The following is a 61,971-nucleotide window of genomic DNA, read 5'->3' on the forward strand; positions in this document are numbered from 1 at the left end:
CGGCCGCTGAAACAAGCAAAGCCAAGGATTCGGGGCCTTCAGCTCTGGAGATTCCAGTTATCACACAGTAGCAGCGGCAGCGAAGCGGGCATTTCAGAAGTTTTCCAGATATTCCTCCGTACTCTTATGTCCGTCTCCATCACATCAGAATTGTGCATGGTCCCCTACTTGACAGATTACAGATATCATTCACTGGCGGGGCCGCGCGTGCTGCCATCGCGTCGCCATCTTCTCCTCCTTAAGTTGCTGTTAAAGTACAGTTTTGCTGACATTAAGGATTACCTGCAGTGCTATCTATCTGGCTGAAGAGGGAGAATTCCTTCAGATGCATATTCAGCACAAGTGTGAAAATACAATGTTACATATCCCTTGAGCATGATGTAATTGTCTTGTGACAATTATGTCATTATCTTATGATGGGCATGATGTAATTGTCTCATGACCGTGGGGTGATGTGATGTCACGTGATGGCATGGTATACAAGAAAAAGCCCGCCACGGTGACTCAGTTTACATTTTTATTTTTAGTGTAATGTTGCACCAGCAGTTTCGAAAATTGCTGCCAGTCTTTGTTTGTTGCACTTTTGTTTTTCCTTTACAGTCTAGTATTGGAGAGTGAAAACCTTATCAAACTATGGGAACAAATGATCGAGTAAAGTTAATGTTGTTCAGCTTCTTGGGAATGATTGACCTTTTTAATCCTCATTCGGGAATTGTGGCATGCACGTTTGAGTAAAACCCCTGCCGGGGGGAAGGTTTGTGCAGTGATCACCCTCCAGTCAAAAGGTCAGTTCCCTTATTTCTTCATGATTCCTTTGGACAAGGCTCTTCTTGGCTGAGATCGACAGATTCGTTATTGCTTCGAAGACATCTTTGTTTCTGGGAAGTCTCTCCTTAATGACTGTATAAATCACATGGACTTTTGAATTTGCCACTTTAAGTCTGTGCTTGGATGAGAACTCATTAAGGACAGATTTTAAGTTTGACTGTTTGTTCGATATATAACTGTTAACTTCCGGTTAAGTTAGTCGTTTGTTTACTTTTCGACGTTTTGAGTAGAGGTTAATAAATATTGTTGTTTGTTTATAAAACCCGACTCAATTTCATATCCGTTGTTGCTGGACACATGACAACAACAGTAGAAACCTTACAGTTTGTTGCCAGAATTCACTTCTGTTTTGATGCTGCTTCCCAACTTTGTGCAAAACAAAACACATTGGCTGAGGATTCAAGATATGTACGTGAAAAAGAAACTTTCCTGCAAAGGATTAAGTGTATGATTCTCAATGGAGGAAATGATTGGTTCAAGATTTACCTTGTGCGAAAGTTGTTCCGTTTGAATGGAATTAATTTTGTCCTCTGTTAGGTTTACCTTCTTCCCTAGCAACCTGGTTTTCATTTATTTCACCACCCTCAGCAGTTTCTCCCTGAGGCTGGTCACTATATTGTGGGTGGCCACCATAGCGATGACGAACAAAGTAAGGTGGGTAACGCTGTCTTCTGTAAGGAGGGCAATGTTGCTGATTTTGATAATCTTGGTTTTCTCCATCGGTTGTTGTCTCTGCTCCATCTCCTTTCTCTCCACCCTCAATGTTCTGTTAGTAATTACGGGGTGGACCTCGGCGGCCAGGGTTGTAGCGACGATAACGATTTCTGTCCGCGGCACAGCAGCTTCCTTGGACTGGAACTCCTCCGGGACCAGTTACGTTTGCTGCTTCTGCACCCTTTTCACCTTCCACTACATCGAACTCCACAGTTTCACCGTATCCAACACTGCGGAGGTATTTCTGTGGATTATTCTTTTTTTATAGCAGTCTGATATACAAACACATCTTCCTTTGTACCATTCTTGTTGATGAATCCGTATCCATTTCGTATGTTGAACCACTTTACTGTTCCAAGAACCTTTGTTGCGATGACTTTCTTCTCCCTGGGGGATTTGGGTTTGTCTGGCGGCTGCTGCTGCTCCGTCTCGGCGTCGCTCATGGTGTTGACAGGCGGTATGAGGTGGTTACGGTTTAGGCCAGTCTGAGGTGGGGGCTTCTTCTCTCTAATATAATTCCTTTCCACTTTTTCTGTCTCCAGTTGCAGAAAAAGCTCTGCATTTCGTATTATTTCCTTGTATTGTTGATCTAGTTTCTTCATCCTTTTCTGATACTCCTGCAAAGTGCCTTCCTGTAACTGCTGTAGCTGTCTTTTGAGAGATGTCAATTTCTCCTGGCACATCTGCTCTTTTACTTCCAGGTAGTCTTCATCATCCTGCTTATTGGCAATATCTGTCTCCCTTGCATCCTCTGTATCTTCATCCGAGTCGCGGCTACGGATACTGCGTTCGTCCTCATTGACGACGCTGTCTAGCTCCTCCTTGTCACTGTAATATTCGACAATGAGTGACAGGAGAGCTGCGGACATCCTCCCTGCGAGCTGCCCTCCCTTGTTGACACATCTAGTGCCTTGAAGGTGTGCCAATCCAACTGGATTTTCCTGAGCCGTTCACGTCCCAGCAACAGTGGTCCTCCATTTTTCAGCATGTAGAGGTTCAGCTGCTGTGTTTTGTCTCCGTAGGTCACTATCACTTTAATTTTTCCTTCGGGACGCACTTTCTGTCCTGTGTAAGTCTTTAGCAGTAGTTTAGTTCGTTTCAGAGGTATGTGCTAAAACAGTCACTTGTAGTTGTGTACAGAGGTCACTGTTAAAGCTGAGCCTGTGTCTAACCCCATTTTCAGTCTCACGCCTGTCACTTGTGGAGTGGTACATATTACTCCTCAATCATCTGTCTCTTTCACGCTGTGAAGTTGCAGGCAAGACAATTAACTTTCGTCGGAGTCGTTTTCATTAGAACTGCCTTCTTTCCTTTTGTGCACATTGTTGTGTTTTCCCTTCTGGGGTTTCTTGTTTCTCTGTATTGTGCCCTTTTCCTGCTGTTTACCCGCTTTGCACACTCTGGCAGTGTGGCCCCGTTTGCCACAGTTTCTGCATTCTTTGTCTTTAAAGCAACAAACATCAGGGTCATGTGACCTGTTCCCATAACGGTAACATTTCTTTCCTTCATTTCTGCTCAGTGACATTTTATTCGTAGCATATTCCAGAGATTTTTGTTGTATCTCTGAAGCACCTCATGCGGCTGTTTCTAACGATATTGAGATGTTTAGCGCTTTCTCGAATGTAAGGTCTTTTTCACACAGGAGCTTCTTCTGTGTGGCTTCACAGTGCATGCCACACACTAACCTATCCCTCAATGTGTCTGATAGACGCACTCCAAATTGACAATGTTCTGATAATTTGCGCAATTCAGTACAATATTCAGAAATACTTCCATTTTTGCTCTGATTCCGATTGTAAAATTTAAATCTTACAGCAATGACCAGTGGTTTGGAGTTTAAATGCTGCTGGAGGGTGTCTACCATTTGCTTGAACGTTTTGTCAGCTGGATTTTCAGTGGTTAACAAGTTCCGTAGCAGGCTGTTTGTTTTCGCGCCCATAACACTGAGTAATATGTGGGCTTTCTTTTTATCACTAACACCGTTAGCATCGCAATATAACTCCACTCTTTCAATGTAACTTGCCCAGTCTTCAATGCCACTATCAAATGCTGTAATGGTTCCAATTAATGCCATCCTTGTGTTCATTTATCCTTGTTATGTAAATTTAGCCCCGGTTCCTTGTTAATTTAACCCCGGTCCCTTGTTTTCATTTTGACTCACGTGAACTTTTTTTTGCTAGCGTTGTGAGTGTACTCTGGCGAGATGCATGTGTTGCTCTTTTTTTTCACTTCCCTTCTGAGGCAGGCAGACCCTCAGCCCTGGGGTTCAGCGCCAGCTGTAGTCTCACCTGGACACGCCGTGGCTCCAACTGTGTCTTTCGGTCTCCCGATGTTCCCGACTCCGGCTGAACTCCCACTTCTTTTAAGACTTGCGACCTCACTCTGCCTCTTCTGAGTGTCGTTATCAATTAACACACGGTGTTCCGGTACGATGCAGGTTCATTAACCCCGTTGCCAATTTGTTGTGTATGTGGCCGTTTACACAACAATATCATTAATAAAAATGCTAGAGACTGGAGCTAAGTTAACAGGGGCTTTTTACTCACGGAACCCGAAATGTACACACGTACAGATCAATATACGCCTAATAACGCATGCTCAATACGATGTATTACTACAACATAAAGTAGTCCTATATTATACAGTGGACTATATGATACACTAATCATAGAAGAAATGTTTTCATGAATAACAGCCAAAAATTTTTTCAAAGTTATACTCAAAATTCACCCAATTCACCTACGTTGATCCCAGCACCCAAAGTCACCCAAATTCAATGAAGAATTTTTTTGGCATTAATTTTTTTGTTTTTCATGAATCAGGATTCAATATTGTTTAATATCATTTCCAAGTGTAAAGGAGAACAAAATAATTGTTGCTCCAGATCCAATGCAGCACAAAAAAACCCAATAAGATAAAGAACACAATAATAAATCAAAATACAATAAATATAAATACATAAAAGAGATTATATACATAGATTGATTGTATGTCCATAAAGTGATACTAGGCACAGGAGTGTCTATACATAAGGTGACTGACAGGAAACGATAATATTGTAAGAACTGCAATATTACTTTCAACTCTGCATGAAGAAATGCATCAGTTTTGTTGCTTTTAATTAATCTCGGTGTTTTCCACTGGGATCATTTTGTATTCTGTGAATTCAAGGGGAATGTGTTGGGTGTCCAATAAATGTCTACTTGGGAACCCACTGACACTGAATTCTGAACAAGTATACCACCCATCACTACAGTGTGTCAAATATCTATAACTTATGAAGCATCATTAATATACACACAGAGCTACTTTGTTAGGTACCTCCTTTACCAACTAAAGTAGCCACTTGGTGGCCTTCTCCTGCTGTAGGTTTGATGTGCTGACTGTGCTGACAGAGACTCTCTTCTGTGCACTGCTGCTGTAATGCGTGGTTATCCGAGTTAGTCACCTTCCTGTCAGCTTGAAACATTCTGGCCATTCTCTTCTGATCTCTCTCATTAACAAGGCATTTTTACCCATAGAACTGCTGCCCACTTAAAGCTTTTTGCTTTTTGCACTATGCTTTGTAAACTCTAAAGACTTATGTGTGTGAAAATGCTGGGAGATCAGCAGATTCTGAAATACTCAGACCACCCCATCTGTCACCAATAATCATTCCATGGTCAAAGTCACTTAAATCACGTTTCTTCCCCATACTGATGTTTGTTCTGAACAACAACTGAACCTCTTGACGATGTCTGCGTGCTTTTATGCATTGAGTTGCTGCCACATGATTGGCTGATTGGATACTTGCATTAACGAGCAGCTGTACCTAGTAAAGTGGCCACTGAGTGTAGCTGGATATAGAATGCTTGGTGTGGATGATTTTGTGCTTATCTTGGTGATTTTCTGCTTAAAATCCAGAGTCTGCAAGGATGCTGTGTATTACGCAAACCTTCAAGGTGTACAATCTAACAAACAAAAGTCAAGAGCCCATGGTGAATTGCTCTAAGTCTTTCACAAGGTAATGTCACTGTACGTAGTAGAGGTGATGGGATCTCATTATGTGTCACATGATATGAACACAGTCAATTACGTGGATAGATATCACTATTGAGTTACATTAACACTATGAATAGTGAATAGGCCACTATAAGAATCAGAATCAGAATCAGGTTTATTATCACTGACAAATGTTGTGGAATCTGTTGTTTTGCAGCAGGAGTACAGTGTAATACATAAAAAGCTTTAAGTTGCATTGAGAAATATATTTTAAAATAAATAGTGCAAAAAGAGAGCAAAGGTCAAGAGTCACAACTGTTCAGAAGCCTGCTCATAGCATCATTATAATTATCATAATATTCATAACACACCAACCAGTCCTCATTGATGCCTTAAGGTTGCTTAAGCTGGGGGTGGTGGTAGTGGGAACAAGCTCTCGCTAACTATTAAATGCTCCCAATTTGGTATGTCTCAAGTTGCCTCTGACAACTAAGTTCAGCTCCTGGCCTTCACGTGTGGCTGAGCCCCTAAGCCCGGTGGAACAGGAGAAGGGGCGAAGGCGGGTTAATGTTGCCTTAAGGCCTGTCGCTTAAGGCAGATGGGGCTCATCAGTCATGGTTGGCCACTCATCTAAGAGAATGAAAACTTTTGACCTCAACCTCCACTGCTTTGCGGCTAAACCCACTCATGCAGAGGGGGCTTCAAGTGTAAACCCCGAGGAAAAATCCAGAGCTGGAGTCCCTAAGACAGTCTTTCATTGAGTTCAATGCTGACTGGCAACTCCTGGTGCCAAACTGTATCGGTCTCTGCCGTTCCTTTGGATTCATCAGCTGTGTGGAAAGGGGGAGCTTGGGCATGGGCAACAAGTTACTCTGCATATCGTCCTGCTCCAGCTTGCGTAGCACATAGGCAGCTGGGAAAGTGCATCCATGGTCGACCCCGACCAGCGGAGGGCTTCAGATCTACATCAGGGGCTTCAGCAGCCGTAAGTATGAGCAGCTTCAAGTTCCTGGGCATCCATATCTCAAAGGATCTATCCTGGGCCCAACATTCTGATGCAATTGCAAAGAAGGCACCCTAGAGGTATACTTCATTATGAACTTGAGAAAACTTATTTTGTCAACAAGTACTCGAGCAAATTATGACAGATGTACCGTGGAGAAGATTCTAACTGTGTGCATCAGCGACGCAGTGCAGAAGAGCCTCCTGAAATGGAGGCCTCACTGCGCAGGATTGGGACAAAAAAGCTACAGAGGGTTGGAAACTCAACCAGCTCCATCATGGCCACTAGCTTTCCCACCATTGAGGACAGCATCCATCATTTAAGCCACCCGTCATCACCACCAGGACATGCCCTCTTCTCATTACTACAATCAGAGAGGAGTTACAGGAGATTGAAGACACACACTCAGTGTTTTAGTACCAGGTTCTTCCCTTCTGTCATCAAATTTCTGAACAGTTCATGAGCCCATGAACAATAGCTCACTCTTTAGAAACACAGAAACATAGAAACGTAGAAAACCTACAGCACAACACAGGCCCTTCAGCCCACAAAGCTGTGCCAAACATGTCCTTACCTTAGAGCTACCTAGATTTACCCATAGCCCTCTATTTTTCTAAGCTCCATGTATCCATCCAGGAGTCTCTTAAAATACCTTATTGCTTCCGCCTCCACCACTGTCGCCGGCAGCCCATTCCACGCACTCACCACTCTCTGCGTAAAAAACTTACCCCTGACATCTCCTCTGTACCTGCTTCCAAGCACCTTAAAACTGTGCCTTCTCGTGCTAGTCATTTCAGCCCTGGGGAAAAGCCTCTGACTACCCACACAATTTTGCATTTTACACTGTTTATTTATTTAGTTTGTATATACTTATTGTAATTAATAGTATGTTCGATATATTGCACTGTACATTGTAAAAACCTCATTCTACAATGAGCCTTGATGTGTTTTACTACACTTCACCTGATGGCTGCCCTCCACACTCTGACCCAGACTGTTTTGACTTGGGTTTGTAATTTCAACTTGTATCCCTTTTCAGCTTATAATAAGTTTTTGCAATTAGTTCTTACCGATTATATTTTGCACGGTAGTGTAGCAGATAGCACAATGCTATTTCAGCGCCAGCAACCCAGGATCAATTCCCGCCACTGTCTGTAAGGGGTTTGTACGTCCTCACTGTGACCGTGTGGGTGAGCCGGTTTTCTCCAACATTCCAAAGGCGTACAGGTTAGTAGCAGGGGTGCAGTGTTAATTTTTTAGCTGCCGGGGCTGACAAATGCTTGCCATTTCCTATGTCCTCTCTGTATATATGTCACACCCAATTTGTGTACTTGCTCATTTCATGTACTGGGCAACTTCCTTGCCCCATTCATGTAATGAGCAGGTACATGAATTGGGTATGACATATATATATATATATATATATATATATATATATATATATATACATAATAGTGCTTTTTATAATGTCAAGCACTAAAACAAGATGAAAGAAATATATGAATTCCAGAGCTCCATAGAAATAGAAATAGAAATAGTTAAGACATTAACAAGATTATAGCCTATCACTACATTTCAGTGTATAACTGGTAAAATAAAACATATAATTCTTAATTTAATAATATGACAAAGTATTGCACGGTTGCCCTCACTAATTATCATAAAATATAATTATCAAGCCAGTAAAGAAAAAGATGGCAATCATGTATTTTACCAATTTAAAAGTAATTAACCTACTTACCAAATGCCACCGATGAGAAGTTTCACAATAATTTCCACAAGGGGTCAGGCATAATATGTGTTCGGGGGTCTGAGGCAACTCTTGTCCTGGTGTCATCTGCTGATCTGTGGTACCGCAGCCATGATGTGATATACGGCTCACGATTCCACTGAACTAGAGGAGGTCTGTGTAGTTTAACAAGCATAAGTACTGATACGTGATTTATGAGAATTTTTGAGCATGTTGTTGTGACTGAATCCTGTCTCACACTCAGTGATACTAACAGGAATAACTTGTGAACAGGTCAATAATGGACGTAAATCTTGGGGGATGTGGTGTCCACGATCCTCCACATAACCTCTGAAGGCATTTATTACAGAGGAAGAAGAAAGCTTAAACCACCTGCAGAGAGAGGATATTGCAGCTTCTCCATAATTAGGAGGTATTTCAGCAGGCCAATTATCTTTATCAAGGACAAACATTTCATTTAGCAGGGATTTATACATACTTTGAGGTTCAGAAGTTTGAGAACCTTTCAAGAGTGTTGCCGTGAACATACGGTGCTGCAAATTGTTTATAAGACCAGTAAGAAACTGTAGATAATTAATGGAGACAATCTTGTTGTTGCTTGTTAAGGTAATTTCTCCAAACTTCCCCTTTTCAACTGCTTCTTGAGCTTCTAGAGCAGTGGCCCTCAACCACGGGGCCGCGGACCGGTACCGGGCCGCAAAGCATGTGCTACCGGGCCATGAGGAAACAATATGAAACGATATCAGTCAGCTGCACCTTTCCTCATGCCCTGTCACACCCACTGTTGAACTTAACGTACACGAGGTCATTACCCACACAAGGTCATCAGTCGGTCATTAACCTACAACTACTCGATGAGTGAAAAACAAACGTCGCTTGAGAGTTTCTGTAGAAGAGGTGGTAGGGGACATTAAAAGGCCTAACAATGATGATAACGCAGAGACAGCTGAGGCCGAGACTGCAAACAAAAAAAGAAAGCTTCCCTCAACAGAAAATACGACGAGTCGTACATAAAACATGGCTTTATTGCGACCGGTGACTCACACGCTCCAAGCCCCCTGTGTGTGTGATATGTGGAGACAAGCTGTCTAATGAGGCAATGAAGTCCTCAAAACTGCTTCGACACCTTGAGTTCAAGCACCCTGCACTTAAAGACAAACCCGCTGAGTTTTTTGAGTGGAAAAAATGTGAGCAAGCGGGACAGAAGCAAGTGCTGAGAGCCAGCACCTCCACAAATGCTGCTGCTCTGAGAGTGTCATACTTAATGGCTAGCCGTATTGCTAAGGCTAAGAAGCCTTTCACTGTTGGTGAAGAATCGGCTCCATAACAGGATACCTGGTACATCTGCCATGCTGATTCTCCCGTGATCTTTAAGTTCTTGAGGCTGTAGCACTTTACATAGCTAGCCAGCCATCCCTTACTAGCCTTAAATTCCTTCCTCTCACTCTCCTCAACCCCCTCACAGTAGTGCTCATAGAGGCTAAGTGCTTTATCATGCATAATTTTGCCATCAACAAGGGTATGCTTCTGTGACATGTCCTCTAGCCACACACTTAATGTGTTCTCAGTCTTTGCAAGCGCTTTATCACGAACCAGAGAGACCATTTTTGCCATTGTAGGGGTAGCAGTAACAGTTCCATGAACTTCAGCTTCTTTCTGCTTTATTGTGCGAGTGCTCGATTCGTTCTTACCGACCTTACGGCCCACTTCGGCAAGCCACATGCCGCTTTTCAAAAGATCTGAGTTTTTTATTTTCTCGGTAAACAATGCTCAAACAACTAGTGCTGGAGAGAAACTGAGGATCTGTGAAATAGCGGGAGGCTACAGCAGGGTATGCTGGGACAATGGGTCGAGCGAGGAGAAATTTCACAGAACAGTCACAGCTCCAGGATTTCACCAAAAGTGATCAAGTATCCTAATGTTATTAGTGGTACTTTCCCCACCAGCCACCGCCCCCTCTCCCCAACCCCCGCTTCTGTAAAATTCCCTCTATTGAATATGCGGCGGCTGTTAAATTCCCCACTTGTTTATTTTGACTTCTTTTTACAGAGGTGCTGGAGCAGCACTCTGGTGAAATCTGGCAGCACTGCACCCTTGATTGGTAGCTTAACTGGTCACATAGAAACATAGAAACATAGAAAATAGGTGCAGGACTAGGCCATTCGGCCCTTCGAGCCTGCACCGCCATTTATTATGATCATGGCTGATCATCCAACTCAGAACCCAGCCTTCCCTCCATACCCCCTGACCCCTCTAGCCACAAGGGCCATATCTAACTCCCTCTTAAACATAGCCAATGAACTGGCCTCAACAGTTTGCTGTGGCAGAGAATTCCACAGATTCACCACTCTCTGTGTGAAGAAGTTTTTCCTAATCTCGGTCCTAAAAGGCTTCCCCTCTATCCTCAAACTGTGACCCCTCGTTCTGGACTTCCCCAACATCGGGAACAATCTTCCCGCATCTAGCCTGTCCAATCCCTTTAGGATCTTATACGTTTCAATCAGATCCCCCCTCAATCTTCTAAATTCCAACGAGTACAAGCCCAGTTCATTCAGTCTTTCTTCATATGAAAGACCTGCCATCCCAGGAATCAATCTGGTGAACCTTCTTTGTACTCCCTCTATGGCAAAGATGTCTTTCCTCAGATTAGGGGACCAAAACTGCACACAATACTCCAGGTGTGGTCTCACCAAGGCCCTGTACAACTGCAGTAGTACCTCCCTGCTCCTGTACTCGAATCCACTCGCTATAAATGCCAGCATACCATTCGCCTTTTTCACCGCCTGCTGTACCTGCATGCCCACTTTCAATGACTGGTGTATAATGACACCCAGGTCTCGTTGCACCTCCCCTTTTCCTAATCGACCACCATTCAGATAATAATCTGTTTTCCTATTTTTGCCACCAAAGTGGATAACTTCACATTTATCCACATTAAATTGCATCTGCCATGAGTTTGCCCACACATGGGTGTAATTGGGCAGCACTGGGTCGGAATGGCCTGTTTCTGAGCTGTTTCTCACAATAAACAAATAAAAACAAAATAATAAGAAACCTGTCAAAGTCCAACCCTGCTCCCCGTCCTGAGAGGTGGAGATGGGTTAAGGCCAGCCAACAGGGCTCTGGTGAAGCTGTCTCGGCCAATCCCCTGCGCAGTGGATGCAGTGAACTAGAGAAACATTGCTGGACTCCAACCATTCCATCAAGACGGAAACAGCGGGTCATCAATGGCCTATGCTCCACGAAGGGCCCAAGAAAAAAAAGAAATAGTGCAAAGTTTAATCTGTTGACCTTTGCACCTTATATCACGTTCTGTCTCACTGAATACTTCTAACATTTGCCCCAGACGAGTTTTCAAATACTAAGTTAAGTCTCTTTTAACTGTGCAGTTATTTATAGCAATGGTTACATGTATTCTGAACGTTTGATCACTTCATCTGGCGATGTCCTGTCAGATGATTACCTGTAGCTAAAGCATGAATACTGTGCATTCCAGGATGGATGGCTTTGGGTATAGACCATAAGACCATAAGACATGGAAGCAGAAATAGGCCATTTACCCCATCTAGTCTACTCCACCATTCCATCATGGCTGATTTATTATCCCTCTCATCCTCATTCTCCTGCCTCTCCCCATAACCTTTGACGCCCTTACCAATCAATAGTCCATCAACCTCCATTTTAATTATTATCAATGATTTGGCCTCCACAGTCATGGAGGCAATGAATTCCACAGATTCACCATCCTCTGGCTAAAGAAATTCCTCCTCATCTCTTTTCTAAATGGATGTCCTTCTATTCTGAGGCTGTCCATCTGCAGACCAGCTTTTCTCAACTTTCTTGCCCTGCAGGAATATTTTTCAGGTCTCCGGGAACCCCTGCATAAAAAATATTATGTCTGAAGCTCACAGTATGTTAGTGTAGTCAGTAAGTTGTAGATATATTAATCCAAAAATAATTGGTAATGCCTTTTTAAGTGGTGAATTAATTTTAGTCAACCTCTCTTGGAAAAAAATAATTAAGCTTAGTTTAACCTTCTTGAAATTAATCTCTTTCTTTCCTTTCATAAGTTTTAAAAATTTATAAGGCAAACATAATAAACGTCTCAATTCTGGGTCAAGCTTGAGATTAGCACACACGGATTTCACCTTCAGCTGAAATGACACAATTTCTACTTTTGCTCTTGATGCTTGTTAAACAAGAAAAAGCTTGCTCACACGTGTAAGAATGTTGTGCTCCGGATCGGGGTCCCTTTAAATTTAGCTTGTTTATGTTACGATCCGGACCGTTGATTCCCTGTTTTCCCGTGTCCCAAGACTTTTGTGATTAAAGGCAATTAACACTCGGCTGAACCGGTAGTTTATAGTCTCCGGCTTTCAGCCGTTCGGTGCAGGAGCGTCTGCAAAGTCACGATGTGCCAATGTCATCTGCCGGAACAAGCCTTGTCTCCACCCGAAGCGAGTGCCGGTAATTCGCCTTTCCTCACCGGAACAACCCCGTCCAGTTACCTCACCAAAGCGAGCCTGCAAAGTTTCCTCATCAAGGTGGGTCCGTCAGTTAACCCGCTGGAGAGAATCAAGAGCCGCTGTCTACTGTTCCCAGGCCGAGTCGAGAGCTCGGCACTACCCGGAGGTTCCAAGCACCACGTCCTGGCTCTGGCAGCGTCCAAGTACCATGTCCATGTCCTGGCTCCGGCAGCGTCCAAGTACCACGTCCACGTCCTGGCTCCAGCAGCATCCAAGTACCACGTCCACGTCCTGGCTCTGGCAGCATTGAAGTACCACGTCCATGTCCTGGCTCTGGCAGCGTTGAAGTACCACGTCCATGTCCTGGCTCCGACGGCATCCAAGTACCACATCCACGGTCTGGCTCCGGCGACGTCCAAGTGCCACAGTCAAGTCCTGACTCCGGCGGCGTTCAAGTACCACAATCAAGTCCTGGTCCTGGCGGCTTCCCAGTTCTGAGTCTAGTCCTGGCCCTGGCGGTCTGTGATTCCTGTCCTACCCCCTTGTCTGAATCCCTTCTCTGCCCCTCTCGCCTCTAGCCCTCGTCTGCAGCCCCCGCCTGCACTTCAGTCTAGTTCCATCACCAGAGCTAAATAGGTACTGTGTGGTGTTCATTCGTGTTGGTCTTGTCTTGTCCTGTCCTCGCCTCCGTGGGGTAAGTCAGGCCGTCTTGCCGTTGCCCCGCGAGCAGTCATGTCTTGTCTTGTCTTGTCCCCGCCTCCGTGGGGTAGGTCAGGCCGTCTTGCCGTTGCCCTGCGGAGGGTCATGAGTCCCGGCCCTATGTCCTGTACCCAAGGAGGAGTCCCGGCTCTGTGTTCTGTGTATGTGTCCATGGTTCTATGTACCTGCCCTCCATGTTTTCCATGTTCCTCCTCTCCCTAGCCCATGTCATGTCCATGCCTGGTTTTGGGGTCCGAGCCTGAGGCAAGACCCAGGTACTGGGTCCTTGCCCAGTCTCGGGCTCGGAGTCCATACCCTAGCCTCTTCATGTCTCCTCTAGTTCTGGGAGCCGATTCCGAGTCCAAGCCCAGACCCCTAGTCCCAGCCTAGTCATAGTCCTGAGTCCTTATCCTGTTCGCTATTCCTGCTTCTGTCTTGCTCTCCTGGTATTGTACAATAAACTAAACCTAAGTAACCTCACAAGACGTGTCTTGCATTTGGGTCCACCCTTGCTCCCAATGCCCTGCCATTGTGACAAAGAAGTTGAAAACTGCACCAAAGTGTTCATTGTTTTCCTGTGACTGGCAGGATACTCTTCTTTCACAGAAATCCAGAGCTTGTCCAGGGGCAGGTCAGTAAATCTCATCTTCATTTCATGATCAGAGTGCAGCTCACAAAGTGCTTTCACTTCTCTCAAAGTCAAGTTCTCAGGCTCAGCAGAAGATTCAGACAAATGGTCCCTCACCCCATCATACACTTGGGTTGAAAGGGGGGGAAAATGCTGTTCATTTTTTTTTCTGCAGTTCTTCCAAGTGGTTTTCAATAAGACTCGAGACTTTCTGATCCTTCCTCACTCACAAGTCCAAACAGCAGTAGAAGCATTTCGAGATTTCCTTTTACAACATGATTTTTCCAAAGATTCGATTTCCTTTTAAATCCAAGAATCTTGTCACTTGAAGACAAAATATTTTCTCCAGGGCCTTGCAAAGACTCGTTCAACTGTTTCATATGATGAAAAATGTTGGCTAAATAGGCCAGTTTCTGCAGCCATTCTTCATCTTCAAAGCACTTGCCAAAATCTAGCCTACTATTTTCTTGAAAGTACTCTACTCCTGCAATTCACCTTTCAGCACAACCACCCCATTGAAATCTCTTCCTCTGCTAAGCCACTGGATTTTTGTATGTAGCAGGAAATTGGTGTGTTCTTTGTCCAGGTTTTCACACCGTTTTTTAAACATTTACAAGTGAACTGGTCTTAAAGCCACTAAATAGCTTGCTTCCTCGGTCTTTTTACTGATTATGACTTTTTTTTTCAAAAGCGTATTTTTTTTGTTTTGAGATTCCAATAGTCGTTTAAAATAATCAGCACTTTTATGTGTCATATACCTGTTATTTGTCAACTGTATTTTTAATTTTGCTGAAGCCATTGCTACATTTGTAAATTGTTTCCCACAAACTAGGCACAATGGAATAGGCCAACTTGGATCACCAGTCCATGTAAAACCCATTGATAAGTAGCTTTCATTGTAAAAGACATTTTTATTTGTCTGGTGTTGCACTAGTGCAGTGAAATGACTCAGAAGATTGTAATTCTTCATCATTAACCTTGTCAGAATGGTCCATAGGCCTAGGCCAAGAATTCTCTTCCATCTCACACCTCCTCTTCAAAAATCACCACACTGGACTGTCTTTAGAATGAAAATCTCCATCCAATTTTCTACTACTCCGGCAGTTTTTTCAATCCACAAGTTAGTCGGCAGCGCATAAGGGGAAGTTGGGGGAGGTAGTTCACTAATTATCAACAGCCTTCCCTATCGTGCATCAAAAACTGAGAATGGACTCAACCAAATAAACATGGTCCAAATGCGCACTGCCATACTGGGCTGAAGTTACTGACTGCCAGTGTAAGCGCTAGCACTGTGCATTGCGCAAGGTTCAAAAAATTATGTGTTTCTTTTTAATCACGATCTCTGGCGGAACCCCATTTGAGAAACTCCGATCTGGGCCTTTCAATATTCAATAGGATTCAATGAGATCCCTCCTCATTCTTCTAAACTCCAGTGTGTACAGGTCCAGAGCCATCAAATACTCCTCATACATTGACCCTGGAATAATTCTCGTGAACTTCCTCTGGATCCTTTCCAATGTTTACTTAGATAAGGGGCCTAAAACTGATCATAGTTCTCCAAGTGTGGGCTGACCAGTTCCTTATAAAGCCTCAGCATTACATGATACTTGAAGCTATGGTGACAAGGGATACTTGTTCTTCATGTCTTTGAATCAGAAGTTCAGGTATCTGGATCTGTATCACTGTCACTGCCTTAACTTGTATTCTAGTTCTACAATCAGCAAATGGCTACCAGGTTGACTGAACTTCTCTGAATGAGCAACACACACACACACACACACATACACACAGTGCTGGTGGAGCACAGCAAATTAGGCAGCATTTGTGGAAAGAAATAACAGTCACCATTTCACGCTGAGATCTTCATCAGGACTCACTTCACTGGGGATGAAGTCATGTGGCAGTAGATGTCACCAACGACCTATGTACCCTCTAAGCTGCGTGCGTGTGCACGCGCACCCGTTTTTCAACCAGCGCACAAAGGAAATTAATGTGCGCACAAAAGGTTCGTTAGCTAAAATAATGTAGTAATCAATAATTATACTTATCGAAAATAATCTTTTAGCTAAACGTTTCTGTTAACTAAGTAGTCGGTTTTTCAAATACCACAATGCACATCACTAATGTACATCGCCTCACCTTTCCTGTTCCGGTTTGTACAGCTGCATCACGGTGGCAGCCATCTTTGGCGGACAGTGTTCATATTGTAAAGTTTACAAAGACCTGTTTCAAATCCTGTAGATAGCTTACTAAGTTTTCATTAAAAAAGATCAGTCAAATGAACCTGTGGCTAAATACCGTCACAAGAAATTGATAAACATCACATACAAAGTAGCTTTACAGGTTTTAAGTGATGTCTTTGATGAACTGGCTGCACTGTGCAAGATTCTGCAAAAGAGTGTCCTGACACTGATTGATTCACTTCATTTTCCGTTAGGCAAAATTAACAAAAATTAACAAGGTAAGAAAGCAGTATCTGGGAGACAATGTTTCGTGGAGTGACAATGTTAAAGTTTTGTTAAGCCAACAACGTGAAGAAAGCGTCACAGTAGATACAAGTTTGCTCTTGACTTTTATAACTAGTCTTTGTGTTCATTTAGAAGAAAGGTTTCCTGAAGGTGAGGTACAAGAATGGTCAGCTTTTGATTTCTCTGCAATTGCAGATAGTGACTTCACATTTGGTGATGAACAAGTTAATACCTTATGTCTAAAATATCATGATTTTCTAGCTGAAAATACTGTAAGAGTTAGACAGTTTAATGATTTCAAATTTTCCGTGCAAGAAAAAATTAAATCCAAACTGATTTCAAACTTCGCTCAAATGGTGGCATTTGTACTTTAAAATGAACAGTTTTGTGACCTTGCACAGTTGATGGACATTGGGGAAACCTTTCTTGCATCTAGTGCGGACTGTGAGCGAGGTTTTAATTTAATGAATCAACTCAAAAACAAGCCGAGAAACCATTTAGGTGAATGTCATTTGGATATGTTAATGAGAATCAAAAGCTATCAATTGGATGGAAGTTCTATTAGTCTAAACAGAGTTTAAAAAGAATGGGTAAATGCCAAAGATAGGAGAGAGAAAAAATAACTGAGTGACTTAAATATGTATGTTATTTTGTTGTTATTCTGTGCAGTTTTATGTCAAATATTTTGTAAACCTACATAAACTGTGCCATGTGTGCATTCAGTGCGTCCATACTTTTGTCACAGGAACAAATTTGCACAACATAAGATTTTTGCACACACTGACTATTAATAATTAGAGGGAACATTGCCAACGACATGTGGGAACCAATTTATGTTCAGAAAATGGATTCACCTGCAGACTCAGTTTCAAGAACTCAATAATCTCATGTTCTCAGTTATGTCCCACATTAAGAACGCCACCTCTGCTACCCTGGACTAGCACCAGTAGATCAGCTGGGGAGCCAGTCCATCGGTTTCCACATCATACCGGAACTCCTGGCGTATAAGCACACCTACGCCAGAATGCTTTTTATTGACTACTGGTCTGCCTTCAACAGCATACTCTCAAACAATTTAATCGTTGACCTCCACAATCTACAGCCCAATACATCAATTTGCAACTGATTCTGGACTTTCTTGCCAGTCGATCCCAGACAGTCAGTCTAAGCAGTACACACCAACCTCCCTGACCCTGAACACCACAGGGCTGTGTACTGAGCACACCCCTTTACATTGATTTCAACCGTGACTGTGCCACCAGCTCCATCATCAGATTGTAGATGACACCACAGTGATTGGATTAATTACAAACAGCATACAGAGGGGAGGTGCAGAAACTGTCTGAATGGTGCAAAAACCAGAACCTGTCAGCCAACATAAAAAAACACAAAGAAATTATTATTGATTTCAAGAAATCAAGAAGGTACGACCAAGCCCCACTACTCATAAATGGTGAAGCAGTGGAAAGGGTCTCTGGTTTTAAGTTCTTGGGAGTAAACATCTCTTGGACCACCAACCCCTCCTTGATAGTAGGGAAGACTCAACGGTGCCCATACTGTCTCAGGAGTTAAAGAGAGCAAAACTGCCCCAAAAGCTGCTGGTAAACCTTTATTGATGAGTAATTGAGAGCATAGTGACCTACTGAATGAAAGTAGGGTACAGTAGCTGCAACAAGATTAACCAGAAAACACTTCTGTGAGTGACCAGAACTGCCCAGAACATCACTGGGATACAACTATTAGATACAGAAATCAACTACAACTCAAGAATATCTAGAGCAGGCTCGCAAAGTCGTGATGGACTCATCCCACCTGAGTAATCACCTGTTCAATCTCCTACCATCTGGCAGGAGATACAGAAACACCTTTGCACGGACTTCCATACTGAAAAACAACATTTCCCCCCTGGCCCCACCCTCCCAAAGTCGATAGGCACCATGGACAATCTCTAAATGCAACGAATGGACATGTGCAGTACTTGAAATGTTGAAATGGGGCAGCTTCCTTCCTTTGATTTCAGAGCTCTTTGTTTCTTTAACATAAATTTCAGCTTTAATTATTGATGCCATTTTATATTTAGTCGTATGTTATTTACTTAATGGGATACAATGTGGATACAGCCACTGTTTTGTTTAATTTTAGAGTGACTTGTTTTTAATTCAGTTATAACTTAGATGTCACTCTAAGTAACTTGGACATCATTTTAAATTTAGTCATAATGTTTTCAGTAATTGATTGGCCACTCTGCTGTTTTGCACTGAATAGAGTGGCACTGCAATCTCGTCATCCTCAGCAATGACAATAAAGCTCTGTAGAATATAATTTATTATTATTATGTTGTTTTCTGTTTCTTTTTCGTACCTGCACAGCTTGCTGTCTTTTGCCCACTGGTGGTTGTTTGACCAACTTTGCTGTCTGTGTTTTTTTTGTTGATTCTAAGCTACTTCTTTGTATTTACTGTGAATGCCTGCAAGAAAATGAGTCTCAGGGTATTAAGTGGTGATATATATTTACTTCAAGAATAAATTTACTTTGAACTTTGGAACGATGCTGCTGAGGGACAGTGTGCAGACAGGAAATAAGAGGGAGCTGGAAATAGATCTCTGAGGACACCGGAGTGAGTGCTTGGGTGACAGAGGAGGTATTGGTTGAACACGTAGCACAGGAAGACCTACTGTCCAACCAGATGCAGAGTGGAGTGTAAAGGAGGCCAAAATAAAGCAGTGAGTGGGTCAAGTATCATGATAGAAGACACATACCCACCGTTTCAGGAACTGCTTCTTCCCCACCGTCATCAAATTTCAACTGCTTCTTCCCCACCATCATCAAATTTCTGAATGGACAAGGAGCCCATGCTTTTTCTTCTTTTCCTCTCTCTTTGCACTGTATCAGTGGATATCAGGTCACTATATATGTGTGTGTGTGTGTGTGTGTGTGTGTGTGTGTGTGTGTGTGTATGCATGTGTGTATATATATATATATAAATATTATATACAGTACTGTACAAAAGTCTTAGGCACCCTGGTTAGATATATGTGTGTCTCAGACTTATTCATAGTACTGTGTATGTGTGTGTGTATATATATATATATATATATATATAAATATATAAACCGCTGCCACAAAACAATAAATTTCATGACATATGCCAGTTATATTAATCTTCATTCTGATTTTGATTCTGATCAGAGAAATATCCTTCCAGACAAAGTTATGCTTCCCGGACCGCACAGTAGGATAGCAGTCAGCGCAATCCCTTTACAGCAGCAGCGATCACCGAACGGGGTTCAGTTCCCACTGCTGTCTGTAAGGAGTTTGCACGTTCTCCGCTTGACTGCTTGGGTTTCCTCCGGGTGCTACCGTTTCCCCCCACATCCCAAAGACTTTCAGTTTGGGTTAGTAAGTGGTGGGCGTGCTACGTTGGCACAGGAAGCATGTTGGCGCTTGCGGACTGTCCCCAGCACGTCCTCAAACTGTATTGGCTGTTGACACAAAACAACGCATTTCATTGCGTTTTTGATGTGCATGTGACAAGTAACACTCTTTTGTTTTTCTTCCTCAGAAGTAACGTCTCCAGATCTTTCAAACAGACTATAGCTCCCTCATGTGGCAGCACCGGGACTTTCATTGTTGCTTTGATTCAGCTTCGGTTTAATTATTGTCATCCCCTCATGCAAATGTGAGTCAGTATATATCAGAATTAGGCTTAATATAATTCGTTGTTTTGCAGCAGCAGTACAGTGCAATACATAGTAACAAAAAATTATAATTTACATTAAGAAATATGTATAAAGATTAAATTAAGTAAGTAGTGCATAATAAAGGAGAAACAATATTCTGGGGTAGTGTTCACGGGTTTATTGTCAATTGAGAAATCTGATGGTGGAGGGGAAGAAGCTGTTCCTTAATCATCTAGTGTGTGCCTTCAGGCTCCTATTCCTCCTCCCTGCTGTAGCAATGAGAAGAGGATACGTCCTAGTTGATGGGGGTCCTTAATGATGGACGCCGACTCTTTGAGGCATTGCCATTTGAAGACGCCCTCGATGCTGGGGCGGTTAGTGTCCATGATGGTGCAGGCCAAGTTTGCAACGCTCTGCAGCTTTTTCTGATCCTGTGCAGTGGCCCCTCCGTACCAGACGGTGATGCAACCAGTTAGAATGCTCTCCACGGTACATCAGTAGAGGTTTGAGAGAGTCTTTGGCAACATAGCAAGTTTCCTCAACCTCCTAATAAAATACAGCCGCTGCTGTGTTTTCTTTGTAATTGCATCAATATGTTGGGCCCAGGATAGATCCTCAGAGATGTTGACGCCTAGGAACTTGAAACTGATGATCCTTCGATGAGGCCTGGTGTGTGTTCCCTGTTCTTTCACACAAATTTGTGTAAGTATATAAAGGGCAGCTTCCCTTGAATCAGAATCAGGTTTATTAACACCAGTATGTTACGTGAAATGTGTTAACTTAGCAGCAGCAGTTCAATGCAATACATAATCTAGCAGAGAGAGAAAAAATAATAATAAATAAAATAAAACATAATAATAGATAAACAAGTAAATCAATTACGTATATTGAATAGATGATTGAAAATGTGCAAAAACAGAAATACTGTATATTAAAAAAAGTGAGGTAGTGTCCAAAGCTTCAATGTCCATATAGGAATCGGATGGCAGAAGGGAAGAAGATATTCCTGAATCGCTGAGTGTGGGCCTTCAGGCTGCTGTACCTCCTACCTGATGGTAACAGTGTGGGTACTTTGCAGGCTAGTGCCCAGGATGGAGCTGACTAGATTTACAACCTTCTGCAGCTTCTTTCGGTCGTGTGTAGTAGACCCTCCATATCAGACAGTGATGCAGCCTGTCAGAATACTCTCCACTGTACAACTATAGAAGTTTTTGAGTCTATTTGTTCAGACAGATCAGGTTTGATCAGACAGTCGGGCTATAACTCACATGTCAATATTTCTACAACAGATTAAAACACATTTGTCGTTCTATCTTTGTCATCAATATCAGACCCTATTTGAATATCAGCCTTTATTTTTTAGTGAGTCTTCATCCTGGTAACGTGCACATGCCCTTCAACATTTAAAAAATTATTTTGTTTAAAGATCCAGCACGGTAAAAGGCCCTTCAGCCCAATTGCACCCACATGATCAATTAGCCTCCTAACCCATACGTCTATGGAATGTGGGAGGAGACCGTGCATCCCTTTAGGACAGGGGTTCCCAACCTTTCCCATGCCATGGACCAATACCATTAAACAAGGGGTCTGTGGACCCCAGGTTTTAGATCATAGATGAGGAGGAATTTCTTTAGCCGGGGGTGGTCAATCTGTGTAATTCATTGCCACAGACAGCTGTTGGAGGCCAAGCCATTGGGTATGCTTGAAGCGGAGGATGATAGGTTCTTAATTAGTCGGGGTGTCAAAAGCTACAGGGAGAAGGCAGGAGAATGGGGTTGAGGGGGATAATAAATCAGCCATGATGGAATGATGGAGCAGATACATTGGGCTGAATGGCCTAATTCTGCTCCTATGTTTTCTGATCTTACTGTTGAAACCAGAGTAGCTGAGGAAAGCAGGGCGAACGTACAAACTCCTTTCAGACAGCGGCGGGAAGTGAACCCAGGTTGCTGATGCTGTAAGTAGCGCTATGCTAGTTGCTACCCTACTGTGCCACCACAAACGTACGAAAAGTGGGCATGGGACGGTGCCCCCTTTGTACTAGCGATACAGCGCAATAACAGGCCCTTGCAGTGCAATGAACCCGCACCTCCCAATTAACTCACTAACCTGTATGTCCTTGAGGTGTGGGAGGAAAGCAGAGCACCCGGAGGGAACCGAGAGAATGTAAAAACTCATTACTGTCAGCAGCAGGAATCAAACCTCAGGCCGTTGGCACTGTAAGGGTGCTATGCTAACCACTAGGCAACTGTGCTGCCTCATCTTTGATCTTCAATCTTTAGATTTTGTTCAGAATGCACGTTCTTCATTGATGTCAGCCCTCCACTTCTATCTGCTCCAGACCTCGTCAAGATAGAAGCATGGATCAACAATATTGACAATTTCATTAGTTTAAAATGATCAAATGTCACAGCAGATAGACAAGTTAGGAGTTACGTGGCAAACATGCAATCTGTACTTGTATCTGAGAATCATTTAACTCTGCATAGACATGAGCGGTTGTGGAGTTCTGACAGCCACGCTGATAGGATATTAAAGATAGGGTCAAAAAAAAATCTAAGGGTATGTTACTTCAGTTCACACATCTCTCGGTGTAAAAACACACTCTTTGAAATTGTTGAAGAGGTGTTGTCATAAAATGAGACATAGTGAAGTTTTTGGTCTCCTTGGATTTGACAGCTTTGTGTTGGATACTGCTCAAATCAGTTTCAGTTAGTGACAAGTACGTTTTATTCGCAGGACAAGGAAAAAGGGGATGCTCTGGAAAATAGATTCCAGACTTATAGGAGATAATGTGTCAAGGTAATGCTTATTTACATTCCAAAGACTATTGCATCCCATGCTCTATTGTCAGCATTTTCAGACCCCTTTTCTAAGAAAGGACGTGCTGGCAATGGAGAGTCCGGAGGAAGTTCATGAGAATGATCCCAGGAATGAAAGTGTTAAAGTATGAGGAGCGTTTGATGGCTCTGGGCCTCTACTCACTGGATTCTAGAAGAATGACAGAGTCGAATCTCAATGAAACCTACTGAATATTGAAAGGCCTTGAAAGAGGCTGTTCCCAATAGTGGGTGAGTCTCGGACCAGAGAGCACATCCTGAAAATAGAATGACGCTCCTTTAGAACAGAGATGAGGAGGAATTGCTTTATCTAGGGATAGTGATTCTGTGGACTTCATTGCCACCAATGGCTGTGCAGGCCAAGTCATTGGGTATATTTAAAGCAGGGGTTGATAGGTTCTTGGTTAATAAAGGCATCAAAGTTTACGGGGAGAAGGCAAGAGAATGGGTTCAGAGGAATAATAAATCAGCTATGACCAATTGATGGAGCGGACCTGATAAGGCGAACAACCTAATTCTGCTCCTGTGTCTTATGTTCAGATGTACCTCCAGCAACATGAAACGGTCAAAGAGGAAAATAGGTCTCAGGACAATGATACCATGTCCTGAGACCAGAGGGCGATGCTGAAACATTGTCTTCCCCTGAGACATTCAACCATTCGGGGAACCAGAGTCATTACATCTCCAACTTCAAAACAGCCTCTGCCTCACAAGAAACCGAGTTAATGTCTTAAGTTAAAGATCTCTATGGGTATAGATAGCTGTGGTCCAGGTGCGGGTCAATGAAACTAGGCAGAATAACAGATTGGCGCAGGTCAGATAGGCTGAAGGGCCTGTTTCTGCGCTGTAGCTGTCCATGACTCCATAAGCAAAGGCATGAAGTTCATTCCACATTCTCAACCCACACAAAATACAAATTGTATTGGTATATGCAATAGATGCTACCTAACCTCTTGAGTTCCTCCAGAGTTTTATGTGTTTTACTCTGGATTTCCAGCATCTGCAGAAATTCTTGTGCTTACAACTTGTACGTTCTTCTTGTGCACTCATGTTCATAAAGTAAGAAGGTCCTTTCTTTGAATTGAGGTGTTGACAATGTTTTGGATCTGTCCATGAAAATGTGCAACTCAGCTAATGGCATAATCACATTGAAACCCCAACCTTGTAATATCATCGAAATTGGCCAATAGATAAGCTGGAATCGAATCTGTTGTGTCCGTACAACTACATATCAAATAAATAAAGGCACACACTTGGAATAGTTAACTGGTATATTCACTTTGCAGAGAGAGCCACAGGTCAATGTGTATGCATAAGTTATCAGTCAATAATTAGTGCTAAGGGGAGTCATTGCGCTAAAAGAAATAGTTCCATACTTTACACTTCCTCCCCCTTTAGATTATTGTCACATAAAACTGTATATGTAACAGAACATTCAATTTCTCTTTAACAAACCATATTCAAATAAACACCCTTCACAATAACAGTCCATAACAAACTTCACTCTACTAAATAGTCAGTCTTTTGGGGGGGTGATCTGTTTCTTTCAGGATAGTGCCATTGGACCTGTGGAGAGGCATCAGGCTTGGCAGATGTCTTGTCAAAGATAAATTTTTCTGTTTCAGGTGTAATGTTGCTGTCAGTGACATTATCATCACTCGAGGTAAGTCCGTTTGCTGTAATGTGTCTGTCTTGTTGGATACAATGGACTCAGGTGTGTTCTTCGGCTCAGCAACCAGTATCTCGTCCACCTGATGTCTCCATGTCAAATCTCCAACATCTACTGTGTACATCAGTAGTCCAGTTCTTGTAGCTATCCTGCTGCATGTCCACTTGTCTTCTTGGTAATCACGCACTAGGACTTCCTGTCCAACCTTGAAGTTTCTTGCTAATTTACTTGGCAACTAGCTGAACTGTTTATTCTGCACTTCCCTCCATAGATCTGGTCTCAGGAGGTCTATGTAAGATCTCAGATTCCTGTTCATTAACAGCATTGCAGGAGTTTGATTTGTCATCGTATGAACAGAGTTCCGATACACAAAAAGGAAGTTGTCGACCTTGTGCTGTAGAGAAATGTCCTCCTTGTCCAGCACTTTAATGGACTGCTTGAAGGTTTGGACAAAGCTTTCCATTATTGGAAGGTGAGGAGCTGACTTGAAATGTTTGATGCCGTTTTTCTTCATGAATAGTCTGAATTCTCCTGATGTGTATTGTGGCCCGTTGTGACTCACAGTTTGTTCTGGTAAGCCATTTCTGGAGAAGATAGTACCCAGAGTGGAAACAGTTTTCTCTAATGCAGTTGACTTCATTAGTATGACTTCAGGCCACTTCAAATGAGCATCCACAGCAATCAGAAATATGGAGTCCACGAATGGCCGAGCAAAGTCCATAGTCATTCTTTGCCAAGGTAAAGACAGCCACTCCCACAAGTGTAACGGTGCTTGTTGGGATGCATTTTGAACTTTTTGGCATCCAGAGTGGCTCTTGGCTATGTCTTCAATCTGTTTATCTATTCCCGGCCACAACACATTGCTCTGGGTAAGACTCTTCATCTTGACTGTACCAGGTGTCCTTCATGCAGATTCTCTAACACTCTGGTGCACAGCTTAGAGGGGACCACAACACGAGATCCACACATCAGCATTTTTTGACATACAGACAGTTGGTCTCATCTCACTGAGAACTCCAGAAACACAGGATTACCAAAAGCTGGCCATCCTTGCATAACGATTTCATAGATTTTTGACAATGTCGAGTCATTCCTTGTCTCTCTTTGTATCTTGGAATTTGTTACCGGCAACTGTCCACCAATGCAAAGTGGAACATCTCTGTGTGCCACAAAATGGAGACTTTACTTCTTCAGTTACCAACAGTGGAAGATGTGACAAGCTGTCAGCATTGCTGTGTTGTTTGGTACCTTTGAACTATATGTCCTAAGAGTGGGCTCCTTGGAAAAGTGCCCAACTTTGCAACCAGGTATTCCCTGGAATTCCTTTTCTGGGAATAAAATGGATACAGGGGCTGGTGGTCTGCCACCAGAGTAAACTTTTGTCCATCGAGGTAGTGGTGGAACTTCTTTATTCCCCATACTAGACTAAGGGCCTCTCAGTCGATCTGTGTGTGGTTGTGTTCTGTGCTCGTCAGTGATCTTGAAGCAAGTGCAATCAAACATTCAGATCCATTGTTCATAGAGTGTGACAAAACGGCACCAATGCCATAAGCTGATGCATTGCACGTCAGTCTGATGGGCAGGGATGGGTCATAATGGGTGAGCAGTTCACCTGATGTTACTAATCTCTTTGTTTCCTTGAATGCTCTTTCACATCTTTCTGACCACTCCTATTTTGCTCCTGTCTGCAAGAGTGCGTTCAATGGGTGCAGCCCTGTAGCAATGTTTGGGAGAAACCAGTGGTAGTAGTTTACAGGACCAAAGTATGACCTGAGTTGTGACACAATTTTTAGTTTAGGTGCCTGCAGCACTGCTTCAATCTTCTCATGTGACTTATGTAAGACACGCTTGTCAATGACGTGTCTACAATATGAGATTTTGTTTTTGAAAACCTCACGTTTCTCTCTGTTTGCATGCAGACCACACTCACTCAGCTTGGTAAGCACTTTACCAAGGTTCTGGAGGTGCTCTTCATCATTCTTGCCAGTTACAATCACGTCATCAAGGTAACATTGTGTTCCTGGGATATCTTGGAGCACTTGGTCCATTGTTCCTTGCCAAATTGCTGGACCTGTTGCAATGCCAAAGACGAGATGAATATACTGGAACAGTCCCTTGTGAGTGTTGATTGTGAGAAACCTCCTGCTTGACTCCTCTGTCTCCATTTGCAGAGAGGCTTGTGACAAGTCAATCTTTGAAAGCCTCTCCCCACCTGCCAAAGATGCAAGAATGTCTTCTATTCATGGCAGGGGATACTGCACAGTGCACAGCATTGGGTTGATGCTCACTTTGAATTCCACAAGGCCTTAAGGCTCTGGAGCAGAATTAGGCCATTCAGCCCATCGAGTCTGCTGTACCATTCCATTATGGCTGATCCTGGATCCCACTCAACCCCATACACCTGCCTTCTCACCATATCCTTTGATGCCCTGATCAATCAGGAAATTATCATCTTCTGCTTTGAACATACCCGCAGACTTGGCCTCTACAGCAGTCTGTGGCAAAGCATTCCACAGATTCACTTACCTCTGGCTGAAAAAATGTTTCCTTACCTCTGAAAGGTTGCCCTCAATTTTGAGGCTGTGCCCTCTGGTTTTGGATACCCCCACAACAGAAAACATCCTCTCCACATCCACCTTATCTAGTCCTTTCAACATTTGGTGGGTTTCAATGAGATCCCCATGCATTCTTCTAGATTCCAATGAGTACAGACCCAAAGCTGCCAAACTTTTCTCATACATTAACCTCTTCGTTCCCGGAATCATCCTCGTTAACTTCCTCTGGACTCTCTCCAATGACAACACATCCTTTCTGAGATATGGGCTCAGAACTGTTGAGAATACTCCACATGTGGCCTGACAAGTGCCTTTTAAAGCCTCAGCATTATCTCCTTGCTTTTAAACTCTATTCCCTTTGAAATAAGTGACAACATTGCATTTGTCTTCTTTACCACAGATTCAACATGTAAATTAACCTTCTGGGAGTCTTGAATGAGGACTCCTAAGTTCCTCTGCACCTCTGATGCCTGAATGTTTCCCCATTTAGATAATAGTCCCCACTATTGTACTTTTAACCAAAATGCATTACCATACATTCCCCAACACTGTATTCCATCTGCCACTTCTTTGCTCATTCTTCCAATCTGTATAAGTCTTGCTGCAATCACATTGCTTCCTCAGCACCACCTACCCCTCCACCTATGTTTGTATCATCTGCAAACTTTGCCACAAAGCCATCAATTCCATTATCTAAATCATTGACAAACAATGTGAAAAGAAGCGGTCCCAATACTGACCCCTGACGAACACCACTAGTCACTGACAGCCAATCAGAAAATGTTCCCTTTATTCACACTCGCTGTCTCCTGCCTGTCAGCCATTCCTCTATCCATGCCAGGATCTTTCCTAGGATTTTATCTTATTAATCTGTCTCATGTGTGGCACCTTATCAAATGCCTTCTGAAAATCCAAGTAAATTACATTCACTGCTGCTCCTTTCAACACCCTGCTTTTTACTTCCTCAAAGAACTTCAACAGATTTGTTAAGCCAGATTTCACTTTACTAAAACCAGGCTGACTTTGACTTATTTTATCATTAGTCTCCAAGTACCCCGAAACTTCATCTTTAATAATAGACACCAACACTTTCCCAACCACTAAGGTTAGGCTAACTGGCCTATAGTTTCCTTTCTTTTGCCTTCTTCCCTTCCTAAAGAGTGGAGTACCTGCATATGCGAACAGCTCTGGCCTTCCATTTCTCTATCACCGGGACAATGGACATGGCCCAATCACTCCACTCAAATTTGGAGAGAATACCAGGCACTGCAAAACTCTGAAGTTCAGCATCCAATTTAGGACATAGTACATCAGACATTGGACACACTTTATGGAATCTTGGTGTTGCTGCGTCACCCAGTTCAATTCTGGACTTCGTGCCTTTGAGTTTACCAATACCCTTGTCAAGCACCTTCTCATTAGCATTAAGCAGCTGTGACAGCCTCTGGTTGGTGCTACCATTAAGGCTGCAGTTGCCTGTTGATGACACACTAAAAGCTTTGATTGAGTGCTAGTTCAGTTGGATTTTTCTCAACCATTCACATCTGAAAAGTGCTGGCCCTCCACTTTTCAATACTTAAAGCTCTAACTGCCATGTTTGGCCTCCAGACATCACATTCACTTTCAGTTTGCCTTTGGGAGACACTTTTTTTTACCTGTGTAGGTCTTTAGTGTCACCAAGGTCGTCTCTAATAGTTGCTTAGAAACCAGTCTGTTGTAGGCAGCCTCTGAAATTTTAGACAAAACTGACCCTGTATCCAGCTCCATTTTCGGGTTTACAGCAGACACAACTAATGTGATGCATATGATTTTGTGATCCGATTTAGAAATACTATGCAGTTCTAAACATGACAGCTCACCTTTGTCAGACTCTGTGTTATCTGATTCAGTTTCACATTCAGTCACTTTATGCATTTCTTTGGTGTTGTGATGGAAACTTTTCACTTTGTTTGGATTTTCTCTTTGGTTGTGTTTTTTGCCTGACTTGCTCACTCTCTCTATGTGACCTTATCTGTGACACTTTCTGTAAGCTTTTTCTTTGAACCAACAGTCATTTGCATCATGGGAGGATTTGCCATATTGATAAAGTTTTTGGCTTTTAGCCCCACTCAGGAACATTTTGTGCATTTCTCACTCTAAACTATTTTTCTGTAATTCTGTTATATCCTTTGCCGCAGTCTCTAATGATATTGCAATGGTCAATGCCCGTTCTAAGGTTAGGTCTCTTTCTGCCAGTGTTCTCTTTTGAGTGCTTAACACAACATCGCTGATTCAACCACTCGACCAAGGTGTGATCCACATTCAAGGTGTGCGTATTTTTTTTACAGCAAACTATCTCTCAGATGTTGCAAGCAACAGATGATTTTGAAAATCCCAGGAGTTTACCAACGGTGACGGAATGGTGGAAGTTGGAACACTTGGCACAAATGGCGATGAACATGGACCCACGTATAGAACGGAGTCAGCATTTCAGTTGTTCCCTGCCGTCAACCCTTCTTCCCTACAAGCAAATTTATGCTAAAAAACAAAATGCTGCCAAGCAAACAACCCTCACCACTTCATTCAAATCGGTAACACCTTCTGCTGCCGGCAGTTCTAAGAGTTCTGTGAGTCTTCCTTCACCCCTTGCTGTGCTTGATATGATCCTGACGACCACAACCATCCACCTTATCTATGTAAAGCTGCCCGACACCACAACAACCACTTATCTCCCGGAGCGAACACACCTGCCACTGTTGGTAACACCCTCAAATGTTAACTTTCTATGATTTATTACATTGAATATTACCTTAAATTGATGAAATATAATACAAATGTTGGCTTGTGGTACTGTTTTTGTGTCATATTGGTATAAAAATGTGAATAAATTACAGATAAAACATACTTAGGAAGCCCTCTGGAACGCATTGCTATTTTCTCAATTTAAATAATTATTCATATTATCCAATTTCACATTATGTGTCGACTACGTGGAACGTATCCCCCGCATATGATGAGGATATTTTGTAGATGGGTTATAGACAATAGACAATAAACAATAGGTGCAGGAGTAGGCCATTCAGCCCTTCGAGCCAGCACCGTCATTCACTGTGATCATGGCTAATTATCCACAATCAGTATCCAGTTCCTGCCTTATTCCCATAACCTTTGATTCCGCTATCTTTAAGAGCTTTATCCATCTCTTTCTTGAAAGCATCCAGAGACTTGGCCTCCACAGCCTTCTGGGGCAGAGCATTCCATACATCCACGACTCTCTGGGTGAAAAAGATTTTTCTCAACTCCATTCTAAATGGCCCACCCCTTATTCTTAAACTGTGGCCTCTGGTTCTGGACTCACCCATCAGCGGGAACATGCTTCCTGCCTTCAGCGTGTCCAATCCCTTAATAATCTTATATGTTTCAATAAGATCCCCTCTCAGCCTTCTAAATTCCAGAGCATACAAGCCCAGTCGTTCCAATCTTTCAACATATGACAGTCCCGCCATCCCGGAAATTAACCTTGTAAGCCTACATTGCACTCTCTCAATAGCAAGAATGTCCTTCCTCAAATTTGGAGACCAAAACTGCACACCATACTCCAGGCTTTGTGTCATCGGCAAATTTGCTAATGTTACTTTTAATTCCCTCATCTAAATCATTAATATATATTGTAAACAGCTGCGGTCCCAGCACTGAACCCTGCGGTACCCCACTGGTCACCGCCTGCCATTCCGAAAGGGACCCCGTTAATCGCTACTCTTTGTTTTCTGTCAGCCAGCCAATTTTCAATCCATGTCAGTACTCTGCGCCCAATACCATGTGCCCTAATTTTGCCCATTATTCTCCTATGTGGGACTTCATCAAAGGCTTTCTGAAAGTCCAGGTACACTACATCCACTGGCTCTCCCTTGTCCATTTTCTTAGTTACATCCTCAAAAAATTCCAGAAGATTAGTCAAGCACTATTTCCCCTTCGTAAATCCATGCTGACTCGGACCGATCCTGTTACTGCTATCCAGACGTGTCATAATTTCATCTTTTATGATTAACTCCAGCATCTTTCCCACCACCAACGTCAGGCTAACCAGTCTATAATTCCCTGTTTTCTCTCTTCCTCCCTTCTTGAAGAGAAGGACAACATTAGCCACCCTCCAATCCACAGGAACTGATCCTGAATCTATAGAACATTGGAAAATGATTACCAATGCGTCCACGATTTCTAAAGCAACCTCCTTAAGTACCCTGGGGTGCAGACCATCAGGTCCTGGGGACTTATCAGCCTTCAGACCTAACAGTCTATCCAACACCATTTCCTGCCTAATATAAATTTCCTTCAGTTCATCCATCACCCGAAGTCCTTTGGCCACTATTATATCTGGGAGATTGTTTGTGTCTTCCCTAGTGAAGACAGATCCAAAGTATCTGTTCAACTCGTCTGCCATTTCCTTGTTCTCCATAATAAATTCACCCGTTTCTGTCTTCAAGGGCCCAGTTTTGGTCTTAACTATTTTTTTCCTTTTCACATACCTAAAGAAGCTTTTACAATTCTCCTTTATATTCTTGGCTAGTTTACCTTCGTACCTCATTTTTTTCTCCATGTATTGCCTTTTTAGTTACCTTCTGTTGCTCTTTAAAAGTTTCCCAAGTTGTTGGACATGTGTGGCTCATTGGGTCGGAAAGGCCTGTTCTGCACTGTACCTCTAAATAAATATAAATAATTAAACGTTTGATAATACACAGAAGAGCTTCAGGAAGCAGGGATGTGAGAGGGAAATTAATAGTCAGGTGTTTGTGGACTGGTGTTGTTGGCAGTGGGGAGCTGGAGCATGGCTATCAGAAAACAGGTATCGGGACTTGTGACGGAAGCACTAAGATATCGATAGACCCGAGGAAATCTGCAGATGCTGGAATTTCAAGCAACGCGCATAAAAGTTGCTGGTGAACACAGCAGGCCAGGCAGCGTCTCTAGGAAAAGGTACAGTCAACTTTTCGGGCCGAGACCCTTCGTCAGGACTAACTGAAGGAAGAGCTAGTAAGAGATTTGAAAATGGGAGGGGGAGGGGGAGATCCGAAATGATAGGAGAAGACAGGAGGGGGAGGGATGGAGCCAAGAGCTGGACAGTTGATTGGCAAAAGGGATATGAGAGGATCATGGGGCAGGAGGCCTAGGGAGAAAGAAAAAGGGGAGGGGGGAAAAAAGCCCAGAGGATGGGCAAGGGGTATAGTGAGAGGGACAGAGGGAGAAAAAGGAGAGAGAGAAAAATAATGTGTGTATATAAATAAATAAATAACGGATGGGGTAGGAGGGGGAGGTGGGGCATTAGTGGAATTTTGAGAAGTCAATGTTCATGCCATCAGGTTGGAGTCTATCCAAACGGAATATAAGGTGGAAAATAAGGTGACGGAATATAAGGAATATAACATTGTATCATTTTTTAATGCATGCATTTCTAAATGACAATAAAAGCGGACTGAGTGTCCTCATAATCTAATCTAATCTAATCTAATATATCGATTACAATATATTGGAATCACAAATATAGTTTCATTACCGCATATCTGTATACATTAAATTTAAACATAATATTGAAAAGATATACTTTGTTATACAAAAAAAAATCTAAATCCACTACCAGAAAAAAAAGCTGTTTGGTTAAAAAAAAGAAAAGGAAAAAATTCTTATCATATAATAAAACATATTGTTAGCCAACATCTGTGCTTAATAGCAAATCAAAGATTTTGAAAATAATTCAAAAAAGGTCCCCACAATGTTAAAAAATCTTTTCTAGGTTCAGAAATTGAACAGCGAATCTTCTCTAAATTTAAGCAAGACATAACATCATGTAACCAGTGAGTATGAGTAGGCAGAGGGGCATCCTTCCACTTCAGCAACAATGCCCTCCTGGTGAAAAGAGAAATAAAGGCCAAAATGTGTAAATCATGCGTCTCCAAAATAATATCATTTCCTCCAACAATACCAAATAAGGCAGTCAAAGGACTAGTTTTAAAACTTACTTTAAAAAGCACCGAAATAGTTTGGAACACTTCCTTCCAAAATTTTTAAGGCTCAGACAAGTCCAAAACATATGAATTAGTGAAACTTCTCCATTGTTACAACTATCACAATAGGGAGATACATTCGAATAAAAACGAGACAGCTTATCTTTAGTCATGTGGGCCCTATGAACCACTTAAAATTGTAGAAAGGAGTGACGGGTATATAGCAATGAGGTATTAACCAATTTAAAAATTTCATTCCAAGTATCCTCAGAAACTGGAATCTGTAAATCTTGTTCTCAGAGATTTTCTATTTTGTCTAAAGGAATATTTCTCATTCCCAACAACATACCATAAATATTAGATATAGATCCATTATGGAAGGGTTTCAAATTAAAAATTGTATCAAGTAAATTATCATCTGTACTTTTAGGAAATGTATGTACTTGAGAACACAAAAAGTTTCTAATTTGTAAATATCAAAAGAAGTGGATTTTGGGTAGGCTATACTTAGCTGACAATTGTTCAAATGAAGAAAGACTATCTCCACAAACAAATTCTGAAAACATTTAATACCCAGTCTATTCCACTCTTTAAAAACTACATCAGTCATAGAAGGTTTAAAAAAATGGTTGGAAAAGAATGGGATTTGAAAGTGAAAAACTCAATAAACCAAAATATTTTCTAAATTGTACCCAAATCCCCAAGGTGTGTTTAACTACAAAATTATCAGTTACATTACTTAAAGATAAAAGAATTGAGGATCTGAGAAGAGAAATGATAGAAATTTTTTTAACAGAATTAGCTTCTAAAGAAACCCAAACTGGACAGTCCTCTCGATTAACATAATATAACCAAAACATAAGATTCCGTATATTGACTGCCCAGTAATAAAACCTAAAACTGGGTAAAACTAAACCTCCATTCTTTTCAGCTTTTTGAAGATGAACTTTATTTAACCGAGAAATTTTATTTTTCCATATATACGAAGATATAATAGAATCCAAAGAATCAAAAAAGGATTTAGGAATAAAAACAGGTATGGCCTGAAATAAATATATAAATTTAGGCAAAATATTCATTTTAATGGAATTAATTCGGCCAATCAACGATAAAGAGAGAGGTGACATATTTGATAGTGTATTCTTAACATAATTCAGAAGTGTAAAAAAATTTTCCTTAAAAAGGAATTTCTACTTCCGAGTAATTGTTACGTCCAAATAAGCAAATTGATTTCTTACAATTTTAAGAGGAAAGTTAGTGTCAACTAATACCAAATTATTCAAAGGAAAAAGTTCACTCTTATGAAAGTTAACTTTATATCCTGAAAACTGACTAAAGCAGGGAAGTAAAGGAAGTACGGAAGGTAAAGAAGACTCCACATTAGAAATGTAGAGTAAAAGGTCATCAGCATAAAGTGACATTTTATGAGTAATAACCCTCCTTAAAATACCAGTGGTATCATTAGATTCCTGGAAAGCAATAGCTGCAGGTTGTAAGACCAAATCAAAAAGCAAAGGGCTCAAAGGGCAACCTTGTCTGGTTCCACATTGAAGTTTAAATGGTTTAGAATTCTGAGAGTTAGTAAGAACCTGAGCAGAGGGAGACAAATAAAGTAACTTAGTCCCTTGAATAAAATCGGGCCCAAAGTTAAATTTTTCTAAAGTTTTAAATAAATAATTCCATTCAACCTGATCAAAGGCTTTCTCAGCATCTAAGGATATCATACATTCTGATATCTCTTTAGAAGGAGAATAAATAACATTCAATAAATGACAAATATTAAAGTGGAAGTATTGATTTTTGATAAATCCGTCTGATTATCAGAAATAATAGATGACAAAATATTTTCAATCCTACGAGCCAAAAGTTTAGATAAAATTTTAGTATCAATATTAAGTAAGAAAATTGGTCTATAAGAAGAACATTCAGTTGGATCCTTATTCTTTTTAAGAATAAGCGAAATAGAGGCTTCATAAAAAGATTGTGGCAACCTACCTAATTTAAAAGAGTCCGAAGGACTGAGTATAAGAGAAATATAAGCTAAGAGGAAAAGCCTTATAAAATTCTCCAGAAAATCCATCAGGACCCGGAGCCTTCCCCGAGTGCAAAGAGTGAACAACCTCGGCAATTTCCTCATAAGAAGTGGGTTGGTCCAGCAATTTTCAATTATCATCAGAAAGTGTAGGAATGTTTAATCGATCTAAGAGATTATTCGTTGCAGTATTATCTTTAGGAGGATTAGAACTATAAAGTTTAGAATAGAACTCTCTAAAAGTATCATTTATTTCTAGATGATCAGATGTTTTATCACCATTAGCTTTACAAATTTCTTTAATTTGGTGTTTAACTATAAAGGTCTTTAATTGGTTAGCCAATACTTTACCCATCTCCATGAACATAAAACTGACTTCTATCTTTAAAAAGTTGAGTTTCAATTGGATAAGTTAAAAGCAGATCGTATTTAGTTTTAATTTCATCACATTTTTTATATAAAGCAGGATCTGGAGCCAAAGCATATTTTTGTTCTAATTGTTTCAACTGATTGGTTAATTCAATTCTCTCCTTATTAGCTTTACTCTTAACTTGCGGTAAAAGAAATAATTTGTCCTCTAATATAAGCCTTAAAAGCATCTCATAAAATGAGACTAGAAGTCTCTTCTAGCATATTCTCTTCAAAAAAAGAGTAATTTGTCTCTCCAAAAATGTTAAAAAATCCTTATCAGATAACAGAGTTGGATTAAAATGCCAGAATCTGTTTATTCGGGAGACACCTGGAAGATTTAAAGATAGAAACGCAGGTGCATGATCTGAAACAGCAATTTCTTTATATTCACAGGATCAAACTAATGGAATCAATTGGCTATCAACAAAAAAGATCAATCCTGGAATACGTATGATGAACATGAGAAAAAAATGAGTACTCTCTATCTGTTGGATGCAAAAAGCGCCAAACATCAACAATATCACATTTCATTAGAAAAGATTGGAAAAAGGAGGCGGATCTACTACATGTCAATCATTTACAAGAAGAAGGATCTAAAACAGGATCTAAACAACAGTTGAAGTCTCCTCCTAAAACTAAAGTGTATAAACTGAAATCTGGTAAAAAAAATCTATATTCGGGGCATACAAATTAGCAAAAACCATTAATTTATTATCTAATTTCCCTGAGACTATAACAAAATGCCCAATGGTATCAGACACTACATTATGTTGAACGGAAGAAACTGAATTTTCTAAAAGAATGGAAACTCCTCCTGCCTTAGCCTGAAAGGCGGAATGGAAAGATAAACCCTTCCAATGGCTGAAAAGATGTAAATGATCACATTTACAAACAGGTGTTTCTTGTAAAAAAATAATTGAAGCATTCAATTTCTTAATATAATTAAATATCGTATTATGTTTCACAGGATGGCTTAATCCTTTCACATTCAAACTAAGTAAATTAAAATATGGTCCATTTTAAATATTGCTTAAAGGAGATGTTTGAATAAAAATCGCTGGAGTATATATTAAATCCGAACAATGAGCTTTAAGAAAAAGTAACCAAGCAACAAATGAGGCTAAGAGAACCAATCAGCTGATAGAAAAAAAGAAAACCACTCCCACCCCCCGCCCGAAGAGAGAAAATTGACCAAAGGGAAATCAACAGCTAAACCTACCATCCCTCCCAAAACAATCGACTGGCTAAGCTCCAAAAAAAAAAAATTTAAGGCAAAACTGCATTCCAACAAGACGCAACAGAAAAACAGAGCAAAATTAAACATATTTTTAAAAACATTAAAATTATAGTATAAAAATATTAGAAAGAAATATGAATGTTCAAAATATATTAACTTAGAAAGTTTTAACTCAAAGAAAACTTACTAATATTAAATCCTTAATTTTCTAAACAAGGAAATAAAAGTACAAAAAAAAATAGATAAGAAGATATGCCAAAAGTAAAAATAAACAATTGTTCATAAAAGAAAGTAATGAACAGTTAGACTGCTGATTCTAAAAAAAGGATCTATCAGGCAAACGCAACTTAAATCTGTGTAAAGAGTTATTGAGCAGTTAAACTTCTGAAATTGATTCAGCACTCAAGAAATCCTGCACCTCTTCGGTCGAGCGAAACCATCTCTGAGAACCATTTTTTAAAATGATTCTAAGATGAGTGGGGTAATGAAGAGAGGGTTTAAAACCTTTATTATACAGCTCAGACATAACTTTTTTAAACTTGAAGCGTTCATTCAACACCTCGGGTGAAAAATCTTCCACAATTCTGAACTTCTGGTCTTCATAATCAATCATACCTTTCCGATGAGATTTATGAATTAAACGTTCCTTTGTTTGAAAGTCGTGAAGACAAATTATCACTGAGTGGGTTCGTCCTCCCGGAGGATGTCTTGGTACAGGCGATCTGTGAGCTCGATCTATTTTAGGTGGAGATTTTAAAATATTCGGAAATAAATTAGCCAAAAGATTTGCAAAAAAATCCGAAGGCTGATTGCCTTCCAATGACTCCATAGCAAAGAAGGCCCAGCAGCGTCTCTACTTTCTGCAAAGGCTGAGAAAAGTCCATCTCCCACCCCCATCCTCACCACATTCTACAGAGGTTGTATTGAGAGCATCCTGAGCAGCTGCATCACTGCCTGGTTTGGGAATTGCACCATCTCGGATCGCAAGACCCTACAGCAGATAGTAAGGTCAGATGAGAAGATCAACAGGGTCTCTCTTCCCGCCATTAGGGACATTTACACCACACGCTGCATCCGTAAAGTAAACAGCATGATGAAGGACCACATGCACCCCTCATACGAACTCTTCTCCCTCCTGCCATCTGGCAAAAGGCACCGAAGTATTCGGGCTCTCACGACCAGACTATGTCACAGTTTCTTCCCCCAAGCCATCAGACTCCTCAATACCCAGAGCCTGGACCAACACCAACCTACTTGCCTCTACTGTGCATATTGTCTTGTTTATTATTTATTGAAATGCCTGCATTGTTTTGTGCACTTTATGCAGTCCTGGGTAGGTTAGTAGTCTAGTATAGTTTTGTTTTTTTTTACGTAGTTCAGTATAGTTTTTGTATTGTTCATGTAGCACCATGGTCCCGAAAAACATTGTCTCGTTTTTACTGTGTACTGTACCGGCGGTTATGGTTGAAATGACAATAAAAGTGACTTGACTTGACTTGACTTGACTAAAACCCAGAATACGCAGATTATTTCTTCTGTTTCTATTTTCTAAGTCAATAATCTTCTGTCTCAATGTTTCATTAACCTTTAACTGTTTACCACAGATTTGTTCCAGGTCGTCAATCTTCCTGTCGAACGTCGTCAAAATATCTTCATTCTCTTTTATCCATTTATCTTGTTCACTTAAAGTTTTTTGAATGGAATCCAATTTTCCATCCATCCGTTTAAATTCAGTGCTGAGTTGCTGTAACTCCTCTGAAAGTTCATTTCTATGTTGTCGAAGTGTCAGCATAATAGATTTCAAAGTTACCAGATGGTCCTCTTCTTTTTTAGTAGCTTTAGCACGACTCATCATAAAGCAATATTGCGTTGAAAGTAAGTTTTCAAAACGAGTTGGAAGCAGTAAATTAAAAAGAGTAGGAGCACCTATAAAAGCACTGCTACTCCATCAACAGCCAGTACAATCTTCAAAATATTGAAAAAGAAAAGAGTCTGCTCTTGAAGTCCCATCCCTGGTCACTATGTCTGGGGCCTTGGCCAAATGATCACAGCTTCTATCTTAGCTGGGTTTGTAGCTACTCCATTTCATGAGATTATATGCCCGACATAGCTAACAGACGTTTTGCAGAACTGGCACTTGTCCAGGGAAAGTTTTAACCCTTCAGCTTTCAGGCGGCCGAGCACCTTCAGTAGCCTCACTTCGTGTTCTTCCAAGGTGGATCCAAATACTGTAAGGTCATCCAAATACACCAACACGTCAGGCAAGTTCATACCCCCACCATCTTCTCCATGACCCGCTGGAAGGTTGCAGGGGCTCCCGATTTGCCCTGTGGCATCATTTCGAACTGGAAGAATCCCAGGGGACATATAAATGTCGTCTTCTCTTTTTCGACCTCACTCCTCAGGATCGGGTAATATCCACTTCTCAAATCCAGCACACTGAACCACTTTGCACCACTCAGACAAGCCAGCGCGTCTTCGACCCTCGGGACTGTATACTGGTCAGGGATGGTGTGCCCGTTCAGAGTCCTATAGTCCACACACATGCGTACCTTCCTGTTCTTCTTCCAGGCCACCACTATTGGGGATGCATAGGGGCTTTGGGACTCAGTGATGATCCCAACTTCCTTCAACTTACATAACTGCTGCCACACATCTTCCACGTCAGCAGGGGCCAGTCGCCGCGACCTCTCTCTAAACGGGGTGTCCTCGGTCACTCAGATAGTGTGACGAGTGCTCTTGGAACAACCGGCATCAAACTCGCCAATGGAAAAGACAACTTCCAATTTCAACATCTTCTCTACCAACCTCCTTTTCCAATCTGGAGGCAGTGGGAAGTCCCTGAAGTTTAATGACTCAACGGTCAACTTTCCCCTCTTTTCCAATAGTTTCTCCCCAGCGTGCCTCATGAGGGCACTAGACATTACCATCTCTGGGAACAAATGCGCCAGGGGCATCCCCTGTTTAAAAGTGACCTCACTCTTCGTAGTGTTCCTGACGATCACTGCCATCCTGTTTGCCTGTACAACCGAGGGCTTCTGACGAGTACCCCAACCAGAAATCCCGAGTGCCCCTCATGGTCTTTCTGAGTGTCCACTGAGAGGGCTTCGCCCTCAGGCACTCCAGGAAATTTGGGAGTCTCCATCGCTCTCGCTACCTCCCTGGGCTGTACCACCATTGGCTTCGACTGGGTGAACCACACAGTCCCTCGTTTAAATTCAGTATCCAGCCCAATGCTGCCACGCACTTCCTCAAAAGCAGCTCGAAACACTGGGTGCATGGACAATGTCCCCAAAAAACTCTCACCCGCCTTCTCCTTGCAGGCCCCCAAATGCGGGCAACTCAGCTTGTGACCCAGCCTGCAGGACTCCCTTCTCCTCCTCCCTGACAGTATTGGCAAGCCATGGCCCCGCCTCACCTGGGGCACCAATAGATGCTGGCAGTCCCACCGCCGTTACGTCAGCGCTAGTCTGAGCTGAAACAAGGTCTGAGCCCGCCATTTTATCAAACTTTCGTGCTATGATTTCAACTTTGTCAACAGCTTTAACCATACTCAAAAATCGAGTTAAGAATTCGTCCGGGGTACAAATAGCCACCCCACTCAACATGCACGCTTTAATTATCAGCAATACCACAGAGGCACACCACTGCTGTACCCCAGCAACATCTATACCAGCACAGATTTAAACAGGGCAATCACATAGCATCCAACAGAATCAATCCAGGACATAGCCCCCACAATTGTAACCCTCAGGCTCGCCCAGCTCATGTTCGTCTCGGGGAAACAGCCTTCGGCCCTGCCAGACTTGGTAATCACATCTGTGTGGATGCTGTGTAATGTACCCCCAGTTACAAACCCACAACGCAAAATATCAGACAGTACACCATATGCAATTAAATGATTGAACTTTATGAATCTTAATCTGAATATGGGGTTAGTAATGAAAATAAACAAAAAAAAGGGCCCAAGTCAAGTCAAAGTCACGTTGGAGCTCACTCAATAGTCATTCTTCCACCATTGGTCTCCTCCGAATATTGCTGAACTTTGGACCCTCAGATTCCAGTCCACTCCATCCGGTGGTCTACCAGCTCTCTCCAAACGCGTCTTCCCTCTTCATCTCTCCTCGACAAAAGACCGCGAAAACAACATCCTTTTTGATACACAAGACAAAACAACAATCTCTGATTGGCTAACATGCATACTACAGTCCTGTTATCTCCAGCCATAACCCAAACATTGCTGCTACAAAGAAACCATTACCTCAGCAGTGAACATTACAGAGGAGCCATTACATTAGCCTTAGCAGTGAAACATTACAAAGAAGCCATTGCTCAAAGGATGGTGAATCTGTGGAATTCATTGTCATAGATGGCTGTGGAAGCCAAGTCATTGAGTACATTTAAAGCAGAGTTTATAGCTTCTTGGTTGTTCAGGGTGTCAAAGGTTATGGGGAAAAGGCAGGAGAATGGGATTGATAGGGCTAATAAATCAGCCTTGATGGAATCACGGATCAGATTCAATAGACCGAGAGGCCTAATTCTGCTCCTATGTCTTATGGTCTTATGGAAATTAAAAATAGGTATACAGATCCTTCAGGGCATGAGAGACAAGGCCAGTCCAAGCCAGGAAGAACTCTTAGAAGATTTGTTGGGTCTTTAGTGATGTTCAGGGTGCAACGAATCTCTAAAGCGAAGCACTTCCCAGCGACATCGGCAACAGCTTTGTCTCATTTCATTCCAAGTAACCCTCACTGGATTGGGAACATAAGTCATGGGATTTGGGGATTCCACTGGCACTTCTCCTCATTATAACTTTGCTAATGAGCTCCCAGCAGCAACACAGAGAGCACGGCATTGAGAGAGGTCCCCGATTATCTTGCAGGCTGCAGCGCTAGTGTTACGAGATAGGGAACTGGTAAAAGCCAGTGTTACCTCTGTATCCATTCATGAAATCCACAGAACTGCAGGAGGCTTTGAACCCATTAAATTCAGTAAAATATTGAAAAATTCAGGGCCCAGGTTTTCAGGCTTCTAATTTTCTATTATTTGGTCCAAGAAATGTGATGTTTTAATTTTTCAGCGGCTCTTTCATCTTTTTCCTCAAACAGTCATGGCAAAAGGCTACCTAATCACATGTGACTGATTAAAATCAGGGGCTCTGAAACCGAATAGAGTCCAGAGCACATTTATTATCTAAGTACATATGTATATGGCATCTTGTACAACCCTAAGATTCCTTTCCTTACGGGCAATCACAGTAAATAGAAGAAACACAACAGAATCACTGAAAGGCCACGTCCAACAGGACCGACAACAGCCAATGTGCAAAAGACAACAAACAGAAAACAAATCATAATAATAAATAAATAAACAATAAATATTGAGAACATGAGATGAAGGGTCTCTGAAAGTGAGTCCAGTTCTGTGGACATGAGGAAATCTGCAGATGCTGGAAATTCAAGCAACACACACAAAAAATGCTGGTGGAACGCAGCAGGTCAGGCAGCACATATAGGAAGAGGTACAGTCGACGTTTCAGGCCGGGACCCTTTGGCTGGGCCCGAAACATCGACTGTACCGCACTTCTGGAGATGCTGCCTGGCCTGCTGCGTTCCACCAGCATTTTTTGTGTGTGTTGCCAGTTCTGTGGAACAGTTCAGTCTGGAACCTGAAGCTCCTGTACCTTCTTCCTGATGGCAGCAGAGAGAAGAGGGCATGGCCTGGAAGGTAGGGTCCTCGATGATGGATGCTGCTTTCCTGCGACAGCGCTCCATGTAGATGTGTTCAGTGGTGGGGACGGTTTTTACCCATGATGGACTGGGCCATAAACACTACATTTTATGGGCTCCTCCATTCAAGGGCATTGGTGTTTCCATACTAGGCCACGATGCAAGCAGATAATACACTCTCCACTACACATCTATAGAAGTCTGTCAAAGTCTTAGTTGACGCGCCAAACCTTTCCAAACTTACAAGAGAGTAGAGGCACTGCCACGCTTTCTTCACAAATGATAACACCAAGGAATTTAAAGTTCCCCTCCTTCTCCACCTCTGATCTCCCAGTAGACTGGCTCATAGATGTCTGGTTTCCTCCACCTGAAGTCAATAATCAGCTCCTTGGTCTTGCTGACATTGAGTGAGAGGTTGTTGTTGTGGCACCACGTGGCCAGATTTTCAATCTCCCTCCTGTATGCTGATCCATCACTGTCCTTGATTCGAACAACTGTGGTGTTGTTGTTAAATTTCAAATGGCATTGGAGCTGTGCTTAGCCTCATAGTCTAGAGTAGAGTACAGTTATAGTATAGAGTAGAGCAGGGGGCTAATCACACGGCCTTGTGGTGCATCTGTGCTGAGGGAGGTTGTGGAGGAGATGTTGCCCTTCCAAACTGACTGGGGTCTGTAAGTGAGGAAATCGAGGATTCAGTTGCACATGGAAGTATTGAACCAACATCTTGAAGGTTAATTACTAATTTTGAGGGGATGGTAGCATTGAATGCCAGGGCACACTCAATGCAGAGCATTCTTAAGTCTGCATCTTTGCTGTTCATCTGTTCCAGGGCTGAGAGAAAGGCCAATGAAACGGCGCCTGCTGTGGACTTGTTACTCCAGGAGGCAAATTGGAGTGGATCCAAATCACTTCTCCAGCAGGAGTTAAGATGCTTCATCACCAACGTCTCCAAACACTTCATCACTGTGGATGTAAGTGTACTGGATGATAGTCATGAGGCAGGGCACCACGTTATTCTTAAGCACCGGTGCAATTGAAGCCTGTCTGAAGCAGTTGGATACTTCAGACTGTCGAAGCGAGAGGTTAAAGATATCAGCCAGGTGATCAGGCATTGCGCTTATCTCAGAGTGAGACCTTCTCACATATGTCGCCTGGTTTCACTTTATAGGGTGTGATAGTATTCAAGCCCAGCCACAGCTGTCCAGCATCCTTGGAGTGATTCGAGCTTGGTCCAGAAGTGCCATTTCGCATGTGAGATGGCTTTCCGAAGATTGTACCTGCACCTCTCGTATTTAACGTGATTGCCATGAATGTCACTGGTTGGGTCCTCAGCAGATGTGATTCATCCAGGGCTCCTGGTTGGGGAATATTGACTGACATTGTGTGGACACACTCATCTACGACTGTTTTTATGTACTCCGTGACGTCTGAGGCGTGTTCATTCAGATCCTCTGATGAGTCCTTGAACATGGCCCAGTCTACCAACCTGAACAATCCATGGCCACCTCTCTGACTCCTGCAACCTCCTCTGTTGTCATTATCAATGACACACACTCAGCGGCTACTTTATAGGTACACCTGTACGTTAGTGCAAATATCTAATTAGCCAATCAGGTAACTCAATGCATAAAAAACGTGCAGACATGGTCAAGACGTTCAGTTGTTCTTCAGACCAAACATCAGAATTGGGAAGAAATGCGATGTAAGTGATTTCAACTGTGGAATGATTGTTGGTGCTAGATGAGGTGATTTGAGTATCACAGAAACTGCTGATACCCTGGAATTCATGCACTACAGTCCCTAGATTTTACAGGGAAGGGTGCAAAGAGCAAAAAACATCCTGAGAGTGGTGGCTCTGTGGGTGAAAATGCCTCGTTAGTGTGAAAGATCAGAGTAGAATGGTCAGACTGGTTCAAGCTGACAGGAAAGTGACAGTAACTCAAGTAACCATCTGTTACAACAGTGATATGCAGAAGAGCATCTCTGAATTCATAAGCTGTTGAGGCTTGAAGTGAACGGGTCACAGCATCAGAAGACCATGAACATACACTCAGTGGCCATCTTATTAGGTACAAGAGGTAGTTAATAAAGTGCCCACTGAGTATATGCTATGAAATCTGTTGTTTTGTGGAAGCAATACATTAAAAATTGCTGTAAGAGTATAAAAAGTAAGTAATGCAAAAAAGTAGTGTTCATGGGTTCATGGATCATTTAGAAATCTGATGGCAGAGAGGAAGAAGCCGTATCTAAAGCAGTGAGTGTGTGTCTTCAGGCTCCTGTACTTAATGAATACACTGCCTCAGTATTCACCAGTGAAAATGTCCTTGGCAGTTGTGGAGATGACTTAAAGTGGACTGAAACACTTGAGTGCATAGACATTAAGAAAGAGGATGTGCTGGAATTTTTGAAAGGTCCTAAGTTAGGTAAGTCACTGCGACCAAACAAGATGTACCCCCGACTACTGTGGGGAGTGAGTGAGGAGATTGCTGAGTCTCTGGTGATGATCTTTGCATCACCAATAGGGACGGGAGAAGTACCAGAGGATTGGAAGGTTGCAAACGTTGTTTCCTTGTTCAAGAAAGGGAGTAGAGATAACCCAGGAAATTATAGACCAGTGAGTCTGAATTCAGTGGTGGGCAAGTTATTGGAGATGATCCTGAGATCCTGAGAGGCAGGATTTATGAGCATTTGGAGAGACATAGCCTGATTAGGGATAGTCAGCATGGTATTGTCAAGGGCCGGTCATGCCTTACAAACCTGATCAAATTCTTTGTGGATGTAACAAAACACATTAATGAAGGTAGAGTAGTGGATGTAGTGTATATGGATTTCAGTAAGGCATTTGATAAGGTTCCCCATGCGAGACTCATTCAGAAAGTAAGGAGGCATGGGATCCAAGGAGACCTTTCTTTGTAGATCCAGAATTAGCTTGACTATAGAAGGCAAAGGGTGGTTGTAGATGGTTCGTATTTGCATGGAGGTCGGTGATCAGAGTTGTTCCACAAGGATCTGTTCTGGGGCCCCTCCTCTTTGTGACTTTTATAAATGACCTGGATGAGGAAGTAGAAGGGTGTGTTAGAAAGTTTGCTGATGATACAAAAGTTGGAGGTGTTGTGGATAGTCTGGTGGGCTGTCAAAGGTTACAGCGGGACTTTGATAGGTTGCAGAACTGGGCTGAGAAGTGGCAGATGGAGTTCAACCCAGATAAGTGTGAAGTGGTTCATTTTGGTAGGTCAAATGAGAGGGCCTTGATCGTGTTGATAGCCAGAGGCTTTCTCCCAGGGCTGAAATGGCTAACACGAAGGGGTATAGTTTTAAGGTGCTTGGAAGCAGGTACGAGGGTGATGTCAGAGGTAAGTTTTTTACACAGAGAGTGATGGGTGTGTGGCATACACTGCCAGTGAAGGTGGTAGAGGCAGATGTAATAGGGTCTTTTAAGAGACTCTTAGATAGGTATATGGAGCTTAGCAAAATAGAGGGCTATGTGGTTGGGAAATTCTAGGCAGTTTCTAGAGCAGGTTACATGGTTGGTACAACATTGTGGACTGAAGGGCTTTTGGTGTGCTGTAGACTTCCTAAGTTCAATGTTCCATTTTCATCCCTGATGTTAGTAATGTTCTGGATGATGAGGGTCCTTTATGATGGAAGCTAACTTCCTAAGGCACCCTGTTCCGAAGATGTTGTTGTCGGTGATGTGGCCAGTGCCACGATGGAGTTAATTGGGTTTGTAGCCTTCTGCAGCTTTTTCCGATCTTGTACAGTGGCTCCTGCACACTAGACGGTGATCCCACCAGTAAGAATGCTCTCCACGGTACTTTGGGAGAAATTTGCTAGGGTATTTAGTGACACACCAAACTTCCTCAAACTCCTAATGAAGCAGCCAAGCAATATTTCTAAAAGCTCAAATAACATACTGAGTCAACCCAAAGACAGTCCAGACACAGGACTTGCACTTGCTAGGTTTCCAATCTATGAAATCTCTTTTGCCGTTTTCTCCTTTGGATGGAGAATTTTCTATATGTGTAGCAATTCGTAAACAGAGACAAATAAAGACAAAAGATAAGGATTAAAAATTAGATTAGATTAGATTATGAGGACACACAGACCTCTTTTATTGTCATTTAGTAATTCATGCATTAAGAAATAATATAATGTTCTTCCAGAATGATATCACGGAAACACATGACAAACCAAGACTGAAAAACTGACAAAAACCACATAATTATAACGTATAGTTACAACAGTGCAAAACAATACCATAATTTGATAAAGAACAGACCATGGGCATGGTAAAAGTCTCAAAGTCTCTCGAAAGTCCCATCATCTCACGCAGACGGTGAACCTCCAGCGCCGCAAACTTGGCGATGCAGCACCCCGGAAGCATCCGACCACAGTCGGACTCCGAACCCGTCCGAAAACTCCAAGCCTCCGACCGGCTCTCAGACACCGAGCACCGAGCACCATCTCTGCCGAACACTTCGACCCCATCTCTGGCAACAGGCAATAGGCAAAGCCGAGGATTTGGGGCCTTCTCCTCCGGAGATTCTCGATCGCACAGTAGCAGCTGCAGCGAAGCAAGCATTTCAGAAGTTACTCCAGGTGTTCCTCCGTGCTTCTTCACGTCTGTCTCCATCAAATCAGGATTGTGCACGGCATCCTACTTCACAAATACGATATCATTCAGAATGGCCGCGCACGCTGCGTCGTGCCGCCATCTTATCCTCCCTCCTAGCAGCTTTATTTGTCAAACATACATTGAGACATTGGAACATGCAGTGAAATGCATCAACGACCAGCAGAGACTGAGGATGTGCTGGGGCCAGACCATAGTGTCACCATGTTTCTGGTGCCAGTATAGAATGCCCACAGCTTACTAACCCTAACCTGGACGTTGTTGGAATGTGGGAGGAAAGATCCACACACTGCAGTGCGATAGGAAACACCGGCAAATGGGACTGGCTCAAATGGCAGTCTTGGTCTGTGTGGATCAGTTGGGCCAAAGGGCCCATTTCCATATTGTATGACTCCATGGAAAAGAATTAGTTCCATGTACACAACACCCAATGACCCTCTTAATTCCTTTAAACCTCTCTCCTCTCACCAGAAACTTGCACCCTCTAGTTCAAGCTAACCTACCCTGGGAAAAAAAATAATTTAACTATCTATCTCATCTGTGACCACCAGACCTCAACTCCTAGAGTTCTAGTTTCAGGAAAAGTAGAGGAGGGTTGACCCAAACACAGAGCAGTGGAGATGATTTAGTGGTGAGCGATAATTTTAATAGTGAACTGCAAAATATCAAGCCACGAATGGTCATGAACAAGAGAGAACAGATACTTAACTCAATGAGGCAACTGAGGGCTAGGAACAACTGTTTGAGGCTGGCTGGCTTGATTGGTGAACCAAGGACTGTGGGTGCGAGCTGGGTTTAAATAGGTTGCAGGTGACAAGTTGGAAACGAGTGACCGACGACTCCTGTTAGCTGGGTGGAGACTGTGAGGTGCCCACTTGTGCAGGCCTGACACTGATTGACTTTCACAGTTGATCTCAATCCTGTTATCACCTCAGGCAAATTTCTTAGCTGTTCTCTGAACCACCAGTTTGGGTGTCTTCCATACATTTACTAACCATGATTCTGATATTCTCATCTAAATCATTAGACAATCCAATTATATAATATCCCAAAAAATAGCCTTTCAGCAATGCAGACAAGTTGAACCAGGATTTCAGCTATAATTGGCTGACCTAGATTTATTTATCAGAAAATTATTGTCACATGCCTGCATTAATGAGTACAGATTACACTCTGAATGTTGGCTTTCTTGGAGTCAATGAGGCAATTGTGGATGCGTCCTACAATATTCCAATGCTGAGCACTTTGTACAAGTGGCAGAGGAATGGATTCCCATCCTTTTAGGGTTTATTATGGGTTGTGCAAAGTTAGGCTTTCGGTTCCCTGTGCCATTGTTACATTGTAACAGTTCTGTAAAAGAATGAATAGTATTCATGCATATTTATTCAGTTCCCAAGCACAATTAGTACTCACCTTCAGAATGATGCAGTTACTTATGTACTATAAAAAAATCTTGTTTCAGTATTTGTCTTTAGTATTTGTACAGAGATCATGTTGTTAAGTCTGGTGGGAGCACAGGATGTTGGGAATGCTGACGGTGGAGTGTCGGGGCAGGGAAGTGGAGAGTGGGTACAGACACACCCAGCCCCGAGACACCAGGCAAGGTCATTTGATTCCAAATAATTGGTTTATTGATCCTTACAGAATGTGTCTCTGCTCCTTCCCCTCTCCCTTCCCCTTTTCTAAACTACGATTCCCCTCTCCCTGCCCCTTCCCACACTCAGTCCACAAAAGACACCCATATCGGAATTAGGTTTATCATCACTTACATGTCATGAAATTTGTTCCTTTTGTTCAGCAGCAGTACAGTGTAATGCATAAAATTACTACAGTGCTTAGGCACTATGGCCATATATATGTACCCTAAGACTTCTGCACAGTATATACCGTATATGTGCAGTATTGTATATAAGGAATGGAATTCCGTAATTATTTATTAGTTATTATTTACTATTTTATACTTTGAGCATTTAAATTTAGGAAAGTGAATTAACCTCGCTTGTTCCGGTTTCCCCCCACATTCCAAAGACGTATGGGTTAGGGGTAGTCAGCTGTGGGCAAGCGATGTTGATGACGGAAGCGTGACAATACTTGTGGGCTGCCTCCAGCATATCCTCAGACTGTGTTGGTTGTTGACACAAACAATGCACTTAGATGGTGAGAAATAAATATCATAATAAAGAATTGTTTATTCAAGATTGTGATGAGAAGATATTTCTTCAAGCAGCATTTCGCTTTCTTGGAGGCTCTTTTACTCAATGTTAAAGATCAAAGTTTACTTAATGTCATTTCCAGTACGCAAGTGTAAAGGAGTATGAAATAATTAGTACTCCAGATTTGATGCAGCACAAAAACAATACCAAAAAAACCACAATAAGGTAAAGAACACAATGATTTTAAAAAGCACAATAAAAATAAATCCATAAGATAGCTTATATACATTGATTGTATGTCCATAAGGTGACGCTGGGCACAGGAGTATCTGTATGAAGAAGATGGCAGCAGCGAACAAACCAACCAAAGGCAACATCCTTCAGAAAGTTCATGAAATGACTTTTTGTTTTTCTTTAACCTCATTTACTTCTTCTTCTTTGAAATACGACTCTGCTACTGTTGGAGTCTGTGATTTACATTCTGACGCTGTGCTTTTGGGCCAGTTGAGTGATCTGGCGCTTTTCTATCTCCAAGGGAGTTCAGTGAGTTTGGAGCAGAGGGTGCGACCTGGAGGCCAAGAAAATTGGAGACGAGGCACGAGCTATGATCGACTGCATTTCTCGCCAATTATAGCGTCATGCAAGATTGAAATGAACGAGGACAAGAGTGGAGGGCGAGTGTGCATTCAGCATGGTCTGCCTGGGTTTGACCAGTTTCTCTCTCTCTCTCACTCTTGCTCGCTGCTCCCAGAGGAAGATGCCTACGTTTCACTGGTGTCACATCCTCTCGCTTTACGCTGCTGGAGGATGGTACCAGAGTCTAAGATATTGGGCAATGTTTAATCGATGTGGTTTGAGGATTGGACACTGCAGTTTATGTATATGTGCTTCTGGTTTTTAATTGCTCCTTTTTTTTAAATTGCTGTTTAATGTGATTTCGATCAGAGTGTACTGGCTCTATGACCAGCAAATGACACAGCGTGAAATTGAAATGAACTGCACTAAACTGAATATTCCTGGCCTGTTTTGGTGACTCTGTGGTTTAATATTTAATGTTCAGTGTTTTTCGCTAGTTTTTTGCACGTTGGGTGTTGGATGTTTCTGTTGACCAGGGGCCATGACCTCATTTCGTGGCTGCCCGTGGGAAGACGAATCTCAGGGTTGCATCATGCATGCATGCTTTGATAACAAACGTACACTGAACTTTGAACTTTGAACTTTGACTGCACATATAGTGACTGGGGCAGGAGATGATACAGTCGTGGTGGCTGGAGGTGTGGATAAGTGGATCAGCTTTACGCCTTGGGGAAAGTAACTGTTTCGGAGTCTGGTGGTCCTGGCATGGACAGAGATGACAAGATTTTTGGATTTTCAGGGAATCAGGTGACATGGAATTAGTGTAGAAAAGACATGCCAAGTAAAAAAATATCGACCGCAGTCTCACTGAACGGAAGAGCGGGTGGTGGACTGAATGATTACTGCTGCTTCTAGTTCTAATGTACTTAAGACTGCATTATATGTCAAATGACAGAGCAAGTTATGGTGCAATCTGAGGCAATTGTCCAAACAATTCATTTGGATGTATATTTTGAAAAGTAGGACTATTATTTGAATGGCTCTTTTTATGGCTCCAGGGCGTATTGAAGTGCTTCACAACCAATGGAAATGCGGAGACTGTTGTAATGTGGGAAATGCGGTAAAAAGCAATATCTACAAATAGCAATTTGATACAAATTGCATTTAGGATCTTTGCTCCACAGGCTTGTTCATTCCACACTCAGTGGCCACTTTATTAGGTACACCTGTACACCTGCTCATTGATGCAAATCTGTAATGAGCCAATCATGTGGCAGCAACTCAATGCATGCAGACATGGTCAAGGGGTCCAGTTGTTATTCAGAACAAACATCAGAATGGAGAAGGAATGTGATCTAAGTAAGTTTGACACTGGAATGATTGTTGGTGCCAGGCGGGGTGGTTTGAGTATCTCAGAAACTGCTGCACTTCTGGGATTTTTATGCACGACAGTGTCTAAAGTCTACAAGGCAGCATCTATGGGAAGCAGTAGACAGTTGATGTTTCAGGCTGACAGCCTTTATCAGGACTGATGGGAGGTCTCAGCCAGAGACATCGACCATTTACTCTTTTCCATCGATGCTGCCTGACCTGCTGAGTTCCACAGCATTTTGTGTCTGTTGCTTTGGATTTCCAGCATCTGCAGATTTTCTCTTATTTGTGAGTCTCTGGAGTTTACAGGGGATGGTGCAAGAAACAAAAAACATCCTGACGAAGGGTCTCGGCCTGAAACGTCGACTGCGCCTCTTCCTATAGATGCTGCCTGGCCTGCTGCGTTCACCAGCAACTTTGATGTGTGTTGCTTGAATTTCCAGCATCTGCAGAATTCCTGTTGTTTACATCCAGTAAAGTGCAGTTCTGTGGGCAAGATCACCTTGTTAATGAGAGAGAGGTCAGAGGAGAATGGCCAGACTGGTTCAAGGAAGGTGACAGTAACTCAGATAACCACTCATTACAACAGTGTCGTGCAGAAAGGCATCTCTGAGCACACATCTTGAAGAGGATGGGTTCCAACGGCAGAAGACCACAGCAGGTTCCACTCCTATACCTAATAAAGTGTATGTTATTAAACTTTTCCGTTCAGTGAATGCTGCTTTTCAGCTGAGGAAATACTGACACCTAGTGGTGAAACTCAGAACATTATGTTCAATTTTGTTTGGCTCTTTCGACTGAGGATGGTGAGATGAGAAAAAGAGGTCGTAAGTGTAAGGTGAAAGGTAAAATATTTAAGGTGGTGACTTCTGGAGGTGAGCATTAGGGCATCTAATTCCAGGGGAGTTTTCAATTATACCACTCTAATCAGCAGTTTAAAAATATCAGACACAGTTACGAACCCACAGGTTTCATTTACTGTGGACTGACACTTTAAGAGCGCCTAAGTGAGGCGGGACTATGATGTCAGTCACAGGCTGCTGCAAACTTAAACTCAGATATAGAGAGTGAACTTCAGTCGAAAGAGGGAGAGAGAGAGAGAGAGAGACTGGGGAAGCCGGTAGCTTCAGCTTGTCACAGCTGAGGCTTGGAACTTTCTTATGCTCACTACTACTGCTACTATGTCGACTCGGGCCTAGGGGGCCGGTGTCGGGCACGATGACAAACTCTCCTCTTCTCCCTGTCCCTCATCAGTGTGTTCAGTTCATCTACATTAGCCGCGCCGCTGTTTTTTAGGAGTGTGTTGACCATAGTCTTGGGAGGGCGCCCATGGTTCATCCTCCCGTGCTTGGACTCCTATATGATGACTAGGCTGGCTGATAGCTTGGGGTAGCGTAGACAGTGCCCCGCTAGTTGCAGTCTTCTCGCCTCGATTTTAGTGGTGAGCATCGGTAGGTTGTTATAGAGCTCGACGTTCGTCATGTGCTGTTGCCAACTCACGTCAAGAGCCATCCAGAACATTCGTGTATAGCAACCATCTGGAGACTTTCACATCGTCTTGGGGAGTGTCCACGTCTCGCATCCATACGTGAGAATGGACTCTATGATGGCTATGAAATACTATTTTTAAGCCCTCTGGTCAGGTTCGACTTCCTATACCCACAAGGGTGGGTTAAACATTGGCACGGAGCACATAACGAATGTGGGACTGTCACTTCATACGATCCATAGGAGTGGATTTTTGGGTTATCTTGTGGGAACACTTTTGTAACCCTTACCTGGGTATGTTGTGTGGTAACCACTGGAAGATGATATTCCTGTGACAGGTCACCTCCGGTGATATTTCACATGTGGATTTGGAACAAGACAAGACCTTGGTGACTGTTATCTCGTTTTACCAGCGTGGAACCTGTGGAATACTTCATACTTACCTTTTCTCTATGTTTCACCTTGGATTACAAATATCTCTCTCCCATCATTTATTTCATGCATTACTGAACTTTCCTACTTCACCATCTCAAGACTCTCAGCCTTATTCCCCCAAGCTCAATAGTTTGGGAGTTATATTTACACACATATCTACACGTAACACTGTTAACTTTTGTTTATCTTGGTTGAGTTACTATATTATAAGTAGTTACTAATAAAGATAGTGGTTTTAATATCGAAACCTGACTCAGCATGAAATCTCTTGGTGCTGGTTTGTTTCTAAAACGTTACCGTTCATAACATGCGCAAATAAAAATTCTTTTAATTTTATGAAGTCAATATATTCAAAGGGATCTGGGAATACAGAACTGTCATTCTCTGCAAGAGGAGTCACAGGTAGATAGGGTCATAACAAGAAGTTTTTTGGCACATCGGCCTTCATAAATTAGACTATTGAGTACAGGATTTGGGATGCTATGCTGAAGAAATTGTATAGGATATTGGAGAGGTCAAATTTGGAGTATTACATGCATTTCGGATCACCTACCTACAGGGAAGATATAATTAAGATTGCAGGAGTGCAGAGAAACTTTACAAGGATGTTGCCAGGACTTGGGGACCTGAGTTACAGGGAAAGATTGAGTAGGTTCGGACTTTGTTCCCTGCAGTGCAGGAGACTGAGGAGAGATTTAACAGAGGTATACAAAATAGGGGCACAGAAAGGGTGAATACAAGCTGACTTTTTCCACTGAGGAGGGCAAGACCAGAACTAGAGTTCATAAATTAAGGGTGAAAGGTGAACTATTTAAGGGGAACATAAGGGAGCATGTCTTCACTCAGAGGGAGGTGAGTGTGTGGAATGAGTGGCCGGTGGAAGCAGCGGATGCGGGTTCAATTGCATCATTTAGGAGAAGTTTGGAAAAGTGCATGGATGGGAGAGATATAGAGGCTATAGTTCAGGTGTGGGTCAATGGGACAAAGCAGAATGACAGTTCAACATGGACTAGATGGGCCGAAGGGGCTGTTTCTGTGCTGTACCGCTCCATGATTCTATGACCCTACTCTGTAAAATCATATTCAACATTGTAATTCTAGCAGGATTTCTATATGCATAAAAAGCTGGAGGAGATTTGGCATTAATAGAATTTAAAACCAAAGACTTTAATAAGGCACTGGTCAGACCACACTTTGAGGATTGTGAGCAGTTTTGGGCCCCTTATCTAAAAAAGGATGTGGTAGCATTGGAGAGGGTCCATGGGAGGTTCAGGAGAATGATTATGGGAATGAAAGAGTTAACGTATGAGGAGCATTTGATGGCTTTGGGCCTGCACTCATTGGAGTTTAGAAGAATGAGGGCGATCTCACTAAAATCTATGAACTTTGAAAGGCCGAGATAGAGTGGATGTGGAGAGTGTCTTTCCTATAGTGGGGGAGTCTAGGACTAGAGGACAGAGACTCAGGATAGAGGGATGCCCATTTAGAATGGTGATGAGGAGGAATTTATTCAGCCAGAGGGTGGTGAATCTGTGGAATCCGTTGCCACAGACGGTTGTGGAGATCAAGTCAATGGGGAGATTTAAATCAGAAGTTAATAGGTTCTTGTTTAGTCAGGACATCAAGGGCAATGGGGAGAAGGCAGATAAATGGGGTTGAGAGGGATAGTAAATCAACCATGATGGAATGGCAGAGCAGACTCGATGGGCCAAATGGCCTAGTTCTGCTTCTATGCCTTATGGTTTTAATATGATGAAACGGCTGGTTTCAGTCATAATTTCATTGTTTTAAAATGAGATTTGGAATCTCAGGTCTACAAGTTTGCAGATGATGCATCTGCAGTGAGCCATACCTCAGATAATGATGAGCCAGAGTATAGGAAGGAGATAGTGAGCTTAGATAGTAGCATAGTAACATGCGATACATGAACCTTTCCCTCAATGTCCACAAAACCAAAGAGCTGGTCATTGGCTTCAGGAAGGGTTGTGTGGCACACACCACTGTTTACATCAACACTCCTGATGTCTACAGGTTTGAGAGTTTCAAGTCCCCAAGAGCAAACTTCACTCATCCAACCACATAGACACCACAGCCAAGAAAGCTCACCAATGGCTCTATTTCCTTTGGAAATATGGAATGTCAAATTAAGGCATATTGTGAGGTCTCCTTAATTCTCTCTAATCTTATAACTTTGCCCCTTCACTCAAGACTGTCACTAGTGGAAACATCTCGATATCTACTCTATCGAGTCCCTTTTGGTTGCTACATGTTTCAATGATGTCAGACATCATTTTTCCTATGCAAAGAATAAATGTCTAAATTTATTAGCGGTTTATGATAGGACATCTGTCTTTTCCCAGGGATAAGAAGAGAATATCTCATCTGGACATCTTCAGTGCAAGGTATCTGAATCAGGATCATTCATCACTGACATATGTTGTGAGATTTGTTGTCAAATCTGTTGTGAAGTATATTGTACAACATTGCAAGACCTAAAAGTTATTATAAGTTGCAAAAAAAGTGGAAATGAGGAATAAAATCATAAGATATGGGAGTAGAATTAGGCCATTCGGCCCATCAAATCCGTACCATTCCATCATGGTTGCGTTATTACCTCTCTCAACCCTATTCTTCTGCCTTTTCATGACTAATCAAGAACCTATCATCCTCCACTTTAAATATACCGAATGGCTTGACCTCCACGGCCATCTGTGGAAATGAATTCCACTGATTCGCCAGCCTCTAGCTAAAGAAATTCCTTCTCAATTCTGTTCTAAATGGGCAGCCCTCTATTCTGAGGCTGTGTCCTCTGGTGCTAGATGCCCCCACTATAGAAAACATCTACATCCACTCTATCTGGAACTTTCAATATTTAAAAACAAGAGAAAATATGCTGGTGGACCAGATGAACTGCACCCTAGGGTTCTGAAAGAGGTAGCAGTAGAGATTGTGGAGTCATTAGAAATGATCTTTCAAAAATCATTGGACTCTGGCATGGTACCAGAGGACAGGAAAACTGCAAATGTCACTCCATTCTTTAAGAAAGGAGGAAGGTCGCAGATAGGAAAGTATAAACCAGTTAGCCTGGCCTCAGTAGTTGGGAAGATGTTGGAGTGAATTGTTAAGGATGAGATTATGAAGTACCTGGTGACACAAAACAAGACAGGAGAAAGTCAGAATGCTTTCCTTAAGGGAAAATCTTGCCTGATGAACCTGTTGGAATTCTTTGTGGAGATTACACATAGGATAAATAAAGGGGGTGCAGTGGACATTGTATTTTCAGATTTTCAGCAGGCCTTTGACAAGGTGCCACACATGAGGTTAATTACCAAGTTATGAGTCCATGGTATTACAGGAAATTTACTAGCGTAGCTAGAGCATTGGCTGATTGGTAGGAGGCAGCATATGGGAATAAAAGGATTCTTGGGAGTCCTTGTGCAGAACACTCTAAAGGTTAACTTGCAGGTAGAGTCGGTGATGACGAAGACAAATGCAATGTTAGCACTTATTTCAAGAGGTCTAGGATACTGAGCAGAGATGTGATGCTGAGGCTTTATAAGGCACTGGTCAGACCACACTTGGAGTATTGTGAACAGTCTTGGGCCCCTTAGCTTAGAAAAGTTGTGCTGGCATTGGAGAGGGTTCAAAGGGGTTCACAAGGATGATTCCTGGAATAAAAGGGTTACTACACGAGGAACGTTTGATAGCTCTGGGTCTGTACTCACTGGAATTTAGAAGGATGAGGAGGGATCTCACTGAAACCTTTTGAATGTTGAAAGGCCTGGACAGAGTAGATGTGGAAAGGATGCTTCCCTTGGTGGGGGAGTCTAGGACAAGAGGGCACAGCCTCAGGATAGAGGGGCATCTATTTAAAACAGAGATGCGGAGAAATTTCTTCAGTCAGAGGATGGTGAATTTGTGGAATTTGTTACCACAGGGAGCTATCGAGACCAGGTCGTTTGGGTTCATTTAAGGCAGAGCTTGATAAGTTCTTGACTGGACATGCCATCAAATGTTACAGCTGAAGAGTGGGGTTGAGGGGGGCAGAAAATTATTATCCAAGACTGAATGGCAGAACAGACTAGATGTGCCAAATGGCCTAATTCTGCTCCTATGTCTTATGATCTTATGGTCTTCGAACATCAGAATAGTGTTCATGGGTTCACAGGCCATTCAGAAATCTGATACTAGAGAGAAAGGCACTGTTCTGAATGCATTGAGAGTGGGTCTTCAGGCTCCTTTGCCTCCTCCTCAATGGTGGGAATGAAATAAGGGGACCAAAATTGTACAGTACTCCAGCCCCTGTCTTTCTTCCAAAACAATATTTTTCTTTTTCACCATGGATGGTCCCAAACCCAGCTACAAAAGGAGGAGGCTTGGGCGTAGAGATTGCAACGCCATCCCATAAAGCCCAGAGCAACAAAAACTACAACAGAAGCTCCAAAAACCCTCGAAGGATCTTTGCCAAGAAGATGCTTGAAGTGGTGTGGTGAAAGCCACAATTCTGTGGAAGCCACAGGGCTGACTGACCTTCTCTTATCCAGGAGAGATCTGCCCAGGACAGAGGATTCTGGTGAGCTGCTTTTGGCAGCCCAGGCTTCAGTAGGGGTGGTGGGCTGAAGTAAAAAGTTGAGCTTAAGTTCCAAACCAATGGTAGTAATGGTCAGTATATCATTTGTGTTCTCCATTACATGCTGCATCTGCATGTTAACATCTCTTCCCTCAGATCTTATAACATCTACATTCTTCTCTCTCTATCTAATTAATAGCCTGCCTGTTGATTTCCCTATTGAAATGCCTGGCCTCACACTTCTCTAAATGTGGGTCAGTAAATGAGGATCTATCCTGGGCCCAGCATACTGATGCAATTACAAAGAAGGCATGACAGCGGCTATATTTTATTAACGGTTTGAGAAGAATTGGTATGTCACCAAAGTGACTTGCAAATTTCTACAGACGTGCTGTGAAGAGCATTATAACTGGTTGCATCACCGTCTGGTATGGAGGGGTCGCTGCACAGGGCCACTAAAAGCTGTAGAAAGTTGTAAACTCAGCCAGCTCTATCACGGGAACCGGCTTTGAGGACACCTTCAAAAGATGATGCCCCACAAAGGCAGCGTCCATCATTAAGGACCCCCATCACCTAGGACATGCCCTCTTCTCATTGCTACCATCAAGGAGGAGGTACAGGACCCTGAAAACACACACTCAATCTTTCATTGGAGAATACCCTCCACCGTACATCAGTAGAAATTGGCAAGAGTCTTTAGTGACATACCAAATATCCTCAAGCTCCTACAAAATATGCCTTCTTCATGATTGTATCAATGGGTTGAGCCCAGCACAGACCTGCAGAGATGTTGACACCCAGGAACTTGATCTGCTCACCCTTTCCACTGCTGACCCCTCATTGAGTGTTCCCCCAACCTCACCTGCTTGAAGTCCGCAACTGGATCCTTGGTCTTCATTAACGATGGGCTATAGTGTATAGTCCATTAGTTTAATGATGAGATGTTGGGATGAATACACAATCACATTTAATGGGATAGGTTTAAGGGGCTGAATGGCTTTTTCATGGTGGTATACTTCCAGCATACGCAGGGAATAAAAATTGAAATGCATATATTTTCATGAGGAAATTATTATAAATAAGAAAAGCAGAAATTTGGAAATGAACTAACATTATCTCTTGCACCAACTTGCAGCTGGCTGCAGGGAATTATTGACAGAGACTGAGGAATGACTGGACTTCCTCCCCTAGTGAATTGCACAAGAGAGATCTAATGAGAAGAACTTAAATGGGGGTATGGAAGAATCGCCTCAAAGCACTCTAGGGATGGAAGATGTAGCGGAGTTATATTCTGTGCCGGATGTCAGCAGTTGGTCTGATGGCAATGTTTATTCATGGATGCAGAAAAAAAATTCAGTAACTAAAAAAAAGATGTTTTTTTTTCCCAAATGCAATTACGAGAGAAGGCATTTCCCGTGTGATAGTTTCTCTACATTGTGGTTATCACACAGGTCAGATCTACTCTGTTTGCAGAACACAAGTTAAGTGATAATTCACACTGAGTATTTAGAAATCCTATATCCTGTGCACTCCTATCATCAAATAGTAAATTCCCTATCAAAGTATCTTATCATTTGGCTAATTCCTACAGAAGTACCATGGAGAGCATTCTGACTGGGACGGAGGCTCCAAAGCACAGGATCAGAAAAAGCTGCAGAGGGTTTTCAACTCAGCCAGTCCGTTATGGGCACAGACCTCCCCATCACTGAGGACATCTTCAGTAGGTGACCCACCAAGAAGCCTCATGAAGGATGCTCACCATCCACACAGGACATGTCCTCTTGACATTAGTATCATTAGGGATGGGATACAGGGGCTTCAAAGCACACACTCAACATTTTAGAAACAGGCTCTTTCCATCTGCCATGAGATTTGTGAATGGTCCATGAACCCATCAACACAATGTCACAATTTTGCTCTCTCTTTGCACAACTTATTTGTTTAATATTATAATTCTTATTATAACCTATGGTATTTTTTATGTCCTTCACTGTACTGCTGCCTCAAAACAAAAAATTGATGAGATATGTCAGTGATAATACACTTGATTTGGATCCATGTGACAAACGAAATATGCTTCATCTAATTGTACACTGCAGTCCTTTGATCGTGTGGATCAGTCCCCTCCTCTTCAGTGAGCGTACTCTTCACCATCACATCCCACACACTCGGTGGCCACTTTATTAGCTACACTTGTACGCCTGCTTGTTAATGCAAATATCTCATCAGGCAACTATCGATGTATAAGAGCATGTAGACATGGTCAGGAGGTTCTGTAGCTGTCAAGACCAAACACCAGAATGGGGAAGAAAAGTGACTTTAGGCTTGGAATGATCTTTGGTGCCAGACGGGATGGTTTGAGTATCTCAGAAACTGCTGATCTCCTGGGATTTTCATGCACAACAGTCTCTAGAGTTTACAGAGAATGGTGCAAAAAAACAAAGAATAAAAACATCCAGTGTGTGGCAGTTCTATGGGTAAAAATGCCTTGTTAATGAGAGATCAGATGAGAATGGCCAAACTGGTTCAAGCTGGCAGGAAGGCGACAATAACTGATGTAACCATATGTTACAACAGTGGCGTGTGGAAGAACATCTCTGAATCCTTGCAGCAAATGGGTTACAGCAGCAGAGGACCATGAGCATACACTCAGTGGCCACTTTATTAGGTACTGAGTGTATAAAATCCAAGCAAGCATAGGAAAGTCAACCTACAAGGAAAACACTAGAAAAAATGACAATTCTGCAACAGTATCTACCTGCTGCACACTGCCATTGATGAGGATAATGCTGTTCTTGGACCCTCATCTTCCCATTAGCTGTTTAATTGTTGGCAACCATTTGCAAATAGATGTGGCATCCATGTCATTAAAGCATAGCTCTGTCTGCTGCATTCTCATTTTGCTGGTTATTAGTTTACTTTACTTTATTGTCGCCAAACAATTGACACTAGAGCGTACAATCATCACAGCAATATTTGATTCTGCGCTTTGCGCTCCCTGGAGTACAAATCAATAGTAAATAGTAAAAATTTAAGTTATAAATCATAAGTAGAAAATAGAAAAGGGAAAGTAAGGTAGTGCAAAAAACCGAGAGGCAGGTCCAGATATTCGAGGGTACAGTCCAGATCTGGGCAGGATCCATTCAGCAGTCTTATCACAGTTGGAAAGAAGCTGTTCCCAAATCTGGCCGTACGAGTCTTCAAGCTCCTGAGCCTTCTCCCGGAGGGAAGAGGGACGAAAAGTGTGTTAGCTGGGTGGGTCATGTCCTTGATTATCCTGGCAGCACTGCTCCGACAGTGTGTGGTGTAAAGTGAGTCCAAGGATAGAAGATTGGTTTGTGTGATGTGCTGGGCTGTGTTCACGATCTTCTGCAGCTTCTTCCAGTCTTGGACAGGACAACTTCCATACCAGGTTTTGATGCACCCTAGAAGAATGTTTTCTACAGTGCATCTATAAAAATTAGTGAGGGTTTTAGGGGACAGGCCAAATTTCTTTAGCTTTCTCAGGAAGTAAAGGTGCTGGTGGGCCTTCTTGGCAGTGGACTCTGCTTGGTTGGACCAAGTCAGATTATTTGTGATATTGACCCCGAGGAACTTAAAGCTTTTGACCTGTTCCACTTGTGCACCACCGATGTAAATGGGGTCGTGCGGTCCGCTGCTCCTTCTGAAGTCAACAACCAATTCCTTCGTCTTGCTGACATTGAGGGATAGGTTATTGTCTTCGCACCATGCCACCAGGTTCTTAATTTCCTCTCTGTACTCAAACTCATCATTACCCGAGATACAGTCTACTATTGTGGTGTCATCAGCAAACTTATAGTTCAAGTTCAAGTTCAAGTTTATTGTCATCTGACTGTACATATATTCACCCAAACAAAACAATGTTTCTCTGGACAATGGTGCACTCACACATCATATATCACACACGCAGCACATTAACCAAAGTATTATACTATAAATAAGTTAATAAAATGTAATTCAAAATGCATGGAAAGTGCGCAGCACAGGTGAACAGTAAACAGTTCAAATGATGAGACCTCGGTGGTGGCAGGGTATTCATTAGTCTCACAGCCTGGG

General features: G+C 42.3%; 1 pseudogene; it reads right to left on the bottom strand.

The window, feature by feature from the left end:
* Positions 1 to 1,345: 1,345 nt before the first annotated feature.
* Positions 1,346 to 40,490, bottom strand: LOC134357532 (Y-box-binding protein 1-like; annotated as a pseudogene).
* Positions 40,491 to 61,971: the final 21,481 nt, after the last annotated feature.

The sequence above is a fragment of the Mobula hypostoma genome, chromosome 2, assembly GCF_963921235.1.
Source record: "Mobula hypostoma chromosome 2, sMobHyp1.1, whole genome shotgun sequence".
NCBI lineage: Eukaryota > Metazoa > Chordata > Chondrichthyes > Myliobatiformes > Myliobatidae > Mobula > Mobula hypostoma.